Below are 72,089 nucleotides of genomic sequence, written 5' to 3'. Positions count from 1 at the left end.
GAATAGGCCTTAAAGGGTAAGACCACTTTTTTAGAGGTTTGGGTTGTGTAATTACCTTGCCATTGATGTAACTCCAAATGTGGACAAGAAATTAAACAAAATTGCTCCAGTGATTAGAAATTGATCATTCAAAATATGCTCCTCATTGACTTACATTGTATGCTGAAACAGCTCTCAAAGACACTCTTTTAGTATGTAAACAAACACAAAGTTGATTCAGACAATATAGAGCATCACCAAAACTCATGTGGTTTTATTTTTTCATAACAATGTTAACTTCCTGTAGATTTTACTATTTGAAGATCTGGATCCGGATCCAGTCCGGGTTTTCTTCCTAATAATAATGGTAATATCACATGAGTTTTGGTGATGCTCTATATTGTCTGAATCAACTTTGTTTGTGTTTGTTTACATACTAAAAGAGCGACTTTGAGAGCTGTTTCAGCGTACAATGTAAGTCAATGAGGAGCATATTTTGAATTATCAATTTCTAATCACTGGAGCAATTTTGTTTAATTTCTTGTCCACATTTGGATCATGGCAAGGTAATTACACAACCCAAACCTCTATAAAAAAAAGTGGTCTTACCCTTTAACAGGGGTCGCCTCATTATGTCCAGAGTCAAAGAACATTTATCAGCTTCAATTGTACAGTGGTCCAGTTTCGGCTTGTTTATAATCACTTTTCAAATTTCACTCGTTTATGTATGAGTTCAACCAACTTTAAATCAACTGAGTGTGTGTTTCCACAGTGGCATGATGACTGTTGCACGGTATATTAGTGGAAATGTAAGGCGTGATTGAAACTGGGAGTTCAGTTAAGTTACTACTAAACTTCCCTGTATTAACAAGGCCACAGCTTTCCATCTGTCCATCGACGGCCATGTGTCCTGTTGAAAGTGGCCAACATCACAGAGATGCTCACATACTTAGCCCTTCACTAAGTCCCTCCCCAACCCATCCTTGTCCAATAGGCACGTTAGCAGCGAAGAAAGCTTGACCTGCATAGCAGCCGTTGCTAAACTATTTGGATTGGCATTGGACGATCGCTTTTTGGGGTGGGATTTAGTGAAGGGTTAATTATCGCTATGATTATTGTTATCATGGACGGCCGTTAACCACTTCAAACATGAGGTTCCTATTTTGCGAAACATGAAAAAATATGTCTAGAAACTGTTAAAAATAGCACTTAATAAGGAGTAAACATTTTGGATGTGTTTTTGTACTCTGTACAGTAACTGTAGTTACCTGACTTAGTTGTGTGCCCACATGCAACCTCCCAAGCCCCCCTGAGGTTTCTAATGAGTCGGGCCTGCGATGTTTTTATGGCGGTGTGGTATTTTACAGCTCCACAGCCAAGCTTTATAGCATGTAGTGCGTACTGATAAAGCAATGCCTTGCTAATTCTGCCTCAAACTGCAGGAATGCAGCGGTGTGCAGAGGGCTGTTAAACCTGCTTCTTTTAGTACAGAACAGGACCAGTGCAGCCAGCCGGGCCCCGGAGGATGCATTCCTACCGGACGAGGTAATATGGGGGGGGGGGGGGGGAAGAGGAGACAGTGACTGACCATTGTGTTTTCTGTACCTAGTAGACCTACTGCACATTATAAACACTATCTGTGTACCTAGTAGACCTCTGACATAGACCTACTGCTGCAGTGTTGATTTTGTCGACTAAAACTAAGACGAAAAATACTACCCTTTTTTCACTGACGAAAACTAAATGAAAACTAAGCTACCATGACTAAAACTGTATGACTAAATATACTGTCGATTTTGTCAACAAATTAAAAACTAGACTAAAATCTTAGGAAGGGACTACTGGAGAAAAGATCCATGCAGTATAAGTCATTTAACACTTGGTTGCATGCTGAAAATAGCAGATATACAAGCTCACAACATGTCGTGCTGCGACGCGGTGTGAGCTTGTAGATCGGCTATTTTCAGCAAGTGTAAAATCAGCCATTGCGACGGCATCAAGGCCCACCAAAATACATTTGAGTCGACTAAATCGACTGTAGATTTAGTCGACTAAAACCAGAGTTAACACTAAAACATTCCAGGTGACTAAAATGCGACTAAAACTAAATGAAAAAGTTTCAAGAGACTAGGACTAAAACTAGAAATTGGCTGCCAAAAACAACACTGGCACACATAAACACTATGTGCACCGAGTGGACATCTGACATACTGCACATATAAACAGAGCTATACCTTTTAAACACTTTTAAACATCGGAGGCCGTTTTGTATACTATTTAAATAGTTTGGGGGGGAAATGCTGCTGATTTTTCCCAAAAGATTGCTGCTATTTGTTTCACAATGCGGCCCAATGCCCTTTCCAACTGTACATACTTTCCCCATGTTTTTTTCTTAAATTGTTTTTATTATGTTTTGACTTTGGCAATGTATGTTTTCTCATGCCAATAAAGCTCCTCTGACAGTTGATTGGCCAGCTGATGGGATAAAGTAGACCTTTTAAGCATTTACCATTATTTATAAGAGTGTGCACCCTAGCTGTGCTCAAGCAATATCACAGAGAGAGAAAGGTTTCTATATACTGTAGTGTCTGGAAAAGCAAAGACACGTCGGAGCTCTCCACGACAGACGACCCCTCTCTGGCCTGCGCTTCAAGGGGCGCCAACGGACTGATATGATCGAATAACTTGATTTGTGATGTAACAGGTCGTATTTGCTTTCATCTATATAATTTGCTGTTCATATTCATATCCCATGGACCCATTCATTTTGGGATATGTATCCCAGGCAATCATTAAAAGATTTCCATTTCTTGAGGTCCCATTGAGTTATGTTTACAGCCCGTTTATTGGACTTTACATAGCCCTGAACGATAACGACGCATCACAGTGTTCTGGTCACATTTCTCAAGGTGATTTGTAGACTCTCGAGCCGTTCTGCTCAAGGGGGATGTGCCATCGCTCGCGTTATGGCTTTGTTTATGAGTCCCTATTCTGGGCATGGTACTGTATAATGGGCGGAGAGATTTTGGTGTAAGAGTATATAGATCTATAGGGTTTAAAGTGATTACATTTCGGAATCGTTTCCAGACAGTTTTAAGCCACTACATTGAATTTAGATGTCACGTGTCAGTATGTGTACAGTAGATCTCTGATCCTCTGGAGCTATGTGAGACTTATATGGGCCTTTTGAATTTGACAACTTTGGAACAGAGCATGCAGTTCTTCAGCTCAGAGGGAGAATTAGGGGGCCACGGAGCTCTTGTGCTTATTGACTCTCAACTCAACTGGAAAATTAAATCTCAAATAGTAATGGATCCAACTCATACGCCGAGTTCTTTTTGCTTCAGACTTGTCAAAATAATCCCTGAGGCCAAAAATGCTCTGTTGGAGGAGAGGAGAGGAGAGGAGAGGAGAGGAGAGGAGAGGAGAGGAGAGGAGAGGAGAGGAGAGGAGAGGAGAGGAGAGGAGAGGAGAGGAGAGGAGAGGAGAGGAGAGGAGAGGAGAGGAGACAGCTTGACAGAGGAGACAGAGGTTGAGTTAGAATCCTAAAGATAATCTTTATTGTTTGAGGGTCAAGATGATGTTGAGTGGAGGAGACAGACCGGCCGAGTCCATATTGGCTTGAAGATAATGTTTAGTAGTATAGTAGTATTATATCCATGCCTGAAGAAGGCCGAAAGGTTGCTATGACTCTTATCTAAAATAAACCTCTTGAACCAGCAAGTGGTGGTGTGCAGGTCTCTCCTCCTTCTCCACATGTTTGCTGCTCTGCCAGGACCTACAGTATAGCCTACGCACCTGCTGTAAAATTAAACTGGGTGTGCGGAAGTCATCTCTCTATAAAGTATTATTCAAAATCTTCCAAACATTTTGGAGATTTTTCAAACAAGTGGTTTGTGTGGTTCAAACAAATGTAGACCCCCTGGAACCCCTCCAAGGACCCCTGTGGGTCCTTTAATAGCAACGTTGCACTTCAGTGTCAAATACGGAAGTGGAAGTAATCAATCCATGGGGCCCTCTGGCAAGTTTGTTTGTTATGAAGATGCATTGCAGTTTAATGACCTAAATGACGTAAAAAATATTTTTCAGAGATGACAACCAGGCAAGAACACATGGCACGGGGTTAAAGATGAATACTGGATAGGTTGTCAGCTTGTACCCAGAAGTGTTTATGTGTTTATATGTCTCAATATCAGCTTTGGCCCCCTGACTAGTTAACATGTATATCCATTCCATACTGTCATCGTGTCCAGGGCAGAGGTGACTGTGAAAATGGAAGAAGGGTGATCCATCTATGCTTTGGTTTGATAAGTGATAATATTTTAATACAAACACTATTATGAGACGTTCTGGTGGCGGAGCAGTCGAATTAGAATGTTTGTTCTAAATTTGAGGTGGTACCAGATCATGGTTGTTCCCTCTAGTGTTGTGGGTGTCAGTCACTTTGGAGAAGTATGAGAGTATTGAGGGCAAGATTGGAAAATGCAAGATGTCATTTATTATGTATATATAAATTATATAGCACCTTTTATCCAAAACGTGAATGTGAATTGCGTTCACCCATTCACATAGAGATGGTGAAGGACAACATGCCTGCAGCCCAGTGTTGTTGTTGGCAGCAAATTTAGTCGTAGTCTCTTGAATAGTCACATTTCTGTCACCTGGAATGTTTTAGTGTTAGTCTAGTTTTATTCGACTAAATGTCATAAGATTTTAATTAGTCGACTAAATCTACAGTTGATTTAGTCCTTGATGCCGTCGTAATGACTGATATTACACTTGCTGAAAATAGCAGATCTACAAGCTCCACAACGCATCGCGTTGTGAGATTGTAGAGATTGTAGAGATTGTAGAGATTGTGAGATTGTAGCAACCAATTGTAAAATGACTTATACTGGATCTCTTGTCCACTAGTCCCTTCGTAACATTTTAGTCTAGTTTTTAATATATATTTAGTCTTAGTTTTAGTCATCATAGCTTAGTTTTCATTCAGTTTCCGTTTAGTTTTCGTCTGTGAAAAAAGGTAGTCGACGAACATTCTTCGTCTTAGTTTTAGTCGACGAAATCAACAGTGCTTCTGTTTCCAAAGCGGCCAGTGTCCCTGAGCCACTGCCGGCCCGCATGTACATACATGTGCACATACTGTATACGACGCGCGCACACGTGTGTGGGGGCGGGTGGGGGTCGGGTCACGGCTTATTCATCTTGTGTGCATTGTACATTGTAACAGGTTGTCACACTCTGTTCAGGAGTATAATTTGTTTTACTCAAGCCAGGTGTTACAGCTAAATTAAATCTGCGTCATCGACCCTACACTCTACTCTGTTTTGCAGAGAGACAATTACAATTTAGACATTTAGCAGACACCCTTAATTCAGAGCGACGTACAATAAGCAAGAACAAGTTGTTCTTGCTTATTGTACGTCGCTCTGAATTAAGGGTTTTGTTGTTGTTCTGAACAACACAAGGTAATGCATCAAATGCATAGAAATAGTCACCAAGGATCATAAGGTAAATTAAGAACCAAACATCCGTCTAACACTAACAGTATCTGTACAATGAAACTATTTGCACTATAGGATTCTATGTCTACATAATTATGCTATCTAAATTACATATTTTAACTTTTTTTTGCATACAGTATATGCCTGCACATGGCACATATAGAGCACCAATACATTATCACAACGAGAAGATAATTATCCTTGCCAAGTTTCTGTAGAATAGGCAGTAGTAGGACATAGTATTAAACTTTTGAATAGCAAAAAGCATTTGAATAGCCGCATATTTGCAGGTTATATCAATTATCTGTATTGTTGAAAAACAACCAGTGCGCAAAAGGATTGGATAGGACTTGGAGGTCTACCCAATTATACAATAGCTCACAGCTGGTTGGTCCGACTGTCATTACAACGACAACCTACCTCAAAGGCTCAAACCCTAACCTAACAAAACCGCAAGCACGGGAGCAGCGCAATATTCGACCGCATGTCAGACTGTTGTTTCAGCATGTCGGACCTTTGGTGTTTGTGTGTCGAAAAAACACTCCTTGGGCTGTAAAAATGGCATAGCCGTCATCACAAATGTGATGAGGTATAAATTTGGACACAAGTTGCTATGGCCGAATTTAGCCCAAGGAGTGTTTTTTGTGCAAAACGAATGCTCGGCAATGGATTCAGAATCCTGAAAAATGCCTAGTTTGACACGCCACATGCTATACTTAAAGCATAATGACATTTTGAAAATGTTGCCGTATATAGGTTGTTTTAACTTAACTTGCATGGTCACATATACTGTATATAACTGCTGATAGCTGCCATTAAGATACTGAATTGGAAGATGCATCATACCAAAATATGAACTAGAGACATTTTATGGTCACCTTACGTGGTACCAATTTGTAATAAAAATATAAAATAAAAAGTCAGTGCTTGCTATGGCAAGTGGACACAGAATGTTCATCATGTATAGATCTGTCCAAACTGGCACCACAATATGGAGACCTACTGTATGACAAGCAGTGTTGTTTGTGGCAGCACATTTTTATTGTAATTTTAGTCATAGTCTCTTGAATAGTTTTCATTTAGTTTTAGTCACATTTTAGTCACCTGGAATGTTTTAGTTTAGTCTAGTTTTAGTCGACTAAATGTCATAAGATTTTAGTCTACTCTATCTACAATTGATTTAGTCGACTAAAATGTATTTTGGAGGGCCTTGATGCCGTCGTAATGACTGTTTTTACACTTGATGAAAATAGCAGATGTGAACTTGTAGATCTGCTATTTTCAGCGAGTGTAAAATGACTTATACTGGATCTCTTGTCCACTAGTCCCCTTCCTAGCATTTTTGTCTAGTTTTTAGCTGTTGACGAAATTGTCAATAAATTTAGTCTTAGTTGTAGTCATCATAGCTTAGTTTTCATGTAGTTTCCATTTCGTTTTTTTTTTTGTCAGTGAAAAAAAGGTAGTCGACGAACATTTTTCTCGTCTTAGTTTTAGTCGACAAAAACAACACTGATGACAAGCTGATCACAAGCCTGTTCATAGGAGTCATGGAATAGTTTTCATTCCCCACCACAAGGTGGCGCCCACACTGAGCCTGTACTGTTCTCTGTAGTGTCGGCTGAAGGAAGGCATATATATCCCATTCTGACCTGAGATCAGATTCATACAAGGTTTCCGCCGGACACACACTGGTCTGATGAACCCATTCTGACCTGAGATCAGATTCTAAAAATGTCAGTCGCTCTTCGATTTTTCAAAAATAGCAGACCTACAAGCTCGTATCGCGCCACTCGGTGGCGCGATATGAGCTTGTAGATCTGCTATTTTTAAATAGCTAAAGCATAACATGATGCCGACACCAAAATGGGTGCCCGGTCAGAATGGGATATATCAGCTATAATGATAAATGATCATCATTATAGCATTACAAAATGGTGCAGAACTTCTAGTTGAACGATAGTCAATAGTGTAATTAAATGTTGTTGTTAGAATGATACTATTACTGGCTGAGGAAATCCTCAACGACACGCACATGCACACGCACACACGCGCACGTGCACACACACGCACACGCACACACTACTAGAAGCGGAGCTATATTCCCACATTCCATTCCAACTGAAAGTTTCGTTCACACTTTATTTTCCTTCGGTGCTCCCTCCGAATTGGGAAAACACAGGGCACATATTTATAGACTTGGTTTATTTTATGGCGCCACAGGCTTTGTTTTTTATCTTCTTTTTTAATCTCCCTTGTATATTGGGAACATTTGTGCAGGCATTTTTGACGTCCATGTCAGACGTCAGAGACCTGCCTTTTCTCTCTCTGGTACTACAGACATGTAGGCCTGTTCTGAAATAGGTTGTTATTTTCAAATAGCTGATGTAGACCAGTGGTTCCCAAAGTGGGGTCCGGGGACCCCCAGGGGTCCTTGAGGGGAGTTCCAGGGGGTCCCCAGCTAAATGATAATTTGGAACAAATGGGTCTGTAACTCTGAGAGTGTACAAATTGGAACCAAATGGACCCGTCAGGGTCCATTTGATTCCATTTGTACACTCTTGAGTGTACAAAATGTACTGCCCATTTTGTACACTCTCAGAGTTAAATTAACATTGATTTTAAAATATAAATTGGGGTCTCGGAGATAGAAATGCCATTAAATGGGAGTCTGTAGCCTGTTGCATATCAAACTTGGAGGTCCAATGGTTGAAAATCACTGCTAGAGCCGTAAAAGTCTTCTCTTATGGGGGTCCCTGGCTAATGAGTGTCATTTTGGGGGTCCTTGACATGAACAAGTTTGGGAACCACTGGTGTAGACAATACAGTAGGTTTAAAGTGCCACATACAGTACAGTGACTTGTTTTGGGCTAGTTTTCACTGACAGAGTCAGGAACCACATGTGCTGTGTTCATGAGCGTTCATGAGCCTGAATATAACTACAGAACATAACGGTCTGACTGAAAATTTAATAAATCCACATCCATACACAAAATGACAATGTGCATGTGGTCTAACGTAGCCTTTATACCTTTTTGTTTTAACCACTTAAGCATGATTTATACTTTGTTCGGTGTCGCGCACAATGAAGAATGAATTCAATTAACAGTAAGCCCTATTTTATACTTGATTGTATGACTCCTGTCTCACGAAACGCTTGTCTTCCCCCCCCCCCCCCCCTTATGTATATTGACAACCCTAAAGCCCACCAGAGCATGGGAGCACCAGGTTGAACACGGTTAAGAAATCCACCTATTTGGGAGGAAAACCGCCATATAGGTCCCATTTAAGGACAAAGTGAAACCATATGGGACGACCCATGGGCAAATAAAGAGTAGCCCTTAATGAGATTTTGAGCAGGCACTAAATGTAATGGCACTCCTTGAACTTTTTACGATGACCTCCACGGGGCGAACATAATGGCCCCAAATGACTTTACAGCCTGGGTCATTTATCAAGGGTCCCGTTTGTGTTCCAGTCATGAGGTCTGTAGAGGGAACATAATGCTATGGATGAAGTCATGCACAAAAAGGGGGGGGGGGGTTATTTGATTCAGCAGATTTAGGAGAACGGAAAATGTTGGGGAAAACGATTTTACCATGCACAGGGTAAATGGACCCGGTGTGTGTAAGTGTAAGCCTGCTTATTGCGTTCTGTCAAATACCAAAGCCTTGTCTTATTCGTGATCACTATATGTTTACAGTCTGCTCTGGTGAGAGAGGCCTTTGAAGGCTTTTGAGATCTACTTGGAGGCATTGTGAATTGTCATTTTTACAGATTGTGTGCAGTAGTGTAAAAAGTACTCAAATGTTTTACTTAAGTAAAAGTATCAATACTGCAATGTATCTGTTAGAAGTAAAAGTACTCACTGCGCAGAATGTCCCATTTGAAGTTTTCAAAGTGTATGCAACATCTTTTGGAAATAGCTGAGCTACAAGCTCACAATGCGTTGATGTCTGAAGTGGTTAATGTATGTTTTGTAATAATAATCAACTAATAAGTAACTAAAGTTTTCAAATAATTATAGTGCAGTAAAAGTACAATATTTTCCTCTGAGATGTAGTGGAGTAGAGATATTGGAAAGTATTGTAAGTATTGAAGTATTAGTAATTGTACTTAAGTACAGTACTTGAGTACATTTATTCAGTTACTTTCCATGGTTCCACCACTGGTCAGCTCAACTGGTCCATGGATTCTGTTTCAGGGTAAAAAGGGGTTGCGCTCACTTCAGTCAAAACAGCACAAACACGCCCCCTACTGACTTGTCATTGAACTATCATCTACTCAGCCAAAATGTTCAGTTTGCTGGCATCACCAGTCGCCACTAATAAAAATCAAAATAGCCTCTGCATTATCTTGAAAATAAATATTGTTTCTGGCGTTTTTCTATAAATTTGCGTTGCAGATGAAAAGGTTTTCATAGATATAGCTTCATAGACTTGTTTGACAGCAGCATCATCAGTGTTTGTATTTTCAGACATTTAACCACTCAATACTTAGTAAACCTGACCTTTCAACCGCAAATGTCCAATGTTCTGTGTGCTGGCATCATCACCACTATCCATAATGATATCAATCAAAAAAGAAAAAAAGCCTCTGCATTCTTTTGTAAGGAAATATTTTATTGGCATTTTTCCCGTGTTCCAGCGCTTGCAGCCATTGTTGGTGGGAATGTAGTCTCCCCTCTTGATCCGTAGACCATGGGGGGGGGGGGTGTGTGTGGTTAGCCCCTTACTAAGACAAGACCTTTTGGCAGCTGCCCTTCTCAGGACCCCGGACGGCGGGATCAGGAGGCCCTGAATATTCATACAGGAAGAAGTGTGAGCATTGAAACATGCTTACATTTCTATTCTACAGTATATGAGCTCATGTGGGGTGGCTAATATGAGCCTTAGGGGCACTTCAGGGCGATCCATTCTGCACGGCCCTCGTTTCCCTGTGGCCTGACGACGCTGAGTCATGGGTCACGTCTGGTGAGAGCCGTCAGCTCTTCAACCAACCGTTTGACGGTGACTGACCCTTAGGTTTGACGGACTGTGCCTGCTGTGGACAGGCTGATAGCTACAGTATAAGAAACCAGTGTTGTTTTTGGCAGCACATTTAGATTTTTTTAGTTTTGGTCGTCGTCTCTTCAATTAGTTTTCATTTAGTTTCAGTCACACTTTAGTCACCTGGAATGTTTTAGTGTTAGTCTAGTTTTAGTACATACTAAAATGTATGTTGGCGGTGCCTTGATGCCGTGCTGTCTTTATATACTTTATAAGGACAGGGGGGGGGGGTTGAAAACCATTTGAGACGGCAACAAGGATTAAGGGCTAATATACAATATAAATGTATTTAATAGTTATACTAGTTTTAAACCCTACTCCTTTAGGGTATTTTTTGTCATTATACATGAAATTATGAAATTAATTTGTCCTCCATCCTATTCCTATAACTATTAGGAGCCGTCGGTGCTATTAATGTGTCTTGCTCAAGGACACTTCGACACCACAGACTGGGTGGGCCCGAGGTGGTGGGGGAGGTGGGGTGAACCGGGGACCTTCTGATTCCCAGGAGGCCTCTCTCTTTACCCATTTGGCTATGGCCGCCCGGATATACTTTATTATACTGTGTTAATCTTTATAGGAAAACTGAACCTTTACATTGAACTCAACCTAACCACTTAAACCCTCTAGACTTAAGCATTATTCATAGTCTGGATTTTCGGTGGTTAGGTGACCACCGAACTACAACGATGTCACGAGCCGCGGTTAAGAGCAAACCACCGCCACCGCTCCAGCCATTCTCTCTGTTTTTACTCACCACCGCTCAACGTAATTTCAGCTCCGGTGGTCACCTCACCACCGAAAATCCAGAGTAAAAGTACAAAAGTATCAGCATCAAAATGTACTTAAAGTACTGAAAGTAAAAGTATTCATATTGCAGAATGTCACATTTCACAAATTCAAAATGTGTAGAAAATCTATTGAAAATAGCCGATCTACAAGCTCACAATGCGTCGTGGCTATTTTCAAATGGCCGAAATGTATAGTGTCGAAGTGGTTAATGTATGTTTTCTTCTTTTTTTTCAATGTTTTGTTTTTGTGGCTTTCGCCTTTATTTTATATTATTTATGGAGGGACAGACAGTAGGCTGACAGGAAATGGGGAGAAAGCTGGGGGGAAGACATGCAGTAAAAGGCCAAGTAAAAGGCCATCTGGATCGGGAGTCGAACCCGCGGCACACTGCCAGACTGTATTACCAGCCAAGGTGCCTGGACCGCTGAGCCAGGGCCCAGGCCTAATTTCTAATCCAAATTAAAATCGCCAAAGTAACTAGTAACTAAAATTTTCAAATAATTGTAGTGAAGTAAAAGTACAAATTTTGGCTCTGAAATAGAGTAGAAGTGAAAGTACTGGAAATTGGAAATACTCAAGTAAAGTACAAATACCTCAAAATTGTACTTAAGTACAGTACTTAAGTAAAAGTACTTAGTTACTTTCCACCACTGGCTTAATGTACCTACAGTAGTGATGGTAAAGGTAAGTCCAGTGTGCTTCAGCACCCAAGAAGGTATAGGCCTCACTCACACCTTCGCAACAGACTGATGTACAGTATGCTTGTTGTATACAAAGGGTGTGATACATCTTGCCCCAATGCATTTCCAATGGTGGTCACATGGTTTGACACAACATAATTTTGTTTTGTATGAGGGGGAGGGGGGCAGTCGAAACAGCCGAAAGCCATACAACAGCTTGTAGTCCAAAATGTTGTAATGTGACTTCCATTGGAAATGCATTGGGGCGGCCATGACACTTACATCTTGCTTACATCTAGCATGCATCAATGTTGTATGCTAGATCAAAAGGTGTGAGTGAGGCCATAGAAGGGCTCGTCAGTGCTCAACAGGGACAACTTGCATCAGAAAATACCTAATACCTGAGCCACTTGAGGAGAGATTACCCAAATAGAACAAACAAATGTCTTCTAAATCATGACAGTTTTCTGAAAAACGCTTGTTTCTATGTCAGTGGTTCTCAAACAGTCATTTCAAGGACCCCCAAAAATATATGTAATTGGCCACCGACCCCCATCTGAAAATATGTTGTTCCAGGGACCCCTCCCAGAAGCAAAGATTTTAGTTAAAAACATTTGCTGTGAAAGAATATATATTCAAAGATTTGCGCCACATTTTCACGAATTTTCTAAAATAGCAGACCTACAAGCTCGTAGCGCGCCATGAGCTTGTAGATCTATCGATTTTTCAACAGCTTAAGTACAACATAATGCTTAAAACACCAAAAGGGGTTCCTGTACTGAATGGGTTAATCATGGTCTCGTCCACAGTAACAGTTTTTGTATTGACTTGCGTTTTCGTTTGAAATGTACCCATACTGTGAAATTTAATAAAATCAATCAATCAATCACACTCTGCACATTCTTTATTGTTTGACGGCGGTGGACTGACGTTTCCAATTCCGACTTCCTCAGAGCTTTCCTTTTCTTTTACTCTGAGGAAGATGAAAGTCGAAACGTCGGTAAATAAAGAATGTGCAGACCAGTCGAGTGCTCCAGTTTATTTTATTTGGGGTAGTCTGGGGTAAACATGCATGTACTACTGTAGCCTATATCCTTTCTGATGAAGTAGTGATGCTTTGTACATTCAATTAGTCACATTGTGTCATACAGAAAAATATATAAATCTGTACTGTTCTCAAGGTGTCGTCGTCCTTGACACAAATCAACAGTCAGCCAAACTCTGTTCAATAAAAGTCAGGATTCATCCGGTCAGTTTGGCTGACTGTTGATTTGTGTCAAGGACGACACCCTAAGAACAGTACAGTGAAAAAGCGATGGTTTCAAGCCAAAACACAACGAAGTTGTGTTTTGGCTTGAAACAAACACACAGTAGCAGCTTCTGTGTGTGTGTGTGTCTGCTCCTGATATAAATTAGTTTACAACCAAGTAGATTTGGTCACGTTGTTCAATCTGTTGTAGACAACACAAATCTCATTTAGACTGCCACTGCATCAGACGCCCGTGTTTAGTGTTTACCACCGAGGTTCTGCACACTAACCCCAGTAATTAAGAAGTGCCCTTACTTAAGAAGCAAGTGGAACCCACTAAACTCTGTTACATATGGACCTGTGGTCTATAGCCAGCTCATGTTAAGAAAGTCCCTGAGTAGTACATCTGTTTGGTTTTGTCTTCCCTTTTTCACCCGAGATACTGTAGAGCCTCTTCCCTTTGACCAAAAATAATAACCAGGCCGAGGAGGAGAGCTTATACAATGTAAATACAACCTCGCAGAACTCACGTTCACACACCGCGTGCAGGCCGATGTCGTGACAGAAAACACATGTGGCCGCGGGAAAACATTACAGGCCTATTTAAAAGAAGTTATACCCTCATGCATTTTAATGTCTCGACTCCAAGCAATCATCATGCACGGGATGCAGCTGAGTATAATCAGTGGAGTGCAAAGTACTCAAGTGCTGTACTTTGAAAGGTACTTTTTACTCCACCAAAATCTACAATTATTTGAAAATCTACAATTATTTGAAAACGTACGTTAGTTAGTTAGTTACTTACTTACTTACTTTGTAAGTTTGGATTATTATTACGAAACATACATTATTTAAACTATGGCTATTTGAAGATGGGCAATCTGCTGTACAAGCAAACAACAAGTTGTGAGCTTGTAGATCTGCTATTTTCAAAATATGTTTCATAGATATGGACCACTGCCACATTGCGGTATTGCTACTTTTACTTAAATGAAAAGTGCTCCTTCACGACCCCGACGGCATGGATATGACTCAGGAAACTGATGCCTGTCATGACATCACTCCCTGGCGCTCGTCCAATGCCAGGCAGAGGGACAGGGGCCAAATTAACACTGGTGGAAGAATTTGTTTTTAACCTAACTAACAAATTATCAATACTACAATGTAGAAATACAAGTTACAAGTAAAAGTCCAGTAATCAAAATGTACTCAAAATGTTGTGAGCTTGTAGATCTGCTATTTTCAAATAGCCAAAGTTTAAATAGTAACTAGTAAGTAAAGTATTTGTAGTGGGGTAAAAAAAAAAGTGTCTCTGAGATAAAAACTGTCTCTGAGATGTAGTGGAGTAGTAGAACACTGGAAATAGTCAAGTAAAGTAAATAAAATAAGTAAAAAATAAATAAAGTACTACAGTACTTACTTACTTGCAGAGAGAGAGAGAGAGAGAGAGAGAGAGACCAATGAGAGTTCTTCATTTATCAATGTCATTCCCTTTTCATTTATTTCCCTAGATGCCATTAAAATGCTTTAGAATCATTGTGGACTAGAGTTTTCAACAGCCTCTTGACTAACAAAATAAATGTTTCTGTTGACACTTCTTAACCCCTTAGTATTTCTATTCGGGGCATGTCATCATAATACAGTAGGTGGACAACATTCTGTGAAACATGCAGATCTACAAGCTCTCAACATGTCACAATGAGACCGACTATTTTTGGAAGAGGGGAATAAAGTAGGGGGCCAAAGGTAAAGCCATATTGGTTGATTGATTGATTGATTGATTGATTAGTGGAATACCTTATTAGACAGAAATGTAAATGGCACATGACACAGTAAGACATTAGGGCTTAAACCACTTAATATACACTAATACTATACTAATAGCCGATCTTTAAGCTCACAACACGTCACAACATGATGCGTTGTGAGCTTGTAGATCGGCTATATACGGCCAAAATCGTCACCCTAGAATAGGGACACTTATAGGGGCTCATGTGGTTAAGTGGTTAACGTGTAAACATGTTGACAAAATGTATGGTTGATCCGTGTTGACCGAGCAGCGATGACACACAGTCAACCCAGGTTAATGTCTGTGCTTTGGTTTCAGCTCACCAACAGTACACAACAACAACATGCCCTGTAAACACTGGACCTTATCCAGACATGGGAATCAAATGGACCCGTAAGGCTCCACTCTAAGTTATATAGGGCAATGGTGGAAAGTAACTAAGTACTTTTACTTAAGTACTGTACTTAAGTACAATTTTGTATTTGTACTTTGGGTATTTTTCCAGTACTTCTACTTCTACTCCACTATATCTCAGAGCCAACATTTTTGCTTTTACTCCACTACAATTATTTGAAAACTTTAGTTACTAGTTACTTTGGAGATTTTAATTTTGATTAGAAAACAAACATTAACCACTTCAGCCCTATACATTTCGGCCATTTGAAAATAGACGATCTACAAGCTCACAATGCGTCGCAACACGATGCATTGTGAGCTTGTAGATCTGCTATTTTCAATAGATTTTGTACACATTTTGAACTTGTGAAATGGGACATTCTGCAACATGAGTACTTTAAGTACATTTTGATGCCGATACTTTTATACTTTTTCTCAAGTACATTTTCAATTCCATACTTGTAACAAAGTAGTTCTAAATTGCAGTATTGGTACTTTTACTTAAGTAAAACAATTGAGTACTTTTTCCACCAATGATATAGGGGTCCTTTCTTTGAATTCCTTGAATAATATGTTCAAGTGCAGCTGCAAATTGTGTGGTGTGGCTCTGAGTATAAAACAGTCATGCAACATCAACCAACATTCAAAATATTGACTGTAAATTTAATCTCATGTGATAAATGACGATCAGAATGACATGACAATGACTGGCATACTTGCCGATAGCATTTTGAGCAGTATCGGCAGATTTTCCGATACTGGTATCGGAAAAACTCTAAATGAACGTCAACATTTAAAAAAATCCTTCTAAATCATGCATGACAGTTTTCTGAAATACCTATGTTTCTATATCAGTGGTGCTCAATATTTCATGTCTAGGACCCCCAGAATCATGTATTTGGCCGCCGACCCCCATCTGAAAATATGTTGTTCCAGAAGCAAAGATTTTAGTTAAAATTAATCGCTGTGAAAGAATATATATTCAAAGATTTGCGCCACATTTTCACGACCCCCATCTGAAAAAAAAGGGACTTTCCCAGGGACTTTCCCAGAACGGAAGATATGTTTAAAATTAATTCCTATAATTATTCAACATTTTTACATACACTTTCAACATTTTTCAAAATAAATGTGTAATGTGGGCCTGGGCCGTGTGGCTGAGCGGTCCAGGCACCTATAGGCCGGCAATCCAGCCTGACTGCGTGCCGCGGGTTCGAGTCCCGAGCCCGCCAGTCTTCGCCGCATGTCTTCCCCCCCCATCTCTCTCCCCCTTCCCTGTCACATTACTGTACCCTATCAAATAAAGGCAAAAAAGCCAGAAAAAGTATAAAAAATAAAATAAAAAAGTCTAATGTGCCGCAAGCTTGTATATCTGCAATTTTTGTTAACCACTTAAAACATAATGTTCTATGAATAGCGTACATTACACAGATGCTTCCTATGGGTTTTAACGGGGGTTAAAGACGAGTGAAGTCAGAGCCTCCAAACATAGCTCTGGCTGTGGCATCCAGCAGCCTGCATTCTCCAGGAGGCCTGCTGGTTATTCTTAGCAGGACATCTTGTTGCCCCCAGGCCGGGCATTCAAGCTCCTTGTGGGTAACTTTAGTAAGACCTATCCCGTCCCGTTTGAACCGGGGGTGGGGGGGGGGGGGACCCGTTAAATGTAGAACGCGGTGACCATAACAGGAGCGGTAGGGTGTCTCTCGGCCAGTGGGAGGAGTGAGGTACTGGCGGTGAGAACTGGGGAACAGTGGGGTCCAAGCCAGTGTTGTTTTTGGCAGCAAATTTAGATTTTAGTTTTAGGCATATAGTCTCTTGAATGGTTTTCATTTAGTTTTTGTCACATTTTAGTCACCTGGAATGTTTTAGTGTTAGTCTAGTTTTAGTCGACTAAATATCATACGATTTTAGTCGACTAAATCTACAGTTGATTTAGTCGAACAAAATGCATTTTGTCGGGCCTTGATGCCGTAGTAATGGCTGATTTTACACTTGCTGAAAATAGCCGATCTACAAGCTCACAACGCGCCGCGCGTTGTGAGCTTGTTGATCGGCTATTTTCAGCATGCAACCAAGAGTAAAATGACTTGTACTGGATCTCTTGTCCACTAGTCCCTTCATAACATTTTAGTCTAGTTTTTATTTGTTGACGAGATCGTCTTATTTACTCTTATTTTTAGTCATCATAGATTCGTTTTCATTTAGTTTCCATTTAATGAAAATGGAAAAAGAAAAAAGGTAGTCGACGAACATTTTTTTGTCTTAGTTTTAGTCGACGAAATCAACACTGCTCCAAGCATTAACCACTTAGGGGTAGGGTTTAAGTGGGCTTACAGTATGTACTTTGTCGACCGCCCTCACCCTTTTTAATGATGTGGCTCTGAAAGAGGATAAGCTGTCTGTCTGTCTGTCTGTCTGGTCCGCTAGACCAAACAACGTCAAATTCCCCAGGCACACTGTCACTGTAGTAATGTTAGTCTTTGACGAAAGTTCAACTTAGAGATGTAACGACCCATCATTCGTCTGCCCCAATCAGATCTACGTTACCTTGTCCGCACCCCTTTATAAACGCTCCGCATTTCCCATCGCTCACCTGTGCTTCCGTTCAGGTAGTCAGGTAACGCGCATCGATCATGTCAGATCCAGACGACAGCACCTCTCACCGCCGCAGCTCCAGGCTGGCTGCCGCCGAGTATGTCCACTGGCCAGACGAACTCATTTACGCCGCGCTCTCCGGCCACGGCATCGTTCCCGAACGGGGCCTAACCCACTCTCAGCTGGTGGATCTCCTTCTCGCCACCATCGAGTCCTCGCAGCCTCAGCACCACGAGTCTCCCAGCCAAGGCAAGAGTAAGGGTAAAAAGAAAAATACAACCCCGCGTTCAGCCGAGCTCGCCCAGGACGAACCTGGCGGCTCCCAGGCCGACGCCGACCCCGTTCAAAATCCGCATTCGCCGTCATCTCACGACTCCACCGCCCTGCTGCTGTCAGCTATGGCCACCCTGGCCAACGCAGTCGGGGCACTCGAATCACGGCTCCCTCAGCAAGCGCCCGTGAACCCTCCTCCAGCGGCCGCCAGCGCCACGCTCTCGTCCTCCTTTCCTCCTCAAAACAACCCGGTGCTTCTCCACCCGCGGTCCGGGTTCACCCTCTCCTCCGCCCAGCCAGTTGCCCCTGCCGGTAATTATTTCATTTCCCCCTTTTCCGCCATCTCCTCTCACCTCAGAGCCCAAATAATCGAAGGGAAGGACGTTAACCTAGCCGCTCTCATCCTCCCCTCTCCCGAATGCGACAGAAAGCTGGTAGGCTCCGACCAGCTCTCTGTCGTGTTCCGCGCCGCTGATCCCCGCATTAACCGTTCCCTCGACTTCTGCGACTTTGTTATAGCCTTCGGCTTGTTTAGGGACACCCTGTGCGATGCCTTCCCAGAGCGTAGATCCGAGCTAGACTCCTACCTCGCTCTCATTAGCGAAATCAAACGTAGATACGGCGGTTCTATGTTTTACGATTATCACAAAGCATTCTCAGCTAAAGCGGCTAACTTCCTCTCTCGCTTCAACTCAACACTCAACTGGGCGTGCCTAGATACAGAGCTGCTTATCCTACACGTAGGCGGCCACAGGGCCCTTACCTGCCATCTGTGCAACCAGGTAGATCACTCCGCCGAATCGTGCCCCAAGTCAGTGTTCCTCGCTCCCTCGGCGAAAAAAGAAAACCGCCCAAAAACTTCGAATCCTTCCGCCTTCGACTCTCAAGATTTCTACCCCCAGGACCGGCCCCCCCCGGGCCAGAGGGACTCCCGCGGAAGAGAGGTGACCTTCTTTAATAACATGGCCATATGTAACAACTTTAATGAAAACGTCTGCACCTTCGGTAAATGTCAATTCTCTCACGTTTGTAGCTACTGCAAAGATCCCCACCCAAAGTCCGTGTGCCCGAGGCGAACCCGCCCTTCGAGGGATGCCAGCAGGGAGGGTCCACCTCACAAAACTACTCGATACTCCAAACCATTCTAAGCAGCCACCCCTCCACCCCCATCCACATTCACGTTTTATCCGCCGCTCTATCATCTCACCCCGACCCAGTTTTCACGGACTATCTCCTCACGGGCCTATCGCAAGGTTTCCGCGTCGGCGTTCTCTCACCCCTAACCCACTCTCATGTGTTTCCTAATCTCCAATCTGCCCTGTCAGAACCAGAAATAGTCGCTTCTCTCCTGGAGAAAGAGGTTCTCAAAGGCTTCATGGTAGGGCCCTACCCCACCCCGCCTTTCAATCCGTTTCGCAGCAATCCCATCGGGATCGCCACGCGAAAATATTCGGGGAAAAAACGTTTAATCATAGACCTGTCAGCCCCCCGCCACGACCTGTGCCCCAGCGTAAACTCCATGATTCCGCTCGAAAACTTTTCTCTGCATTACGCTTCCATTGACGACGCAATAAAACTCATTAAAATAGCAGGCCAAGGCGCGTGGCTGGCAAAAGCAGATATCACAGACGCCTTTAAAGTAATGCCAATCCACCCGTCCCAGTGGTCCCTTTTCGGCGTTAAATGGGAGAACTTGTTCTATTTCGCCACTCGCTTAACGTTCGGCTGTAGAAGCAGCCCCCACATATTTAACCAGCTTTCGGAGGCGCTCTGCTGGGTTCTGCTGAATGTTAACCGTCTACCCTTTGTCCTCCACCTTCTCGACGACTTTCTGTTAATAGATTTTCCCTCCCAGTTCCCCCCCACCAGCCTCCGTTCACTCAAAGAAACGTTTAACGCCCTAGGGGTCCCCCTCTCGTCCGAAAAAACAGTCGGCCCGGCCAAGTCCGTCGAGTTTCTCGGTATCCTCCTAGACTCCGTAGAGATGAAAGCCTCCCTCCCGTTGGAAAAGCTAACTCGCGTCAGAGAATTAATCCAGAGCGCCGCTTCGCCCCGCACCAAGCGCCAGCTGCTTTCACTTCTGGGTCATTTCAATTACGCAATCAAAATAATTCCCCAGGGCCGCTCGTTCATATCCCGGCTGCTGGAGTTGGCCAGCAGCGTCGATTCCCTTAGCGACGTAGTTGTTCTAGATGCAGGCTGTCAGTCCGATCTCTTGTTCTGGTCAAAGTTGTTACAAGATTGGAACGGTATCTCCCTTTTCTATCACGACCCCGTATCTCCGGCCCACGAAATGCACTTATTCACCGACGCGGCGCCTTCTGCAGGTTTTGGGGGGATCTTCAAAGGGGAGTGGTTTTCCGACAGCTGGCCCGTCGAACTAACTCAGCCACCGGTGTCCATAGCCCATTTCGAACTGTACCCCATCGCCGTAGCCTGCAAGCTCTGGGGGTCCCGCTGGGCTCGCAAGCGTATAGTGTTCAACTGCGACAATGAGGCCACAGTCTTCGTCATAAATAAAGGCCGCTCCTCCTCCAATCAGATCATGCCCCTTATGAGATTCATCACCTGGTCCTCTGTCATGTTCAATTTCACGGTCCGCGCAGCTCACGTTCCTGGCCGCCTTAACAATATCGCTGACTGTCTCTCTCGTTTCAAACTCCAGGAGTTCCACCAGCGATGCCCTTCAGCCAAGCCACTCCCCCTGATCTGCCCGGCGCACCGAGAGCTAGTTCTGTCCTGACGCCCCACATCCAACACCTCCGTTCTCTCGCCGACGTCTATATTAGATCCGCCCTCTCTCCCGCCACCGCATCCTGCTACGCCTCGGCCTGGCGCAAGTTCGGTCAGTTCTGTGCCTGTCACTCCACTCCTCTCTTCCCGGTACTAATCTCAACCGTCGCCCCTTTTCTCGTCTTTAATTTCAAATTTAATCATCTCAGCTACGGCTACATGAACAATCTACTGGCAGGGGTCCAGTTCCACGCCCGCCTTCGCGACCCCCTTTTCCCCAGCCTGTTCGCTAACTCACATATCAAACTCCTCCTAAAGGGCTTTCAGCGATCGTCACGCCACGTCCCGGACAAGCGTCTCCCCATCACTCTAAACATTCTCCACTCCCTCGTCTCGGAACTCAGGAAAGGAGTCTTCACTCCTTATCTAGACCGCCTCCTCGAAGCCGCCCTTCTCCTCGCCTTCTACGGATTCCTTAGGGTAGGCGAGTTCACGACCAGGTCCACGGCGTTCGACCCCTCTAGAGACGTCTGCTGCTCCGACCTCCGCTTCACCTCCACCGGCTACAACCTATCTCTGAAACACTCAAAAGCTGACCGCGGCCACAAAGGCTGCCTCGTCTCGGTGGCCAAGGTCTCCGGCAACTTCTGCCCCTTCTCCTCCATGCTGCGCTTCCTCTCCGTTAGAAAACGCTCCTCCGGTCACCTTCCTCTCTTCAGCCTCCCGAACGGTCTCCCTCTCCACCAGCACGCCTTCACCTCCCATCTCCGCTCCCTGCTCCAAAGATGTGGCCTTCCACCCGACCGCTACTCCAGCCACTCCCTGAGAATCGGAGCCGCCACCACCGCCGCTGCCAGCGGCGTCTCCGTGCTGACCCTGCAGGCCCTGGGCCGATGGTCGTCCTCCGCCTTCTCCTCCTACGTGAGACCTTCCTCCGCCTCCGTGCTTGACGCCCAGCAGTCCATGGCATCTTCCAGCGCGGTACCTACATTGACTGGTGGATGTGTCCGGTGGCGGGTACCTCCTCCTCTGCCCTCCTCTAAACATGTTCTCCCTCTCCAGGACGCCCACTCACTTCCTCCAATACGACGGTCGATCCGTCCTCCGGCCACGCGGGCCTCCTCCGCCGGGAGTCTTCCTCCAATACGACGGTCGACCCGTCCTCCGGCCACGCGGGCCTCCTCCGCCGGGAGTCTTCCTCCAATACGACGGTCGACCCGTCCTCCGGCCACGCGGGCCTCCTCCGCCGGGAGTCTTCCTCCAATACGACGGTCGACCCGTCCTCCGGCCACGCGGGCCTCCTCCGCCGGGAGTCACCCTGTCTCGCCTCCGTCGCCAGGTGAACCAAAATTATCGCCACTGCTCCTTCTCGCATCCCTCTGCCGAGAGGTCGTCCACTCCCACGCTACTAACCCCACTCTCTCATTTTCCATCCGCCTCTGCAAGGTCCCATCTCCGCAGGCTCCTCTCTCTCTCTCCTCCAGGCCCCAGGCGGGCCGATGACGCCCTAGTGCAACCCAAGCCGGTAACGACCTCCAGGTATGTTCTTTAAATTCCTTTTGGGGGGCAGGCTCAAGAGCCCCCCTGCCTCCGCCAGGCAGGATTCGAACCGAGGCTCTGGCCCGTCCCCAGGGGGCCCACGCCAAAGCTCCTCCACTGTCTCCTCCTCATACCGTTATCATTCTGTTGTCATTCTGTCATCATACTGCTTGTCACTTCTCTGTCCATTCACTCATCCCAGCTCCATACTGTAATCAATTCATCCGCAATAAATCTCACCTCCAACCTCCGCCCTCCGTCTTAAGTGTAATCTCGTTAAGAGTTGAAATGTTAGTCTTTGACGAAAGTTCAACTTAGAGATGTAACGACCCATCATTCGTCTGCCCCAATCAGATCTACGTTACCTTGTCCGCACCCCTTTATAAACGCTCCGCATTTCCCATCGCTCACCTGTGCTTCCGTTCAGGTACCCGCCACCTCCCCGACGACCGCCCAGCAGCAGGCTCCACCAGGTCGGCCCCAGGGGGGCAGGCTCAAGAGCCCCCCTGCCTCCGCCAGGCAGGATTCGAACCGAGGCTCTGGCCCGTCCCCAGGGGGCCCACGCCAAAGCTCCTCCACTGTCTCCTCCTCATACCGTTATCATTCTGTTGTCATTCTGTCATCATACTGCTTGTCACTTCTCTGTCCATTCACTCATCCCAGCTCCATACTGTAATCAATTCATCCGCAATAAATCTCACCTCCAACCTCCGCCCTCCGTCTTAAGTGTAATCTCGTTAAGAGTTGAAATGTAGAATATGCTTTTTTGAGTGGTGTAGCCCTCCAAGGAACAGCAATTGTGTTTTTAGATATTTCAGTATTTCAAGGTCCGTGATGTCATCGACACTGGGCTCACTTCGTTCCTGGACTACAATTCACATAATGCTTTGGTGCACAGTGCACTGCTCCTCCTTGTGGATCTTATTTATTTAACCTTTATTTAACCAGTAAAAACCACATTGAGACAGACTGAAAGTCTCTTTTACAAGTGGCCAAGAGAAGAGGCAAAATAAGTGACACAGCTCTGCCAGTAACGATAAATACAAGACAAAAAACAGGACAAACATACAATGCTCATAAATACAGTACCCACTACCGAAGACGCTCAAAGGGAGAACAGGGACGTTAACGCAACCAATAAAGACTACTAAATAAAAACTAAGCAACGAAATTTGCTTAGTAAACTAAAAAGCAAGAGAACATAATGTCAAAGCAAATGCAGTTTTTTGGAAGTGTGCCCATGGCAATCCTTTTGAAGCTCACTAGGGGAATCACAGCAGCCAGTTTGAGTCTGGTCTGTACTGTAGGTCATTTCAAGACCAGGGTCCGAAATAAGCAAGGCTTTTTTTTCCCAGCCTCAGATTTTGTTGGGGGCACGACGTAGCACAGCCAAGCATTTGATCTGAGGTTGAGAGAGTTTTGGACAAGTTCAAATTTAGAACAAATGTGAAGTGGGAGTTTACCAAGAATGGCTTTATCAGTGAGAATATACCAATGTAGCAACCTGCGAGACGTTAAGGAGTATACCAACCCACTAGGGCGTGCAGAGTACAGTGATGAGTCCTATAGGGTAGGGGAGGGCTGTCTTACTGAGACAACATGTAGTCCAGGAAGTAAGTGAGCCCAGTGTCCATGACATCATGGAGCCCATGGACACTTTGAAATACTAAAATATCTAAAAACACACATTACCGAAAAAAGAAATAACAAAAATATAAAAAAAAGCATAGAAAAGAGAAAACGCATATAACTGCACGTGAAAACCCCAGGAATGTGTTTCTTGTCTCCCAAACATACCCAAACATAATTAAAATAAGATCTGGTTGCAAAGGAGTGAAGTGGCCCTTTAAAGTCCATAACTTGGCTGGCAACCGGTTATTTTTAATCAGACTCTAAACGTTTGACTCAGCTGCCACATGATGTCATTTCGTAAAGCCATGCATTGGAGGGGCTAACAAAAATCACACTTGTGTGACGTGAGGGGCGCCTTTTTCCCATGATCGTGTAACATTGCTCAATTTGCATGTTCTCAGTTGTGCAGATGTAATTACATTGACCCACGTCAGGTCACACAGATGTCACATGATTTTGCCATTGACTTGTCCTGGACGTTTTACAGAACAAAATTTGTCCTAAAAAGTCCATAGACTTGGTCTAAAAAGGAACTTGCCTAACAGGAGCATTGTATCCAAATCATTTGGCTACATCATTCCGTGGCACACATACAAAGGGGTCAAAGTCAAGAGTTTTTCTTCACAGATATGTTGCACTGAAACAACACTTACTTGTGTAAATGTATCCGAGTAAATTGTAACTCGTTACGTTACAATACCCATAGACTGTACTGTTGTCATTGTTGCATCCATTGCTGATAAACTGTATCCGTATATCTGTTATTCATTCATTGTTCAAATCGTCGGTGGAAACCTCATATGACCAAAACTGTTACTTTTCAGGATTCAAATAAAAAAATAGCAAATGTAGCAGATCTACAAGTTCAAAAAGCGTCGGTCTACAGTGCGTTTTGAGCTTGCAGATCTGCTACTTTTTATACTTTTGTGTGATGCTGTAGTATGATCAAGTATAGGGCATTCATTTTTATGAAAAAAACAAGTCAATATATGGAGATAAGAGGTTTCTGCCCGACAGCAACGGTAATATTGTACACCCGGCCGTACTCATTGTTGCTGCCGATATGTATAGCGATAGATGTATATTATATTCATTCATATTATATCACTTTACATTTTGATAGACTACATCTGTTCACTCATTCAGAGATGGAGTGCAGATGGCCAGCAGCTCAGTATTGACTTGGCTGCAGTCTGAACATTATTTATATGAATATTTTCGGAAATGTCTGTGCCCTGGCACAAAATGTCTTCCGATGGGGATGCAAATACATATTCACAAGCCCTCACAAAAAACACAACCTAACTACCAATATTTACAAGCTACTTTAAAGGCAAACAAGCCCAAAGTTGCACATAGCTACACTGCCAGGGATTATCGTTATTTCCCAGAGGGCTGTACTGCCTTCGATAAAGTCAGCGTATAGGGCCGAAATTTGAAACACATGTCGAATTATATTAAAACTGCATGAATTGCATTGTTTTTAACCCATTCTGAACGGGCACCCATTTTGGTGTCAGCATCATGTTATGCTTTAGCTATTGAAAAATAGCAGATCTACAAGCTCATATCGCGCCACCGAGTGGCGCGATACGAGCTTGTAGGTCTGCTATTTTTTTTTTTATCGAAGAACGACTGACATTTTTTGAATCTGATCTCAGGTCAGAATGGGTTGATCAGACCAGTGTGTGTCCAGTGGAAACCTCGTATGAATCTGATCTCAGGTCAGAATGGGTTAAACAACTGTATGTGTGTCACTCTGATACGTATAGCCTACTTTGAGATGACACAATGAAAATAAGGAAATGGCAATTGAGTTACATCCATTTTCCTCAAAGGATCGGCAGTGCTCCGATCAGGTTTTATTGGGACTGATCGATCACTGGTGATGGTGATTTTCTCACAATCAGCCGATACTGATACCGATCTTGTGCGTAAGAGGATCATTTTAATATTTCCAAAATTATTATATGACAAAACCCACGTCAAAACTGTTCCTGTGTGTGTGTGTGGAGGAAGGGGAGAATATTTAGGCCTGTCACAAAGATGCCAGACAATATATATATTTTATACAGACTTTTATATGGTATAATAGATCAGTTTCTCTAGATTAAAAGATAAATTGCCGATCAAAGATCGAGTCATTCAGAGTGAATATCAGGGGGGGGGGTTGTTAGTTATGTTTTCCTTTGAGGAAAACAATGCGGGCCAGATTGAGATGGTCCAGGGGTCCCCTTGAGTCTGAATCATTAAAATCTCCTAGTTTGACCCCCACATGCTACTTGAAGCAGAATGTTTTAACTTAAAGCAGAATATTATTTATATATTTCTTATATATATTTTTGCCTGCATATAGGTTACTAATGGTACCCCAACTTTCAGCAGCTGTCACAGATTCTCCTGTGACAGCACTGAACTGAATTGAATTTCAATCTTTGTCAGATGTGTTACTAGACATCTTTACAAACACACTGAAATGTATAGTTTTAGAAATTTATTTTGAGATTAATTTTATTATCCCCTGGCTAGTTTATTAGCAGACCCCAATAATAATAATAATAATAATAATAATATAATGATGATGATGATAATGATAATCATCAACAGGTAATAGGCCTATAGATCAGTTGTGATACAGCTCCAATGCAGGAGAAAAATCCTATATTAAAAAGTTATTTGACCAAATATTTTTTATCTTTACAAATGATGTTTGAACAATCAGATGGAATGATTTGTGAACTAAACTGCAGAATAGAAGTGATGCTTAATGCCTCAACCAATGAATAAAACGTATGCGGACACACTCACACACAGAAAACATTATACCAAAAGAAAATCGTATTTAACAAATTTATTTCATTTTGTATACAATCTTACAACTTGGTGGTTGCATTGATGTGTTCCCTGAATGTTTAAAAGATTTTCAAGATGGAAATAAGCATTGAGAGGCAACAGAAACTTACCAATAAACCAATACATACCGTAATTTCTGGACTATAAGCCGCACCTGAATATAAGCCGCACCAGCCAAATTTAGGGAAAATCCCATATACAAGCCGCACCGGACTATAAGCCGCACCGGACTATAAACCGCAGCTACGTTAGCTCAGAGCCTGAGATGGCTCTGCGTTAGCTGTAAAAATCCATAGATTAGCCGCACCGTTGTATAAGCTGCAGGGTTCAAATCATGGGTAAAAAGCTGCGGCTTATAGTCCGGAAATTACGGTACTCTCCTCCTCCCCCTCACACCAGACTATGTGCAACAAAAACATAAACCACCGGCGAAATACAGAGAACCATCTGGGCGGCTCGGGGACATCTTTGCAAACCGATCTGAAAAGCCCTCGCCCTGATGCAGAAGAAAAGCAACAACAGCGAGGTCATACTCATGTGAATTTGCGTATTATAGCTCTATGGGACTTTGAGACCAAATACACATCTGGCGGTAGAACATCTGGGCGGGCATCCAACACAGAAATAAGACGGTGAAGTGAAGTTCATAAATAGACAGCAGGACAAAACAAGAGTGTTGATGCTGTGGCGTTTAACCCTCAAACATCTTCTTCCTGTCGGCCTTCTCCTCAATGTTTGCGCGCCAGTCGCCAGCGGCTTCTGCAGGCTGCAAAGACAAGATGGTGGCATGTTTTTTGGCGTATGAGGAATCGCCACCTTCCTTGTAAAGAAGTAGCTCGCCCCCAAAAATGAATATTACACACCCCATGAAGCCTTGAATTAGTGGAGTTAATTTTTTTTTGATTTTTTGTTGCATTCCTAAGCCATGAATTTGAGGACCGGGTCATCAGTCAATAGGAGCCTCGGAAGGAAAGAGTCTCCTACCTGTCATCAAGTTATTGGCTTTGGAATGCGACAAAAAAAAATCTCCATTAATTCAAGGCTGCATGGGGTGTCTAGTAAATGTCTAGTAAATCCTAAGTTACAGTGTTCAGTAGTGCTCAAACTTTTCGTGCTGCTCCTTTTTAATAGCCAAAGTATAAAATAATGGTTAAAATCCAAAATGACACGGATGCTTTCACGGGTTAACCAATTCAAATGCCATTTTACATTTCCAAACGTATATTGAAAATTGCAATCGATCAGCTATTCTGGCTGGTTGTCATATTATACAACAAAGTGTATAGACGCATTTCCAGACGTCACACTGATAAGAACGTATATGCGTGCGCAGGTCGGGGGCAAAAGAAACCGATCGCTCATTAGATGCAATGTTAAAGGGGTCATAGCATTGACGTGTAAACAAACAAACCCTAACTCATTGTGGAAGAAGATGGTTTAGGGTGGATAGGGTGGATCGGCGAACAGCAGACCTCCAAGCTCACAACGTCCGCATCCGCGATGCGATGTGAGCTGTTGGCGGGGGTGAAGTATATATTTGTCTCACTAAATTGCGTCTCTGCGTCTCACCAGACAACACACACAAGAGGAGGTTGACTGAACTGAAACCAGCGCTCCTGCTAAAACAAAACTTTTGGGGATCTGTTGGGAATTGATCACATGAAACCGGCACCTGCATGCAGGCCCGGCCCTTAGTACAGGCCGACGAAGCGGCCGCTTCGAGCGCCACCTCTTAAAGGGCGCCACTTAAGCCCTCCAAAAATATTTTTTTTCTTTAAGTGGGGGGGATATCGGTCGGGCAACTGGCAACCCACACATTCACATTGGGTGAGGTGACAAATGTTAGACACTAGGGGGGGTAGTCGCCACCGTCTAAAAATTAATCCTCTAGTCTACGTGCTGTGCGTTGCCTAGGAGACAGGCTTAACAGCCGACCCTTCCGGCCCGGGTTGAACCGGAAGGGAAAAAACAAACCAAACAACCAAAAAAATGGATTGGATTTCCCAACTAAACTTAAGGCTCTGCAGACAGTGCATATATATTTACCAGGCATGATTCCAACTCCAAGCATCACTCAACAAAAAATGGTAAGTTAATAAAATGTATTAAATCCTCCACGAGGATAGATGGGTGTAGAACCGTACCAAAACCGCGCCAGATGTCCTAAAATTCGACTTATAAATTGCATGCGAGTGCATGTGCGAGGGGGCGGTGCACTCTACAAATCTCGCTTATAGAGCCACCTAAGGCCCAACCGGCCCTGCCTGCATGTGCAGTCTCAATGTTTGTACAGAAGAAACCCATCTATTACAAAGTGGTTAAAAGATATTTTAATTTTGATGTCCACTTTATTTATGACCACTAGGGGAGGAGGCGCTGCACTGTGTCGAATGTGAAACACGTGTGTCGAATTTCTTTTTATGCCCATAAATGGAGTTCTGGAGTTCTTTGCCAACCATTGGTATGTCAGAACAAGAGATTTCTGTATCTGTCTCTCTGTGTACCTTTATTCCTATATATGGAGTTCTGTGTCAGGCATGCTTGGCCAGACCAGCTCCATATATACGTGTATATATACATGAACGGTTCTCGATTTACGTGGATTACACACAGACAGAGACTTGGTGCATTTATAGATAGATAGATAGATAGATATATAGATAGATAGATATATCTCTTTGCTTGTCTCACCTCCTCTTTCTTCTCCTTGGTGACGGGCTTCAGGCCGGCTCTCAGCTCCATGTTCACCGTGTGCTTGGTGCCCAGCAGCGCAGACAGCATGGCACTGGCGGACATGCGCACCTTCTTCAGGGCGGGCTTCTTGACGCCACCCAGGTCCGTCATTTTGATCTTCAGATCCTCAATCTGTGAGAGAGAGAGAACAATGGACTCTATGCAGACACGCCATTTTGCTAAGAACTTGGGCCCCCTTCCCTACTTCCTTCACAGGTGTTATTGCTGATACTAATGAAGGCTCTGTTCCATTCTGGGTCAAACAGAGTCAGGGTGCTCACTATAGTATGCACTGGCGGAGAGAAATGCATGGCGACACACCAACTGTCACGATTAGGAGATTTTACATGATTTAAGGATTTAGTTTTTATCGTTGAAACTGTAAAAAAAAGAAGGGACTCCCTTCCGCACACTCCTTTATTTAAGGAAACGGCAACATTTCAGCCTATATACGGCCTTCATCAAGCTATCTTAAGATCTTAAAAGATAGCCTGATGAGAAGACCGTATAGGCCAAAATGTTGCTCTTTCCTTAAATACCGTAAACTACTTCACTGCATTTGAAGAAAATGTGCGGGAGCCCCTTCTTTTTTCAGTACGTCGGGCACTTGGCTGTCCTTCTCCTATGCACCTGCCGCCTGTAGGTATGCAAAAGCATTGCATTATTATGAATAGAAATTCCATTTCTGTTTGGCTTTTAGGCTTTGAAGTTGTACAGGACAGATAAGACAATTAACCTAAATACACAAAGACATAACTGACATATTAATACGTTTATACTCCCCCCCCCCCCCCCCTATAAAGCCTATAAAGATCACAACGTGTCACATCGCAACGCATTGTGAGCTTGTAGATCTGGTATTTCCACAATTTTTGAAAATGTTAGAAAATATTATGGATGTTTTGCATCATGGAAACGATGATTATGATGATTATGCAGAATCATTGTGATGATGTAATAATTGTGACAGGCCTACATGCAACCAAGCATAAATCGGGCTCCAAATGCGGTCGAAGCTGGAATAATATTTACCTCTTTGTCGCCCTTTCCCACTTTTGATTCCAGGTCATACCGATCCTCATCAATTTTGTCAAGTTGTGACATAAGCTTTTTGCAGATATCCTGTTGACAGATATTTTACATTATTATTAATTCATTATTATTATTATTTATTTTTATTTTTTTACATAACGTACTGATATGTATATAATATATATACATATATATATTATATAATAATTTTAGCCATGGTTATACCTGCAATGCGGCCGTGTCTCCACTCATAGATACGCTAGGGGCGTTCTCAGCCATGTAGTCTGCTTTGGCCTGCACCAGTTCCTTCGCCTCATCCTCCAGCCATTGAGCAGCGATTTGAAGGATCAAGCTCTGCACGGACACAACACAGATTATTACATACATCTACTGTAAGGCCCACATCTCAGTGGGGGTTATACTTTTACTTGAGTAAAACTACAAAAGTAATGGTATCAAAATGTAATTGATGTACCATAAGTAGAAAGTGCTCATTATGTCCCATTTCTCAAGTTTGTCATGTATAAAAGATCTTTTGAAAATTGCAGATCTACAACGCTCGCCAACCAGTACATCACCATTATTCATCAAAATGAAAAGGATGGGAAATAACATAAAAATTGAGAACAAAACAATTAAAGCAAAAAAAATATTTAAAATCTTTCCCCTTTTATACACTTTCTTAAACTGAAACATTGTTGTACAACTCTTCAACTCCTTGCTTTGAGAATTAATTAACCACCAATACAAATCAACAATTCATATAGATTCACCTTCAAGTGCTTGCTGCGACTCGATGGCATCTTTTTCCTGTCATGAAATAGGATTTATAACAAGAATTAAAACGATAAGGACTATTTGTTAGCGTTTTTGTTAGCTACAGATTCATACTCCTATTTTAAATTGTCAGTAGCACCGAAGAGCCGACTTTAGGACGGTACCCGCCCCCCCCCCCCCCCCGAACCTCAAATGACGTCACATTGTAGGCTCTACAGAGCCGAACCGACTTTTATTCGGCTCTAAAATAGGAGTATGAATCACGCCTTAGTTAGTCATGGGCAGGAAAGGTAATGCACAAGTTCTCAGTCGCCACGACTTCAGTTCAGTCATTTGGCTTCCATAGAAGCCAGTGTGTCTTCTATGGAAGCATGATCAATGTGTCTATAATCCATGTGGTCGAGGTGTCGACCCCCGAGAACAAACTTAAAAAGAGGAATAAAGTGGCTCCATTTATGCAGACCCTCTTTTTCCCTCTTTTTAACTGCGTTTGTCTTCGACATTAAACAAGATTTAAACATGCTGTCGGGCATGCTTTTGTCTTGAGCATGTGCATATACATTACACACCATTGCTTTATTGTACACAAATGAAACATTTCAACTTTCAAGTGTCATGCAATACAAATTACAGCCTATAATGTACAGCAGAGGTAGGCAACTAAGTTTGTCCCCGGGCCAATATCTCTCCATGTGTCATGCCAGCATTTCTCCCTGCACTCTCACTCTCAACATGGAGTATCAGTATATTATAATAAATAATATACCTTCTTTAGACTCACGGGCCGCCTGTTGCCTATCCCTGATAGTACAGCATCTTCACAATGAGCAGTTGAGACGAATAACCGTCTAAGTCCAGTATCCATAATGTATAAATCATGAATTAGGGGTCAGGACACTAGCTAGGCCTTTTCGTTGAGGTGTCAGAATAAAGTTTGGACTGTTATTCGTCTCAACTGCTCATTGTTGAAAATGTTAACGTCGCTGTTTTGTATCATCGCAAACTGATCATACAATTCTTAAAGGACAACTTTAGTTTTTTTCAACCAAGGTTCATGTTTTAGGTTGTTATTAGAGAAACTAAAAGGTGAGTGTTAATGTTCTTTCATTTGCTGCTTTCTTTTGTTTTGGGGATTTTAGCAGTTTCTGACAGGGGGGCGGGGGCATTCGAGCATGGGGCTAAATATGTATTTTTTTACAAAATATTATGGCGATTATTTTTTATTATTATTTACTATAGTCCTAATAAACCCCAAGAAATTACATCTGACCACAAAAGATCACGGGATCTATTGAATGTGACAAACTGACATATTGAGCCTATATACACACAGTATAAGCCTTCCCCCAGTAGGCTACCTTCACATTCAGTAGATCCTGTGATCTGCTGTGGCCAGATGTAATTTCCTGGGGTTTAATAGGACTATAGTAAATAATAAAAAAATAAATCACATAAAATGTTGTAAAAAAAATACATATTTAGCCCCATGCTCGAATGCCCCCGCCCCCCTGTCAAAAAGAGCTAAAATCCCTAAAACGAAAGAAAGCAGCAAATGAAAAAAAATTGAGACTCATCTTTTACTTTCTCTCATAACAACCTAAAACATAAAGCTTGGTTGAAAAAAACTAAAGTTGTCCTTTAAGGTCACTGCACACAGAGCACGTTTTTCGGATTTTCAGTGGCGTTTCTCCATCGGTTTTCTGAAAAACGCGTTCAGTGTGCAACCACCTTTAAGGTCTTTTGTTTTCTTTTTGACATATCAGCAGTCACTCATCAGCAGAGATGGGTGAAAATATTTGATACAAAAATACAAATACTGTGTCAAAAAAGTTATCAAAATACTGGTCTGAGAAATGTATTTGAGATACAAATACGTATTTTGCATTTAAAAACATACATTGCATACACGATGTATGCAATGATTAGAAAATTCATAAATTGATTGCCAAATATTAAATGAATTACTTACTTTTCTCTGAAAGTGCAGATTAAGAATAATACATATTAAACATTACCCACTTTACATTTGAAGCAAATCAAAGTGCTACAGTATAACTGTATCCAGCATACACACATCCACCACCACCATATTAGATTGAAAGAAAAGGTGGCAATATCTTTGAACTGCATACTCTATATGCAGCATATATAGCATATATATAGCATATATAGCATCACAAATAAGTTTACATTAGGCTTGTCATTACCATTTGAGTCAATCAAAAAACTATTTCTGTGAGACTTACTCAGACATCTTGACGGTTTTGTTGGTTCACCACACTGCTTGAAGACACAGAAAAAAAGCACAGGGGAACACTTGTAAACATCTGTAGAACTTGGGTAAGTGATTTATTTTTTTGGTTAAAACAAAACGTTTTGGGTAGCCCTGTCGCCTCAAAGCTAGAAGGTTCCGGGTTCGATTCCCGCCGGAAACACTGTGGGCTTGTTCTGTCCTCCGTGTCATCAGCTCCCTATTTGGGGGTTTCTGTGTGGACTTTGCATGTTCTCCCCTATAGGTAGTAGGAACCCTCACTTCCAATTGCACTTGTTTAATCTGTATCCTGTCTTAGTCCTCTATCCTGATTGGATAAAATTGGTATCCCAACCTGAAAATGCATCTCCTTGTATAATAAAGAGCTGGAGAGGTTGGAGACTCCTGTTACTTAACAAACACTACAAGTACTATCAGAATTTAGAGCTATTTAACACTTATTTTACTCAAGGAAAATCACTTACCCTACCATTTAAGTTTTATTTATATTCCATGGCACTACGGTGTATAAATAAACGAGGCTTTAGACATTGACAGTATGTTGTCAGTTTCTGATAAAAGTCTGGATTTCAAAATTTACTTGAGTACAAGTACAAAAGTATTTGCATCAAAATGTACTTAAAGTACCAAAAGTAAGTATACCCACTATGCAGAATGTCAGATTTCACAAGTTTTCCAATAAACCTTTTTGAAAATAGCTCGCTCTGCGTCGCAATGCGACACACAGTACCTCAAAAATGTACTTAAGTACTTGTACTGTACTTGTTACTTTCCACCACTGACGGTATGTTGCTGGTTTCTGATGATGAGGCTGTTCAGACACATTGAGGCAGATTGATATGGAGGGTGGTTTACTGTAATCTGCCGAGCCTCCAGATTCTTTTGAGATACACGATCTTTCTCACCACAGCTGAAGCTCTGCGATGATGATGATGATTGAACTAAATCTGGACGGACGGTATCAGGTGGTCCCTGACCACAGTGTTTATGAGAAGCTGGGTTTTTTTTTCATGACGCTTGAATATGAATAGGACATCTCCCAATAAACCCAATTAATTAAATGAAGTAAAAAAAAAAATTCAATGCACATACTATTATTTTTTCATATTTTAATGTTTAGACTCATTAGAGGTTCTTGGTTTACATATAAATATATAGAATACTGAGGTGCTGCACTGTCTATGCATTTTGTTACCTCGTGTTGACCTCGCTAACTGTAAATCACTCTGGATTTAGAGCGTGTGCTAAATGCCTGAACATACTATACTTAACAATGTTAATGTTAAGTTAACATTATTAATACCACATGAAGTGCTTATCAAACTTTCTATTGTGGATTATTCGTTTAGATTAATATAGATTTAGATTAGAAGAAGTGTAATTGATACTACAGCGTACATCATAGTTTATTACACCAGGTAAAAATGTGTCACACCAACTAATGTAAAATAGCCCATGTCTTTAGCTACATTAAATTAATTCATTACATCTCCTAACCCTCCACTCCAATAGTCAATCTTACTCCAGATAATTGAAACGTATATGCAGATAACTCATTGACGAGGGATATTTCCAAATGGAATAATAACAACACATCTAGAAAAAATTGTAATTCACAAAACCCACATAAATTACATTAACCAGCTAATGAAAAAGCTTACTGGATAGTGTCAAGAATCCAAAAAATACAACTGAGGACTACTATTACAGTACAAACCATTTCTTTACAAGACCTCCGTTTACCTGGGCTTAAAGGAGTATACATAGTTCACCCAAAAAATGGCACATTTCCTATCAATTACACTTACACACCCCATGAAGCCTTGCATTCAAGGAGACTGTTGTTTTTGTCCCATTCTTAAGCCAATAATTTGATGACCGGCACGGTCTATCCGGTAGGAGACTCAAAGAGTCTAAAACTGAGCAGGAATGCGACGAAAACAAAAAAAATCTCCATGAATTCAAGGCTGTGTAATTGATAGAAAATAAGTCATGTTTTGGGTGAACAACTACTCTCAAGATAACATCTAGATATATATTAACCATCTAATAAAAAAGCTTTACTGGATACTAGCATCAATAATCCAAAGATACAACTGACGACTACAGTACAAATCACTTCTTCACAAGACATCCATTAACCCGGAGAGTGCGGGCTTAAGATAACATCTTTGACAACTTAATTAGCCATTACAAGCCTCAGCTTCCACTTGACATACTCCACTGTCTATCTCTGAATGGGACGCATAAATCTAGGTCTGTCAGGAAAAGGTCAAATGTCACCAAAAAACATCCAAGTGTCAAACTCACTTCCAGGAATAACAATAATATACTGCTTTGCTTGAAGTCTTCCTGCCCTGCTGTCAATCAGTTTCTAAAATGGCATGTTGTGTCAAAATGAGTCTAGTTCTGTGTCACTCACTGCCACATCTTATTCCCCATTGTGAATAAAGATGGCCATTCTCAGAGAGAGAGAGAGATGGAGTAATAAACAAAGCTGGAAAAAAAGAGAGAGGGCGGAAAAAAAACATGTAGATTTCTCACCTATATGAGAAGATGAAGAAGAAGTTAAGACACACTTGATGGAGGGCGAGAGGAGTACTAGTGCCGCAACCACACAGTGAAAAATGAAATGGGGTATATAGGGTGAGTTACGATGCATCAGCAAAATGCCCAGGTCCTGTTTATGGAAGTGGATTCCAAGTCAGACCAATGGCTCTGCGAGCTCCTGAAATACACTCCAGCCCAACCCAGCTCCACTCGGCTCCTTAGCTTTCCTGCAAGATGGCTCCTGATACTGTGTTGCTGTGTATAGTCTCTCACTGTCCCAAATACATTGAAGAAGAAGGAGTGTGTATGAAAGAGGAGATCCAGAGAAGAAATGCTTTTGCTCTTGCTTGTTTTTTTTGTGATCACACACACGCACGCACTCGCGCGCGCGTTCGCGCGCACACACACACACACACACACACACACACACAGAGATCCAGATGACACTTTTTCTTGTCAGTCTGTTGAAATACCAAGATTATTATAACCAACCAATGTCTTATTAATATGTTCAATCTGAATGAGAGGATTCCTTCCTATAAGGGAGCTAATGAGGCAATTAATAGGTCTGTTTTTAGACATATATGCATCACATATAATGCATCACTCATGACAGATTATCTGACGGTGAATGTGTAAAAATAAAATAAAGAACTGTCTAACTCTGTGTGCTTTAGGTTTTTCCGCAATACAATTGAACACCATTGTAACCATACTACGATGTGGAAAAATGATCCATTCATTGTCTTGCATGACATTTGGGAAATGTATGAGGCAATATTGTAATGATCGATTAGGGCTTCAGTACCTTTGGTTAAACACAACACACATTATCCCCCAAAGAGATTCTCACCATGAAGACCATACTGTTAAAATGGTAAATTGTTTGTGAAAGCATTTATATCTTTGCGGACAATTTACAGTAGGAAATGGAGAAATAGCACGAGTGACTCTACTGACCTCTTGAGGATCATAAAAACAATAAACATTTCTGTTTGAACTAAACTCACAAACTCTTTCAGGATATCGGGGAATTCTAAATCATTGTACAGACTATCAGGACAGCGTTCCATAAATTTGAAAGTAAAGTGACGTTTACGATTTTTCATGAATGTACGACAGATCCAACCACAACAAGGACCTGCGTCGACCCCAATGGTTCTGTAGCTTAAGTAGTTCTTTGTGTCTCCCTTGAACTCTATTCTGTCCCATATAGAAAAGCGTCCTGTCATAACATTTTTAGACCAGAACATTTGAAGACCATATTTTGGTCACAAATTCCTCGGCTATAAGCACATCTGGAAATGCAGTCCAGCTTTAGAAGATATACATCCAAAATTGACTCTTAAACTCACTAGAAAACTTGAAAGGGTGGCATAGATAAGCAATATGTATCGTCTATTACCTCAAGCAACCTCATTCTCTCAAACAGCCTTGGTCTTGTAAAATATCTCACCTTCTATTGGTAACAAGTGAAAAGAAAGAAAAGGGGAATGTCTGCACACGTTCCATCAGAACCTGATGAAGCCCTACACGGGCGAAACGTTCACTATTTTATACTGTAAATAAAGATAGGAGAGCAGTTTATCGTGTGTGGATATTCCCTTTTCCTTCACTTGATTAAGTTTGAGTCCAGCGCCGTGTTACTGTGGGGAACTACCTTTTTTTATCACAAGTGAAAAGAAACTCACATTCATCATCATCAGCACCCTTCAACTACGACAGTATCCACTAGATTGTCATACAAAAATAGAAAACAAACTATGTATTAAATTAAAGCATTTATTTATAATGATTGCAAGAAGCCTGTACATTTTCTTTTAACGTTCCGTGTACAGTGCATGACTGTATATAACAAAACAACAACAATTAACAAACCCCCCAACGTCAACATACAACAGCAAAATCAGTCAGTCAGACCTCAGATGCAAACATCTTCTCCTCCCTTGCCACTGTGCCATGGTGTCTTTAGGATGTCTCAAACATCTTCTTCCTGTCAGCCTTATCCTTCAAACATCTTCTTCCTGTCAGCCTTATCCTCAATGTTTTGACGCCAGTCGCCAACTGGTACCTGTTGAGCAGAGAGAAACACACGTGTTACTGACATGGCAACCCGGAGCAGACGTGTTATACACATACCGGAAATGTTTTATTCGTGTAAATAAATTCCTCCCCACACACACACACGTGTCTGTGTGTTGTCACTGGCGTCATATCCTACTGGCTCATCTGCCAGCGAGGAGGAGCCCCGCCCGGGAGGCCTCAGGCAGGTGTGTGTATGTACAGTAATAGTATGTGTCGTGAGTCTCGTGACGAATATCAATCTCCCCACCCGGCTTCCCTCCTCTGAACACACCCGAGTGCTTGGTATAATAAAGGCTCATTCATAGTCTGGATTTTCGGTGGTGAGGTGACCACCGCTCCGGTGGTGAGCTGACCACCGGAGCTGAAATAACGTTGAACGGTGGTGAGTAAAAACAGAGAGAAGGGCTGGCGGTGGTTTGCTCTTCACCGCGGCTCGTGACGTCATGTTGTAGTTCGGTGGTCACATCACCACCGATGTGACCATGAATAACGCTATGAATAACGCTTACGAGAATTCCACAATTCTACAACAACAAAAACTCCAGAATAGCCTATATAACTATATATGGCAGTGAGATATTTCATAGGGCCCTATATGAAAGATAGTTCAAGGATTAGGTTATGTATTTGTTTATGTCAAATTGACACTCACATCGTCCTCTTTCTTCTCCTTCTTGACCGTCTTCAGGTTGGATCTCAGATCCATGGTGACCTTGTGCTTGCCACCGAGCAGAGCCTGGAGCATGGCGTCAGCAGACATGCGTACTTTCTTCAGGGCTGGCTTCTTGACTCCGGCCAACTCAACCACTTTCATTTTCAATTCCTCAATCTGGTAGAGAAAGTAGAGAAAGATTAGTAGAGAAATGTTATTTCTGTGCGATCTATACTTCAGTTGCAGAGCTCTTAAGACATGAATGTAACTGTGAAAGTGTACAAATGGAACCCAATCAATTGGGTTCCATCTGTACACCCCTAAGGGTCCATTTAGTTCCTAACTACTAGTACTAGCTACACTGCGCCATGGCTGTCGACAGCTTGTAGATTTGTTCTTTTGGCCGTGGTCGAAACAGCAGCAAAATGAAGATGGCGTAAGGAGTTATATTAACCGAATTTTCCTAAATGGGCTGTCACGAGTGATCAAAGAATCTGAAAAGAATATGGCAAGATGGCTGAAATTCTCTAGATGATGCTGAGATCAAAATATTAATTTAATTACGACATTTTTATATTTAAATGAGATGACGAAATTAAGTCACCACTCACATCACACATCTCTGCGAATGGTTTCACTATACTGCCACAGATCGACAGGTGTGTGTAGGCTATAAAGGCTTTAGGGAAACGGCTTTGCTTCTATACATTTATTCATGCGATGCAGGAGGCCTTAGGTGGCAATGAGGACACGGCCTCCTATGGCCTTACGTTGCAATGAGGACACGTAGTGGCAGTATGGCTGTGCTGCTCTAACCTAGGTTTTGTATATGTATACAGTATATGATATGTATATGTTGTCACGTTTCCCAAAAAGGGCATAGTGCCTGTGTGCTGCATAGGCAGCACACTGGCTTCTGTGTGCAGACCTACAAACCCGTAGCGCAACACTCGGTGCCGCGCTATGAGCTTGTAGATCTGCTATTTTTCAATAGCTAAAGTATAACATAGTGCTTAAAACACCAAAAGGGGTTCCCACCCAGAATGGGTTAAGATCTATGTGGCTAAATTAACACATTTAGTACCGGGAGTGCCTTCAAAATAAAGGCTATAGAGTGCCAGAGTTGTCTGATCGCTTTTACTTTGAAAGCCATGAAACAGGAAACACTTGCCTAAAAATGTTGACTTTACAAAGGGACCTCACATCCCCGATCATCTTAATATATTGTTTTACGCTCCAAAAAGCGTTCATATTTTGCGGGAGAGACGGACGAGGAGCAGAAATGAAGCACCAGCATATCGATCCATTCATCACCACGGAGAGCGCCCTGGATTAGGAGATACGAGTCATTCTTTCCGCCGCGCTAACATGGGAGTCAATGACAAGCTAATAGTTGCACTGAGCGTTAGCATACGGCAAGCGAAAAGCGAAATGCCCCAAATAAAAAAGGAAAAATTCTGAATATTCTTATCTCGCCCCGCGTCGCTGGGACGTCGCTAGGACGTCCACAGACGTCCTAGGCACGTGCTCACACGTGTTTTGTCTTAATTGTGAACTTGTTCCATGCCAACCTCGAGATATCTTGTGTATAGCTGCTATTTGATCCATCTGTGACAATCACGAGATTTGATTAAAGAGCATTAATCCAGTTAAAAATATATATTTTAATTATTATTTTTTGTACTCATGGATGGTAGAAACAGCCTATACATCTCGATGGTCTGTGCACGCGCCCATGCGTGTTCTTTTCTGCTCAAAATGGGACAAAGTACGATGTTTGGGATCTTATAAAATATTAATCCAAGCGCTAAGAAAATGAATCCACTGTGCGTTGGTACACGGCCTAGAGTGATGCTAGACCAAAGAAGCTCTGAGAAGGAAGTGAAGTGGTCACGTGACTGGGCTACGCCATGACACTTTCATGGACACTTTCATGGGAGCCAAACTACCCGGAAGTCAATGAGAGCTCAGTGACCAGCTCATGAACAAACATTATTTATGAACAATTGAGACCTTTTGTAAAGTAATCACTTCTGGAAAATAACAGAAGACATGTAACACATTATTGTCTGCTGTGTTGTTATTCGATGTGTACACTGTGTAATTTTTATAGAGGTATGGTATCTAAAGAGCACAAAGTACATTTCTGAACGCACCAAGTATCGCGAGACGTCCCACCGTTTCCTGTCTGGCAGCCAAATCTCGCGATACTTCAGAGCCAGAAACGATAACTGCTGCTGTTTAGATCCTCAGATAAAATTATATACTGTGCACTTTGTGCACATCGAAAAGTAAGTGATTTAGAAAACAACCTGTGATATGTCTTATGTTATTTTCCAGAAGTGATTACTTTACAAAAGGTCTCAACTGGTCCAGCCGGCTCCATTCACTGCCATGTATTCATTGCACTTCCGGTGTGAGTTTGGTTCCCATGAAAGTGTCCATGAAAGTGTCATGGCGCAGCCCAGTCACGTGACCACTTCCCTTCCTTCTCAGAGCTTCCTTGGGCTAGACTACAGATATGGAGATTGGAGGATATCACTTCCGGGTCGGGCGGTAGTGGCTCTTCTTCTTTGCCTTTTTGCTCATTTCACTTGGCAGTGGCCTCACGATCCCACCTATGGTGATGGGAAATGTGTCTTAAAGCCTAATATAAATGTATTCCCTTGTCGCTTGTCAAAAAGAACAGATTATTTTTATATCGATGCGTGTGCAATGGAGTGTAAATGAGGCTTCAGGCGGTGTTGTGACTGTGTTTTGTGACAGTGTTGTCAGTGGTTTTCGACTGCTGTACCTCCTTGTCGCCCTTATTCACTTTGGCCTCGATGTCGTATCTCTCCTCATCAGAATGGTCGATGGATGAGAAAAGTTTCTTGCAGAGTTCCTGTCAATTGCAAACAAACGTTAGGAACCAACTGTCACCACCTGTAACCCCTTCTCTGAGTTATACCTTTGAATGTAACATTATATGTTGCTACTATACTGTATATAGCAACATCTTTATTTTTTCTGAAAATGTAGGTCACCATTTAGGCGTTTTTCTTTTTAGAATCTGAGGTCTAAATGGGTTAAGCCCTATATACACAGGGCCTGTTCTATAGGAGTCAGGTGGCCCTATGCAAGATTATTTTATGTGGCACCCCCACGCACTGCCCCGCCGGGAGGGGGCGCCAGACCCCCCTGGACTCCAGAAGAAGAAAAATGTGATGAAAATGCTTCCATCTGGTGCACTTTCAGATAAAAATTAAGAGGCTAGATCTATAAAGCACTACACACATCATATTAGATTATTATCATCTTTACTGTGCCAACAATACAACCAACTAACTGCAATCAACGGCAAACCACTTCACCTGTGGGCAGTGGGCCACATGTGTATTGCATAATGCAATTTGCAACTTGCATTCAACTGCATGTGGCATATTATCAAATTATTCTGTTGTCTTGTGTGAGATCTTAATTTTATTTGAAAATAAAATAACTAGTTTTTGGATAGGGCAGGGGTGGGAAATTTTGATGATGGTGGGCCACTATATTTCACACTCACTCATAGTCAAAAATAGCTGTAGCTAGTTCAAAATGTGACACGTTTTGAGCTCATAGATCTGCTATTTTTGCAATATTTTTTTTTTTACTTTTAACTATTTCTGAATTTCTGAATATTTTTATTTAATTTAAATCACATTTATATGTGTATTATTAACTTAAATGCAAATATATTGGACATAAACAAGACTATACTATAGCCATTAAGCTACTAATATAGACTGAAGTAATTAAAGCGGGTCATGTTTGCAATTGTAACAGCTGAAATCAATACTACTGTATAATATAGTATTGATTTCAGCTGTTACAATTGCAAACTGATATTATCATTATCCCGATATTAACCTGCGGGTTGCATTAAGTGAAGGTGGGGGCCACATGTGGCGTATGGAATACATTAAAAAAAAAATCTCCCTGTGATGTAGCCTCCTTAGTGGTTGTGGCCCTAAGCGACCGCTTATATTGCTTATGCCTAGAACCGGCATAACATGCATACAAGTTTTCTACAAAAACAGTGTCATTTGGAAATATTTTTAACACTGTGGTATATGCAGCTTGTATGTCAGAATGTTCACTTTACTACTCGGAGAGACCGTCTTGTTGGTCAGAATACCTTCCAAGGTCATTTTTTAAAATGGCACCCAAGCGAACAGAATTCTCATAAAGATACTAGGCTGCATTCCATTCCACACATGTCCTCAGTGCTTGTCCCTCTGCGTTGAGACACGCACCCCTGAATGACATTGTTATTTTCTTTTAGAACCGTGTGTCATATTTCGCTACATAAATATGTGAATCTTTCCCTCTTAAAATAATCTAATCTATTTGAGATTTTCCAGTACGTCACGAGGAAAACTCAAGATAATATCTGTTTCCATTAAGACTTGAATTGTGTTTTTTTGGGGGGGCTTTATCTGCCTTTATTGATAGGGAACAGACAGGAGGCACGCCGTCCGGCTGGTTCAGCAGCCTACTGTAGGTGTCCAGACGGTTGAGCTAACCGTCCGGGCCTGGAATTGTGGTTTAACCACTTGAACCACAGCATCTCTATTCCGGGGGGGAACATTCGCCAAAAAAGCCGATCTACAAAGCCCACAGATTAAAATAATGCACCAAGAATTCAGTGTAACTCATGGAGGTTAAACTGAAGTGATATGGATAAATTCCAAATATTATCAAAGTATTCTGCGGCACCCCTGGACTTGTGTCACACCACCTTTTTAATTTTAAAGGGGTCGCGTAAATATCCACCTTTTTTTTCTCAAGCTTGTCGCTCTGGTATTTTCACCAGTTTGGGGCAAACGTCTGAGTTCTCTTTTACGGGTTTTGAGCTAAAACATCTGGGAACCACTGGTTTACGCAATGCATTGTGTGTAAGTGCGTCTACGGTTGTTATCTTACCATGAGTGCCGCCTGGTCAAGACTCATGTCTGGGGCAGGGCACATCTCATTCATGTAGTTCCCCCTCGCCTCTTCGGTTTCCTTCTTCTCGTTTGCTAACCAATCTGCTGCGATGACGAGCATCAAACTCTGGATGGGAAAGATTTACATAGGATGTAATTTAGACAGATGCCAGGTTTGTTACCTGGCAACCTATAGTTTGTATCAGTCGCCACGTTAGCGACTTATAGGCTATTTAGGCTACAATATGAAAAACCATGCATGATAAACAATGTAGGTTACACACGTTGGAATTAAACATGGAACCTGCAGCATTAGGTGAGTAATTCATTGTGTTGGACGTTTGTGGTTGTGCTAAGGATAAACGGACACCTGCTGCTAGTGGGATCCTCCTGCTGCTTAACGACTACAAATACACTGTGCAGCTTTGCATCTTAGTATCTTTTGCATCTTCCAGTGTGAAAGCAGCATAACGTTGTGGCAGGATACGTACAGGTGCTCCTTTGAGTAATAATACTGTGCCCCCCTGTTTATATGAGACAATGACAGTGCTGATATAATGAAGTGACATTATTCCGGGAGAGTGGCTTACTGGTGACCCTAGATTACTGCCTGATGTATTATCTCGTGTTTAGCTTGTTTACTGTAAATCGCTCTGGATTAAGAGTGTCTGCTAATGCCTAAAATTATGAAAGTGATAAAAGTGTTAAGTTTACAGCTATCGGCCCAGGCCGTAGCGTAACGGTCTGGGCACCGGACTGGTAATCCAGTCGCAGTGTGCCGCGGGTTCGACTCCCGGACCCGACACGGCCTTTACTGCATGTCATCCCCCCATCTCTCTCCCGTTTCCTGTCACCCCTGTCTGTCCCTTCAAAAATCAATAAAAGGCGTAAGCCGCAAAAAAATATCTTAAAAAAAAAAAAAAGTTTACAGCCATCAGATTCTTCTTTAAAACATTGAGGCACATTGTAATATCACTTCGATGCATATCCTCTATCATAGTAGTAAAATGGTGACCATGTGGCCAGTGGTGTAAAGTAAAAGTACATTTACTGAAATATTGTACTTTAGTACAATTTTGAGTTTTTTTCTTCTTTACTTTACTGGAGTATTTCAAAATTTTGTTGTACTTTTACTTCTACTACATCTCAGCAGCAAATATTATACTTTTACTCCACTATATTAATTGAAAACTTTGGTTACTAGTTACTTTGTATATTTTGATTATTATTACAAAACATACTCTAACCACTTCAGCCCCTATATTTCTAAAGATTTGTATACATTTGTTTACATTTGAAAACGTGTGAAATGGGAGTACTTTCTACTTTGTACTTTAAGTACATTTTGATACCAATACTTTTGTGCTTTTACTCAAGTAAATTGTTAATTCCGTGCTTTTTACTTGTAACATGGAATGTGAGTACTTCTTCCACACTGTACCACAGCATTGGTTCTCAATATTGTTTAGTCGTAGTCTTTTGAATAAAATTCCATTTAGTTTTAGTCATATTTTAGTCATCTGAAATGTTTTATTTTAGTCTAGTTTTAGTTGACTAAATACCATAAGATTTTAGTCTACAGTTGATGACGACTAAAATGTATTTTGGACGGCTGTGATGGCGTTGAAATGAATGTTTTAGCTGTGTGCCGAACATAGCAGATCTACAAGCTCACAACGTGTCGGCTGTGACACGTTGTGAGCTTGTAGATCAGCTATTTTCGGAGTGACACCTGCACACAACCGCAAACTTGTCTTTTTGTTCTACTGGATCTCTTCTCCACTAGTCCTTCCCTAACATTCTAGTCTCATTTTTATTTTTGACGAAATTGTCAGTATATTTAGTCTTATCATAGCTTCATTTTTGTCAGTGAAAAAAGGGAGTCGATATTTCGTCATAGTTTTAGTTGACAAACTCAACACTGGTTCTCAAACTTTATCATATCAAGGACCCCATTGTTGTAGCCTGGTGAAACCACTCCCCCTGCTGGACAACATTTGCATTCTACCAGCAGAGATTATGTACTCCGGTCCAATTCTGGCCGGAACGATATGAGGCCGCTAGAGGCGGGATCATAGAGTATATATATCTATAGAGAAGACACCCGAGTTCTCCTCCCATCCACTTGCATTGAGTTGCTCAAAAGCGCATGAGGCGGATTCACTCCTCCTTCCGGGTAGGAACAGAGTGCATTCTGGGACGGATTGCAATGGTGAGTGGCCCCAAACACATGAACGCGCTGCCGTTGAACGCGCACGAGCGTCGTCCGTCGTGAACGTGTACAATGATAGTCAACGGACAGCGCATTCATGTGTTTGGGGCCAGGCTGCAATACCTTCATTCGGCCACTATGTCCATTTCGCCTCAAGATTTCCTCTGGGTGCCTTCTCTATAAATATATTATACTCTAAGGGCGGGATCAACACGAGACTTGTGACATATTGAAGCGCTGCCACAGCGCAAATGTAAACACAACCTAACAAGACTACAACTCGAAATGATTATGGAGATCTCAAATGTTTGTCCCGCTGCTTCCGGGTTCATCGTTTCTGCTTGAGAGATCCCAGATGCAGACAGGAGGAGGGAACTGGTGAACTCAATACTTCCGCAATCTGACGGAGTCAGGTTACCATTGTTGGCCACAGAACCGAAAGACTCCCAACTTCTCCCGAAAATGTAATGCAATTTTCTTTCAAAGTTATTCCTATAACCTTCTCTAAACTTTTCCTGTATAGGTTTCTATATTGGAGAATTGATACTTTTACTTAAGTAAAAATAATTGAGTATTTTTTCCACCACTGCCAAATTAATAAAGATGAAAAATGGTCCCATCTCTTTTGGGATGTAAAACCATGGATTTACACCTAGTGTGGAGGCTTACCTTCAGATGGCCCCTTCGGCTAGATGTCATCTTTTTATGCCTGTAACAGAAACGTTCAACACAATCAGTACAACCAATATATAATTGATACTCAAACTCCAACATCTTGAAAACGGACGATTTTCAAGATTTTTTGCAGGATTTGAGAACTATAGTTTAAAATGTAATGCATTGTAATGCATTCATTCATGCATTCATGAATGTCTGATACACCCATAGGCGAAAAGGAGCTGGAAGAAGTATACATTCTTATAAATACATGGCCCCTATTCACTTAAAAAAAAAAGTATACTTGATGATGATTTGCGCATACAACCAAGATGCAACTCTAAACAAAACAAATCAAACAAACAAAACAAAACGAGCAACAAATGAATGAACAATGAAAGCCGCAAAGGAAATGTTAACTCCAAAGTCAAATCCTATGCTATTTGTCATCTTCATATTGTGTAATTATTATTATTTTTATAATATTTTTTTAATTGATCATTATTTGTACAACCCTTCAAGTTGTCGTTGAGAGCATTCCACATTTTCTTTAATTGATCATTATTCCGTGGCTTACTGAAGGACACATCTGCCTTTGAGTGGTCCGTGCAAACCGATGTTTAAAATCTACTATCCCCACTTTCTAAACTAGGTTCAAATAACTTTTGTAAATTAACTCCCAGAATGAAGTTGCTAATATTGCCCTGGAGAGGGAAGCTTGGAGCTCTCTGGTTGCCCCGCTACCCGACTACGGATAAGCGGTTGAAGATGGATGGATGGATGTTTTTAAAGAGATATGTACTGTAGCTCTACTTAACTACAGCATCATCACCACTTGGTAGCTAAACAGACAGAATGCCGGGTAATCTATATTCAGGTAGAGTATTTTAAATTATTTTAAGTTTATTTCATGGAAAAAAGCCATTTGTGTTGAATGTGGGCCAAGTCATAAATTACATTGTGAAGCAATTGAAAGACTGTTCTCACTTGTTCTCACTTGATGGCAGGCAGGCAGACAGGCAGGCAGACGGACAGACAGACAGACAGATATAAACAGATATATACAGATATAGACAGATATAGACAGATGTAGACAGATATAGACAAATGTACATTATAGTTTGTTTTCTGGAAACAGTTGAGAAAATGTAGCAAATTACGTTCATTACAAATTGTGTCATTGACAGGATAGAAATGGAAAGCCAATGCATCAAAGAATGCACATTGCACTTGTCTTTTCATACGTTATGTGGATATAAAGCAAATAAAAGACAGGCGTTATCAAGTACTGTATCATTAATGTTGTCATTTTATCAACTAGCCCTTGGCTTTTTGTAAAGGTTCAGCTATTTGAGTATCCCTGCACATTACAGGTCTGACTGGATTAACACCAGGGAACTGAGGGAAAGTCAGTCAGTCAGTTACAGTACAAATTACTCCTAAATCAGTAGTTCTCACACTTTCAAGATATTTCGAAAAAGTAAAGAAAAAAATAGTAGATGGCTCGATCCTGGCTCGTGGCAATCTGCAATATGTCATTAAATCAAGAAAGGAATACTTACTCAGTCATTTTGGCTGTTGTTTTGTTGGTTCACACCCTGTTTAAAGAAGATAACTTATGTCAGTAAAGCTTATATCTTACAACATGCAGTGGCCAAAAGTACAGTGACACTTGTTCCACACAAGAAGAACACGACACTGCTGCTCCTGTCTTAATATTGATCAATCACGGACCCATGAAACATGATCTATCTTACAATCGTTAAAAACCTGTTGCCAGCGATTCAAAATCCAGCTAATTTGGGATGGCAGGGTCAAATACTCGCCCTTTCACTTAGAAGCAGTTGCCCCACTGCGCACAGTGCCCATTTGGTATTTGGACTTCCCAGACTGCAGTTCAGTGCGTCTCCAAAGCAAATGCCAATGTAGGAACAAAATATGTGGAGCGGAGCACGCGGAGAGAGGACCTTTAACACCAAATTCGACTTGAGCATAACACACTTTTACTCACGTACACACCAGCCAATTCCAGGAACTATACTGGCCATGCATCAAAATAGCCGTAAATATGCATGCCAAGACAATGACACGACCGGGGCCATATCAAGGCAATGGGGCCATAGCACGTTTAAAAGATGTTTTTTGGTGGTAAAAGTTGTAATCACACATATTTAATCCCCGTCTCATTTTAAGCCAACAATAAAACAATGGATTTATGAATGAAAATAATTCAAATCTAAATAATGTCTAGGCTGAAAACAAGCCTAGACAACTGAGCACGAAACTGTAGCTATCTGAACATTTATTATATTTGTGATTCTCAAGCAAGAAACAATAATATGGATTAATTAAATAAGAAATTATAGTTTGGCTTTTCAAACTGAATGACCATTTAGCTGTTACTGTACGGCCATGCTCAAAGAACAATCACACAAATCAATCATATCATCCAACATCTCAGAAATGACAACTCGATCCCAATTCCTATCACGCATACACAAAGGTCACATGTCACCTCAGCATTGCATCGCAATATTAAAACACAAAAACCCCACAACATGCTCTATTGAAATTAAAATTCAACCGGTTATCATTTTATCTGCTAATTTTCAATAACAATGGAAGCTGTGCTCTAGTGTTAACACTAGCATGTCTGAAGTAAAATCAGACACAAGTAGCATGTGCTTAAATTTCAGATGTCAAAAAATGTCTGAGATGATGGAATGGTGATGGATGATGATGGTCATGAAAGGGGGAACCTTCTGAAAGCTTCATGGGCCAAAGATAATCAACTTCAAAATCTAAAATAAAAACTGTCAAAATGACCTCTCAGACATGCTAGTGTTAATAAGCACAGGTAGAGGGGCAGAGAAAAGGAGAGACTCACCTACTGTAACGTGAAGAGGACAGAAGGACAAGACCTGTTGGAAGAAGGACAGACACTGGCAAGTGACAAACAGAAAAGATTAAACAGGGTATATAGGGTGTTAAGTGCTGGCTCAGCAGAAACCCTAAGCCCTCTTTATGGAAGTTGAGACAGTTCAGACCAATAGGCCAACGGGGGCCCAAAATACCACCATACCTCTCCAACTCACCTCGTAAATTTTCACAGAGGAAGTTGTCTCCAGGGAGGACCGATCGGGTTCCCTCCTCCACATACGAGTTATGTTGGAATACAGTAAAACACGTCTTACACAATTGGTGTGGTTGGAGGAGGGGTTTGGGGGGTGTGACGATATGCAAAACATGCTGATTTAAATATTACGTTTAAACAATGGCTGGATGAAACCTCAACATTTTGAGCTGATATTTACACATGTTTTATGTCTAATGAAAACATTGTGAAAAGTTATATTATGCATAATACTAGAAATTCTGTCAAAATTCTGCAAGTTTAACACAATTACTTTTCAATCTCATAAACTACACAGTGAAAGATGGTTAAAATAACAAACCACTCACCTCTTGTACGGCTTGATGACTTACTTTTGTCATTACTACTACATTTAAAAAAAAAGGCTAGACAAGAAAATGGAACTTGCATAACCTACAGATTAATTTGGCAATTATATTGAATGTAGTGGGAAAATAATCACGTTGTACAAAAAAGAGCTGAGTTGACTGCAAGGTTGTTTGCTGACATCTTGTGGTTTAGCATCATAATAGTATTCGGCATATCTTTATGGTTGAACATTGTCAGGGGGGAAAATCATAATAATTAATAATAATAAAAAAATGTAAAACATTTCAAAATGTAAAAAGAAAATTACGAAAATACCAGCTGTAGCCTACAAGCATCACTGACCTGTTGTGAGCTGTAGATCGACAACAATGTGGAGAAAAAAAGACTATAAATGAACGATTGAGAGGGCTTACTAGCCCTAACAGTATTTTATAATGACCATTTGAGAAAGACTGAAGGGTTACAGTGTGGATTTATTTCAAAAAAATAGTTTAATTGTACAACACGTTATTTCCAGTTTTGCGAAGAAAAAATAAATAAATGCAACTGTATTGTTGCCCCCAAAAACAAAACAGTTAGCCCCCGAGAAGAATCACGTCAAAGTCTTTATTCTTTAGTCTCAAACATCTTCTTCCTGTCAGCTTTGTCTTCAACGTTCTTACGCCAGTCGCCAGCATCTGCAACCTGCGTGACACAAACATATTTATTTTTTGTATCAGGAATCTTCACTTTTTCTGCTCGTCTCCCCGAGCAGAAAAATATGGACAAAGCGTTCCCCGGGTCTAACATGGACGTAAAATGAAGCCTGTTATTCCTGCACTGTAAGTCGCCATCTTTCTAGATCCGTTTTGGCCCAGCTGGCCATTGGCTGGCTCCGTTTTGGCCCAGCTGGCCATTGGCTGGCCCAGACAACGAGGCGGGACTTCCCCCCTTCTTCTCCGTTGGTTTTTATTTTGACTCGAGTGGGAGGGGAATCCCGATCATAGACTGTAACGGTAGCCACGCCCCTCAGAACATACGCGACTTTATGGTAATTTTTTTAATTAATGGGACCATAATGTTCCAAAAAGAATATTATGACATTAGAAATGAGACTTTAAACTATTGACTGGAAGCAGAAAGTATTCATGACCATGTTTATTAAGGTAATACAGTCTAGGTGAATTTGGGCCCAAATACATGGGCTATGGGTTTTTCTGGGTCCAATGACAGCGCCACAACAGGCCATTATATGAACTACGATTTCCTTAGTGGCTTCACAAAATATCTGTCTGACTGCCCCCCTGATACCGCCCTATGCTTACTTATTTACCTGCATGGGGCGATTATTCTTCCTATGACTATCTCAGAGTTCCCCCCCCAGATTTGGCACAAACATGGATGTGAATTCATTCTATTATAACAATTTACAATTTACAATTTAGGCATTTAGCATGCCATTTAGCATGCCACCAACATGTGGAATGGCCTACCAACAGCCAAAAACAAAGTACTTCCTTCAAAACGGTTAAAAGAGCACCTTACAAACTGCAATTTACAACTGTCTGAAAGTCTTCTAGCTTGCTAAAGAAATTGTTATAAAAAAAAATTGCTCCTATAGTACAAGCTAGGTGGGCTATTTTGACAATGTTTGCTTCTTTCATACTTAACATTTGTAACTTCAGAAATGTGCAGATACCCTATACTAGTAAAGTGTATACACTTACACTTATACTGTATGTTGGTTTGTTTACTGTTGAGTGAAATCATCCGGCGAGACTCCCCCAAAATAATTTGGGAATGTCACTCACCTCCTCTTTCTTCTCCTTCTTGACCGCCTTCAGGTTGGACCTCATGTCCATGGTGACCTTGTGCTTGCCACCGAGCAGAGCCTGGAGCATGGCTTCAGCGGACAAACGCACTTTCTTCAGGGCTGGCTTCTTCACTCCGCCCAGCTCGATCACTTTAAGCTTCATGTCTGAAATCTGTGAACAGGCAGATGATTAAAAGACTGACCGACACGCTGCGCTGCGTGACAGGTCAGAGGTGGCCGTCTGTCTCCATGTTCCACAGATATCTCCTTCCTATAGCCAGTGTGAGCTTGTAGATCTGCTATTTTCAGCATGCAACTAATTGTAAAATGACTTATACTGGATCTCTTGTCCACTTCCTAACATTTTAGTCTAGTTTTAAATTTGTTGACGAAATTGTCAATATATTTAGTCTTAATTTTTGTCATAGTTTTCATTTAGTTTCCATTTAGTTTTCGTCAGTGGAAAAAGGTAGTCGACGAACATTTTTCGTCAGTGTTTTAGTCGATGAAATCAACACTGTTCGTAGCGAGCCAGGTCAGTGTTATTTTCATCAACTAAAATTATGACGGAAATGTTCGTCGACTACCTTTTCTTTTCTCTGATTTAAAAACTAAGCTATGATGACTAAAACTATGACGAAATGTATTGACAATTTCACAACACGTCGCACCCACTTATGGGGGTAATAACGATGCAACTATTTTTAACACAGACTATTCATCATACAATGCATGGATACATTCTTGCTGTCTGCTTCAAGGTTTCAAGGTTCAAGGTTTACTTTATTGCATCTCAGACATTTGTCTTCTATATTTATAAGAGTAATGAAACATGATGACACATATCAGACACACTGAGCAGTTACTGAACACTTGTGTCACTGGTCACTATAAAGGTCTTTTGGTGTTTGGTGTTCATAGTTCATAGCTATTGAAAAATAGCAGATGCCGCGCTACGAGCTTGTAGATCTAGATTTTTTTTTAATAGTGAAAATGTGGCACAAATATATCGAATATTTATTCTTTCAGAGCGAACATTTTTAACTCAAATCTTTGCATCTGGGGGGGGGGGGGGGGGGGGGAAACACATTGCGATTGGTATAGGTTAAGAATAGATTTGATTCTCTCTGCCTTGATAGGGAAAGAAAGGGGGTTCTATAGGGCATATCAGCGACGGCCATTTTGTGGTGCCACAGATGGGAAAACCCATTAATTTGTCCCATGGAGTTTTCCCGAAAATATTTATAAAAATCATTTGAAAAGATGTTGAGGTTAAATGTGAACACTTGGGGGCGGCAATTGCCATCCTCTGAGGCCCTGCATGACGGCCCTAGATACAACCAGTGGTGGAAGAAGTACACAAATTGTAGTACTTCAGCACAGTACTTGAGTGAATGTACTTAGTTACTGATACAGAATGTACCTGTACCTCTTTATTATAATAATAATAATAATAATAATAATAATAATAATAATACTGTACCTCTTTATCTGTCTTTTGCACTTTAACCTCGTTGTCATACCTTTCTTCATCAATCCTGTCGATATTCTGCAGCATCTTCTTGCAGATTTCCTATTAGGTATACACAGTATATCATTATAAAACAACCAAACAAGTTATATGAACTAAACAATTTGCGTGCGTCCGTCCGTCCGTCCGTGCGTGCGTCCGTGCATCCGTGCGTGCGTATGTGCGTGCGAGAGTGTGTGCGTGCAGGGTTTTTTTGGTTGTGTGACACATGGTAATAAACATTTCTGAGTGTTGTAATGCCTTATGAGTGCATTATAATGCATTATCAATGCGATTATAAGTCATTATAGACCTCGACCGTTAAGTAAAGTGTCACCAGATGCATTTTGTTTCATGTCAAAATGTGTGCTGCAGCTGCTGTCACTGTGAAAAGGGTCCAATTGGGCCAAAGTTGTGTATACTGGTGTGGCGTCTTACAATGATGGACGCCTGGTCTCCGCTGAAATCTACGGCGGGGCAGTTCTCTTCCATGTGGGAGACCTTGGCCGCCACGGCTTCTGTGGCTTCCTGCTCCAGCCAGGTCGCTGCGATCTGAAGCATTATGCTCTGCATGGGGGGAGAAACCCAGGGGGTCATCAATGTGTCCGTAGTAGTACACAGACAGACATGTGTTTGTGGCAAAACTTTGTGACATTAGAATGATCATCAGGTCAGACCCAGTCTCCAGGCTCTCCTCAGAATATGTGTGACGCCGATTTACTATGACACTATGCAGTGGTGGAAAGTAACTAAGTATTTTTACTTAAGTACAATTTTGAGGTATTTGTACTTTACTTTACTATTTCCAGTACTTTTACTTCTACTCCACTACATCTCGGAGCCAACATTTTTACTTTCATTCCACTACAATTATTTGAAAACTTTAGTTACTAGTTAGTAGTTACTTTGGCGATTTTAATTTTGATTAGAAAACATACATTAACCATAGATCTACATTCTTGTAGATTGGCTATTTTCAATAGATTTTGTACACATTTTGAACTTGTGAAATGGGACATTCTGCAATATGAGTACTTTTACTTTTAGTACTTTAAGTACATTTTGATGCCGATACTTTTGTACTTTTACTCAAGTACATTTTCAATTCAGTACTTTTACTTGTAACGAAGTACTTCTAAATTGCAGTATTGGTACTTTTATTTAAGTAAAACAATTGAGTACTTTTTCCACCACTGACACTATGTATGGAGTACTTAGGCCCGACTCACACCTTTCGATCTAGCATACAACATTGATGCATGCTAGATCATGACCCCTTTTCCACCGGTTGGTTCCCAATGGGAACCGGTTCAGTTATTTTTGGTTCTTAGTCCAGAGCTCCAAAATTGGAACGTTCATGAATTGAGTGGGCAAAACCATGCCTATATTAGATTGTTATCACCATGAAACCTCCCTACTTGATTACTTACACGAAGACAATGATTTATTTTATTACAACATTTATTTTTTAATATGCAAATTAGGCATATAGGAAAATATGCAAAAAAAAAAAAAAAGAAATTTGGAAAAAGCCAACGTGTACAAATGGTCTGTTCCATTTGTATGTCAAAGAGAAGAGACCTGGAAGCAGGAAGAGTTATTTCCCAAATTGCTTATGTGTATATAGACCAGTGTTGTTTTTGGCAGCAAATTTTGATTTTAGTTTTAGTCATAGTCTCTTGAATAGTTTTCATTTAGTTTTAGTCACATTTTAGTCTGTTTTAGTGTCAATATTTTGGCAATATCATCCGTCGACTAAAATGTATTTTGGTGGGCCATGATGCCGTCGTAATGACTCTTTTTACATTTGCTGAAAATAGCCGCTCTACAAGCTCACAACGCATCGCACTGCAACGCGTTGTGAGCTTGTAGATCTGCTATTTTCAGCATGCAGTGTAAGTGTAAGTGTAAAATGACTTATACTGGATCTCTTCACTAGTGCCTTCCTAACATTTTAGTCTAGTTTTTATTTGTCGACGAAATTGTCAATATTTATATTTTTAGTCATCATAGCTTAGTTTTTATTTAGTTGTTGTTAGTAGTCTGTCTTACCTTCAGATGGTGCTTGCGGCTGGACGTCATTTTCTTATTCCTGTAGTGAAAGATACACATCAGTATTGACATGATGTTGCCAAGGACGTGAGACGCTTTTAAAATGAACGCGTCGCAATTATTTCATAATCGCCTAATGACAATTATTTTAGATGAACACAATATTTTTCTCGCATATTCATAATCGCCATCGTTTCACTGTTGAAAGATTTTCATATGTCAAACAACTTCGAAATAGACTGCATCACGGTGTGACACGTTTTGAACTTAGATCGGTTGATTCCACTATTGATAAAATGATTAGATTATGTACGTTATTTGTCATACAGTATATCTTCCCTGTGCACCGTTCGTTTACGAGGCCTAAAAGCGAAACATAAATGTAATCTTGATTCATAGTGTTCACAATGTTCAACGACAGAAATGCAATTAAATGGTTAATCACACTTTTTTGTGTGACAATTAAATAGTAAAAATATCATTCGGTAATCGTGACAGCCCTAATCACTTTAAAATAAGTGCCTGAGCATAGAGTACTGTAGCCTTTTTTTTGTAGCCTAGAAAGTTTAGTTATTATAATTTTACAATCATTTACAAAGTAAAATGCTAAAGGTTTATAACCAGTGTACATTATACTTACTCAGACATGGTGGCTGTTTATTTGCTTCAGACTCTGGACGAGGAACAAAATGTAAGACCCTAGAAAAGGAAAAGAAACAGATTGATTGAAATATTTATTAACAGTTTGCCGAATTACAGTACATTTCAAGCACAACTCAATGCAAAGACTGTGTGTGAGTGGACGACCCAATAAAGCATTACACTTGTTTACAAGAGGGTCCACCTTGTTCAATTAATCAGATTTGCACTGAACTCTATAGAATGAACATTACCTAGCATGTCGTTCTCTTAATTGACTACCGCACTTTAATGAACAATGAGTTTACATATCGTCTATGTCGGGTGGAAACCTCATACGTTCAAAAACTGTTAACTTTTCAGCATTCAAATTCAAAAATAGCAAAAACAGCAGATGTACAAGCTCACAACACGTTGCTTCGCACTGCGTTTCGAGCTTGTGCATCTGCTACTTTTGATGCTTTTGTGTGAAGCAGTAGTGGGATGAAGTAGGGCATTAATTCATGAAAAAAAGAAAGAAATATATGGTGATAAGAGTTTGATGCCCAACAGCATATCTTTGCTGTCTCGTTAGTTCATTAGTGCTTGAACCCAACTGCCTTCTGAAATGTAACGTGACCCATGACAGCAGTGTTGTTAACAACATGCATGACCGTGGGGTCATGCATTAGTCGCCTAATTCTGGGTCAGGGTCACATTTTTGTCAAAGGTCACAATGGACATGCATGCAGAATCCTTTACTATTGGCAACAACATGTTATAGTATCCACAGGTTGGCTGTTGCTCCTAGTATAAATGATTTCTTGTATAATATTGTATGTCTTTATATGTCTTCTTGATGTAAAGCCCTCATCGCTTTTAGCAATCCTTTTAGGCAATCAAACATCAAAATCATACCCAGTGTACTCTTTGCATCTATTGTTAATAAAGTATTCAAATCAATCAATCAATCAATCAATCCAGACACACTGTTGGCTCACACAACTTTCGAAATGTTCCAACTAAAAACAGAAAATGTGAAGAAAATAAAGCAGACCACACCGGCCTATCATTTACGTGTTGCTTTGCAGAAACAAAAGGAAATTCTATAAACAATATTTTGAAGATGTTTTAAAATGTATGAGAGATGATGGCTTCCGTTCAGATCTTTCTGGAAGCATAGTTACAGTCAGTTACTCTGTGTAGCTTTAAGACTTGAGAGACTCCATCATGACTGACCAGTATAGTATTACACAATGCCACATGTTGGCTGTTCACGTGACTGACAAGTGGCAGAACCGCACATTTCCAAAAGTATCTGGACCAAAATAACAGTTCATACAACGTAGAAGTTTAGAAGTTGTCTGTAATCTTTTTACAGCAGCTGACATGATGCTGTGAACAGCAGCATCATTCTGTGATGAGAGCGATGAACTATCTGTTGCTGTTCTTTCCTCTGAACTGGTTCCTCTGAAGTGGTTGTCCGTTCAAAGATTGTTGGACAACCACTTCAGTGGCTCTATCCATCCATGTATGATAACAGCATCCTAAGGTTAGCAAGGAATATCGCCTCTAATACTAGCCATGTTTTGTATGGAGAGTATAAGTTGCTGCCTTCAGGAAGGAGATATGGTGTTCCAGCATACAATAAGGTCAGACTGAAGAGGTCTTTTGTCCATCAGTCCACTTTGAAGCTTAATCAGGATTTTGGCTAGGACTAGACTGAGCTGTGGACATTGCTCTTTTCCCTTATGTTTCTATGTATGTAATTGTATTTTCTTTTGTGTCCTGTATTATGTCAAATGTGTGTATGTGTGTGTTGCATACAAGGCCGCTGGTTCGCAAGACAAGTACAAGTACAAGACAAGTACTACTATATCATATCATTTCAATCCATACAAGTTCATTTTTTTCAGCCAGGGTAAACTCATCAAATACTGCATCCCACTTCTTTTGAAAAATAGCTCTTAATTTATGAATAATTGTGATTGTCATCAATTTAGTTACAATAAGTACAGAACATAAGAAAGGAGAAGAGATGCTCACCTACAGACGTGGTGGGCAGGAGAGAACTTGGTGCAGGACTGGCTGGAGAAACTGACTAGCCACAGACCACCACCAGTGACATGTGTGTGTCCTGTATATAGCCTATGGTGTTTCCTTTGGTTTGGTGGCTCCTCTTTATGGTGTTAAAGGGATGTTCAGTCCAATGGGCTGGTCAGCTCCTGAAATACCTCCATCCTTCTGGCCAGTTGACCTTCTGGCCAGTTGACCTTCTGGCTCCTAGCTTTGACCTGAGCCTTAGTAGGATCTTTAGTAGGTCTTGTTTCAGTGTTCAGGAACTGACATACTGTACAGTATGTGCCTTGTACACAAAACAAGGGAAATGAAGCAATGGTCACAATCTAATAAAAAAGACACACACACACACACACACACACACACACACACACACACACACACACACACACACACACACACACACACACACACACACACACATACACGTACACATATATTAAATAAAATAACAACAGAAAAAGTAATATCCATTCGTTCGTGAATATATGAACTACAAAAATGTAGTAAGAGGCAATGAACAACAAACAATTGTGATAAAGTTGTATAAAATATATGAAGATAATAAGTGTAGCTTCACAGCACGCTGTGTTAAAACCAAGACCTGGTGTGGTCTTCAGATCCAGAATAAAATGGAAAAAAACACATTATTTTAAACCATAATGTACATAATGCCACGAAATATTTAACATTATTCAAAATGCGCCAGACCCACAGGAACGCACCCAGGGTGCCGGCCCAGTTCCGGTGATCCGCCCCACGCCCGGAACAGTAGAGAAATGACAGGGTTACCATGTGGGGGTCCCCGGAACACCCAGACGCCCAGGGGGCCGGGCCGGTTCCGGTGTGCCGCCTCGCGTCCGAAACGGTTGAGAAATGACAGAGTTACCGTGTGGGGTTCCCTCTAATGTACCCTCTATACTGTACTGTACAGTACTGTTACTTACTGTACTGTACTGGCACATCCGAAATCATCATATACAGTTAAAATGTGCGTGTGTATTTGTGTGTGTTGTTAGGTTGCGAACAAATGGTGAAAAACAACCATGCTGTTTTCGTGCTCGGACCCAGCCACCCACCCAGCCACACACATAGCTCCGTGATGTAAAAATCGAAAGAAGTAAGGGCTTTATTGCTCACCTTCTGCATGACCTGTCCTACACAGTGTCCTTCATGAATCATTGTTCTCTTGGGGCACGGTGGCCCCTGGCACAGTCGGTAGTGCTGTCGCTGTGGGCGCTGGGTGGCGTGTTCCCTCCTCCACGTCATCAGTGCCCATACCCGAGGTAGGGCTGGCGAAAGGGCCTTTCTGTGTAGAGTTTGCATGTTCTCCCCGTCACCCGTGTCCCCTATAGGGTATAGGTACCCTCACAAAAAACATGCAGTAATCCTGGTCTCTAAACTACCTCCCCCCATGGCCAGCCGGGGCGCCTGATGGAGGGGAAAGGAACTGGTCGGAATAACGTGTTCCTTCCACGCGCTATGTCCGGCCGGGGGAAACACTCTCCTGTCAGGTGAAAAGAAGTAGCTTGGACTCCTCATGCATAGAAGGAAGCATGAGGTCCATCCAGGTTGGCAGAGGAAGTGTAGCGCCCAGGATTACATTAGATAATTGGCACTGGGTGAAAAAAAAGGGTTGCAAAATCGTGGGATAAAAATTATACAAAAATTGAATCATTGTTCTCTGAAGTCTCTTTGAAGTATCCTACTTTGATTGGAAAAGGAGACTGAAAGGAGACAGTGTGCAAGGCCAAGAAGAGCTCTATTGCCACCTAGTGGTTCATGTCCTGCATGTCTCTATTCTATTTGCAGTGGTCTCTGTTAAAGAGGAATTCTTAAAGACATTAGTGTGGCTTCCTATTTACTTTTGATGCACCCCAACTATTGTATAATCTCATTTTGATTATTACTTGGACTGAATCTCATGCCCCCCAAAACACGCTCATCCCGGGTCAAATCCTGCAACCTCGTAACGGTCGCCACCAGGTATTCCTAAACTTAACCTCCCTAAAACTATGCCTAAACCTAACCTTATTCCTAAAATCAACCTCAGTAAAACTATGCCTAAAATCAACCTCAGTAAAACTATGCCTCAACCTAACCTTATTCCTAAACTTAACCTCAGTAAAACTCTGCCTAAACCTAACCTTATTCCTAAACTTAACCTCAGTAAAACTATGCCTAAACCTAACCTTATTCCTAAACTTAACCTCAGTAAAACTATGCCTAAACATAACCTTATTCCTAAATGTAATACCCTAAACTTATTCCTAACCTTAACCTCAGTGAAACTAATAGAACATGGCTGGCAGAACGGTCCACGAAAACATGGGGCAATTGTGTTTGGGGGCGAGCGGTTCCGGTTAAATAGGCCTACTTGCACTATTCCTGACATGTCGTTGAATACATTATCATCATATCATCCCTCATTTACACAAAATAATGTTGTCTCATCACATATGATGTCTCATCATTCACTGGCAACGCACAGGATTATAGCTGATAAGTGCCCAATACAACCTAACCTAGTGTGAGATACACATATGGAAAAACAAATTAACGGTTCCTATCGTCTGAAATAGAGGAGGTTTAATTCAGATAGTTGTCAAGCCCCCCCCCCCCCCCCCCCCCCTGTGGCATCAGCAAAGTAATCAACCAAATCTCTTTGGAGGAATTGTTCATATTCACGGGCGCTGACTTGTCTTGCATAAATTAATCTTATTATTCTGTGGGTTCTGTGTGTGTTGCAGCTGTGGTGTCATAACTCAACATAATATGTACAAAGTCATGCACTGTACCCACCAGTGAGCGAAAGACAAAATATCTGAGAACAAAGTGTATGAAATCATAACGCATTTATTATAAAAATTACCAGAAAACACACTGGATAAATATAGTGGATGATGGCTACATGCACTACATGGCTGTGAGGTCACATCCGCCACAGACTAACGTTACACTACAATACAGTACAGTGTAATACTTGCTGACGCAGAGTTACAGCTTTAGGGTCATTTAGAAGAGACTCCAAGCTGATTCCAGTCTTGTCTGGCTCACAGATCAATGCATCCTCTTTAGGAATCAAACATCTTCTTCCTGTCCGCTTTGTCATCAACGTTCTTACGCCAGTCACCAGCATCAGCCTGCATGACAAAAAACATTATGTCAGGTATCAGGTATCTTCACTTTTTCTGCTCATCTCCCTCATAGGGAGATGAGTGACTATACACTCGTAGGAAGAATTAGCATCACAAATGACAGAATCCTGATTTTACAATAAATGGAGGGTCCCAGAGATATTAATGCCATTAAAAGGGGGTCCCTAGCCTAATGCAGGTCAAACTGGGGGTCCTTGAAAATAAACGGGTTGAGAATCTCAGCTAGATAAATATCTTCTCTTATGTGGGTCCCTAGCATATCTTTTCAAATGGGGGGGGGGGGGGGTAATTAGTGTCAATTTGGGGGTCCTTGGCGGCATGAAAAAGTTTGGGAACCACTGGCTTATTCTTCCTATGACTGGAAGAATACACTCTGAGATTTGTAGGCCCAGATTTGAGTTTATTCTAATATTATGGCACCAAAATGTGGAATGCCCTACCAACAGCTGTCAAAAAGACAGTCCCTATACCCTCCTTCAAAACAGCCATAAAAGAGCACCTGTCTGCAATTTGCAACTGGACCTCGAAGACCTCCCCCCACTGATTCTCTGTAAATATACTTTTATTGCTCCTAGTATTAATGAGCTCTTGTATAATTGCCTTTATACTACTGAAGACCTCAGGGATTTTTTGTGTTATCCTTTTAGTGTAATCTTTTACCTCTTTTACCTTTTACCAGCATTTAAAATGGCACAGATGCTTTCCCGGTTTTGCAGATATCAGTTTGATGCAAGCTTTCATCAAAGCTTGCATTGAACGGATGGTCTGTGCAGTGTCTCTGAAGTGCGCGGCTGCCGTTTGGGGCTTTAAAACAAGTTCCGTTAGTTTTAAATATCTTACGCTCTCTTCTTTCTTCTCCTTCTTGACCGTCTTCAGGCCGGCCCTCAGGTCCATGTTCACCGAGTGCTTGGTGCCCAGCAGCGCAGACAGCATGGCACTGGCGGACATGCGCACCTTCTTCAGGGCGGGCTTCTTGACGCCACCCAGGTCCACCATTTTGATCTTCAGTTCTTCAATCTAAGGAGGGGGATCACACAAGGATCAAGTCATGTGAGCGTCTTTAACAAAAAAAGAAAATCTCCCCCGGTCCATAGGGACCTTTGGTCTAGTGGTTAAGATGTTGGACTTTCACGCGGGACAAATAGGACTCAAGACAAGTGGTTCACAATGATATGGACCACTTGGTTGGGGGTGTCCTAAATAGCCTGCACTGGGGCCTGCCACAACTAGCCTGAATCATGTTACACGACATGTACAAAATAATTAGACAGCCACCACTATCCATTGCTTCCATTTTTCATTTGGGGACGATACTTTTATCCCACCTGAACTAAACGACACACTTTCAATGTACGGTGCAAACGGAAATGAACATAATTATGGAGCAAAAACCTCTTTCTGTAAACCTGTGAGGTCATAACAAAGTTTATTCTGATTATAGTGGCTTAAATGTTATACATATCCCCGTTAATGTACAGCTTATAAATTGTGTTCCACACAGGAACGAAGGCACTCTACCTCTTTGTTGCCCTTAACCACTTTGGCCTCCGTGTCGTACCTGTCCTCATCAGCCTGGTCAATCGCCGACATAAGCTTTTTACAGATTTCCTGTCAACGCATTCGCACACACACACACACACACACACACACACACACACACACACACACACACACACACACACACACACACACACACATTGCATAATCAGTCAAAATACAAATAGTAAAAACTACACAGGTTAGTGATACAGTGTGTGTGTGTGTGTGTGTGTGTGTGTGTGTGTGTGTGTGTGTGTGTGTGTGTGTGTGTGTGTGTGTGTGTGTGTGTGTGTGTGTGTGTGTGTGTGTGTGTGTGTGTGTGTGTGTGTGTGTGTGTGTGTGTGTGTGTGTGTGTGTGTGTGTGTGTGTGTGTGTGTGTGTACGCGCAAAAAGCATGTGTCATAAGAGTGACATGGAGGTTACAATCAGTGCCGCCTGGTCTCCGGAGGTGTTGCAGGTGCCACAGGTCTCTGCCAGGTGCGCCGCCTTGGCATCAATGATCTCCTGTGCCTCGGTCTCCAACCACTGCGCAGCAATGGCCAGCATCAGAGTCTGGACAGAGAGACGAGACAGACAGTGTTATTTATTTATTTTTACCACAAAATTTGATGTGGTTTATTAGTTGTATAGTCTTTTGAATAATACGATTTCATTTAGTTTTTAGTCATATTATTTTAGTCATCTGGAATGTTTTACTTTTCCAGTACTCCTAGTAAATATGCGTTTTTAGTCTACTAAATAAATCTACAGTTGATTTTCAACAAAGAAAAGGAAAAGAAAAAATTGTAATGCCTGATTTTACACTTGGTTGCATGCTGAAAATAGCCGGACATAAAATGACTTACTTATTAAAATGGTCCCTCCTTAACATTTTAGTGGTTTAGTCGTTTTTATAAAATTTTCGGCAGTGAAAAATGTTAGTCGACGAACATTTTTCCTCCGTTTTAGTCGACGAAAGTAACACTGAATGGTCAGACGGTAACAGTGGTATAGGGACCAATAAGACTCATATATTATACAAATTTGTTTAGTTTTTCACAAAAAGAATCACAATTTGAGACTCTCAAATGGACATCATGGAATTGAAATTGTGTAATTTGAAGCTCACAACTTGAGTGCCTTGTGTTAGAAACACAGCACTCTGCTGCCCTCTGCTGGCCCATACACTTAAACAATAACACTGTACTGCTGGCAGTGTCTGAACCACTGATCCCTGGTCAGTTTTAACAGCTGTTTCAATACACTCTCTCGAAAACAGGGGAGTCTCTAATCGATTACTACTAATGAAGTGGTTCAACAGGGAGTCTCTAATCGACTAGGCTACTACCAGAGCCATCTAATAGAAGAGTTACGATATAGAGGGGGCAGAAACCGAGCACTCGAGCGCTGTTCACGCAACCTGAACTGAGACAAGCTGGAGTTGGAAATAGGCCTACATTGTTTTCAACGAGGGCGGCGCAAATAAGAGCTATTTTAAGCATGTGTGCAACAAGTCTCTTTAATGTTTATGTTGTACTATTACTACAAAACAATCTAAAATAAAGGGATTCAAGATCATTTAAGCTGGGCTGTTGCCTGAGTCCAATGCATTTCTGCCTACTTCCGGTCCAGGACTTGTCCCAGTTGGTCGTCCCCATTCTCAATAGAAGTCTATTGGGGCCATTGGACTGGCCCCATGAAGTGAACGCAGTTTGCGTAACTCTGTCTATATCTAAGGTTCTGGCTACTACTAATGAAGTGGTTCCCAAAATATTTAATTTCAAGGAAGGACCTCCCTGTTCGGTATAATAGGCCACGGACCCTCATAATTCAGAGAGTTACTCCTAACTCTCAACCATTTTAGCTGGGTACCTGATAGGTATTTCGGGACTCATTTGTAGATCTGTTTTGTGAATGAATTTACATTTGCCCTGTCACCCTGTTTTCATCTCACTTCATGCCCTGTGTCCCACTGATGTTCATATCATGGACGTCTCTGAGTCTGCACTGATGTTCATATCATGGCTGTATCTGCCCCGTGAGATATCTCCTGTATCCAACATTAAGTGACGTCTTGCATTATCTGCCCCTCTGTGAACAAACATGTTTTTTGGCCTTGTTGTTTGACACGTTGGTCTGTGTATTGATTACAATATGGTATATTAACCGTGTCCATTTTGGACATGGGAAGAGATCCTTTTGAATGCTGTCCGGACCTACCGAAGTCCCGACGATTTATTAGTTATCTAAGTAATTTACAACTTTGTATGCCGACATGGTCTCAGTGTATCCACTTCGTTTCTAAATGTGGCTTTACGGTGCTGCCTCTGACATTATGGTGTTGGGGTTATTTATATAAAAAATACATAACAGTACCCCTGGCCCGTCGAGCCACTCAAAGGACCCCTGTGAGAACCCAGACCCCACTTTGAGAAACCACTGTTCTGATGTACAGTAATCTAATTATAGTTTGTCAGTATTTTTGTTTGACACGTGTTGCATATATGTCAGCGCTTCTCAACCTTTTCAGGCAGTGACCCCCCCTGGGTCACAGTATGAGAACCACTGGCATATATGATGATGATTTTGTTTTTGTAGCAGGACCATATGTGGCCAAATTTGACTGAGGGACGGCCATTGGATCTCTTTGAATTTTCGTTTTTTCATGTCATATGAAAGCAGGGAATCATAGCTTCAAAGTTCAAATTGACATATTGGAGATGTGGCTTATAGAGTAATGTCTGGCCGAAAACAGCGAGTTGAGAAAACAGGCTTGAAAGGTTCACTTCTGGACTCTATAACATTACACCTAGCTACATGTTTAAGCATTTATTTCATATTGACCACTTGGTTGGGGGTGTCCTAAATAGCCTGCACTGGGGCCTGCCACAACTAGCCTGAATTATGTTACACCACTTGTACAAAATAAATCAATTTGTTTATCAAATATCAGAGCTGTATCAGCTCTGATATTTATTTCAGACAGGCTCTAGTATGTGAAGAGTCTGCCTGTGCTATTAACTCATTTTGGATAAAATATAAATAAATGTAGATTTTCTCCTCTGGTGAAAAGCTGGAGGTTGCACGACGGCAGGCTCTCAGTCAAATCTGGTCACATATTTCGAGATAATTAATATAAGCTTCTGAAAACAGCAGCCACATCCCAAACAATCTATTATTCTAACTAATGTATAATTCATTCCATTTTGACAGGTGTTGCTCAACAAACATGTATTTTGATATCATTTCTGTTGAGTGAATCAGTTGAAAACACACTATTTTGTTGAGCAATATTTTGTCAAAGGGCCCTGCTAATAAAATAGAGTTAGCAAGCTCATCACTGCTGGACAGTTTGTTTTCCATATAACGATGGAAAGCAATATTGTACTTTAATTGTACTACAAAATATCAGCATTAGGTGCATTCAAATGGTAGGTTCCAGAAGGAAAATACATTTTGTATTATCTGCAGTGGTGGAAAGTACTTGCATTGGGTTACTAAGGGTTATTTTACAAAATAAAAAAAATATATATATTTTATTATTTTATTGTATTATTTTATTATATTTGAAATTGAAATGTCCCTTAAGTAAAAGTATCAATACTGCAATGTTGAACTGCTCTGTTACAAGTAAAAGTACAACAGTATTGGTATCAAAATGTACCAAAAGTAGAAACTGCTCATTATGCAAATGTGTAACATGTATATCGTAATAATCTTCTGAAAATACAGTTCACAATGTGTCACATCACTACACATCGTGAGCTTGTAGATCTGCTATTTTCAATGGGTGGTTAATGTTTTGTAATATTAATCGAAATCTACAAAGTAACTACTAACTAAGTTAATCATTGTAGTGGAATTAGTAAAAAGTAGGCTATAATATTTGCCTGTAGTGGGGTATAAGTACAGAACATTGGAAAAGTAACCTACCGCAAAATTGTACCTGTACTTTTACACCACTGTATGAGCTGCTAGCTCTCCAACAAAATAATCTAAAACAATGTTCTTTGTTCAGCCACCAGGAGTCGCCAGGAACACTCTCATGGCAATGGTTGATACTAATAATATTAGTATCAACCATATTATATTACCACTGCACTGCATGGGGGCAATATGCAGTGCAGGCCAGTGTTGTTTTTGGCAGCAAATTTAGATTTTAGTATTAGTAATAGTCTCTTGAGAAGTTGAAATGAGCCTAAACCGGCCTCAAACATGCCACGTGATTTTCATTGCCATGCAACCTTATAATCACATGATGCCAAAAATGATGGAGGTATGCCCTTTTTTGCTTTTACTTTGTACTACTATTTATTGGTTTATTTTTCTTTGTTTATTTATTTATACAACATTGCGACGCATTGTGAGCACGTAGATAAGGTATATTACCAAAAGATTTGGTAATAATACTTTTTATATTTCTAAGCATTTCTTTCACCCAAAATAATAATGGACACCAGGGTTGAGGCCTTTTCAGGCGGGGAGCGACTCGTCTGCTCATGGAGGGGCGCGGGGCGTGTAGCCTATATAGACCATAGATATTAAAACATTGATGCCTCATTGGCCGCTGCAGTTCATTGGAGCGACCTATCTGCAACGGGAGGAGGAAGTCAAGCGGAATCGTGAAGGCACACGCCCATTGGCCTACAGACACTGAATCGTGAAGGCACACGCCCATTGGCCTACAGACACTGCCGGCCTTCCTCCGAGTGCGATACAAGAGAATGACATCTTGGCACGTGCGACAGTAACCTTTATGTTTTGTAGAAGAGGCAAACTTGTTCATGCCGTTTATTTTACATGTGTACAGTCAGTGTGAACTTGAAACATTATTGTAGCCTTCTGAAAAAAGGTCTCTTTTCCCTTGATCTTTATCCTTTTTAGTATAATAGTATTAGTTTACTATAATGAATACACGATAATCAACACTAACACTTTAGACTTTAATTTAGAACACACCCAAATCAAATCATACAAATACGTTTTCAGTCAATCATTCAATCAAAGCAAACGGCATAAACAATATTAGTTTGCCTCTTCTACAAAAACAAAAGTGACTGTTGCGCGTGCCAAGCTGTCATTCTCTTGTACTTGTATACTACTTGTACTACAGTCTTGTACTACTGTATTAATTCCCACCACGGAGAAACCACGCGTCTCGGAGGACAGTCGGTAGGCCAATCAGAGGCCTACCATAGACCATGATTGTCTATTGTCTATGCTCGGACGTAGAATAGATATACGCATCGCCATTGCCCTCCGTTGCCTCCATGTTGCCTTCCGTTGAGATACAGACGGCCCAGAGCCGGAAGAGGCGTCTACGTTTATATGTCTATGGCGTAGACTGGCAAGCTTTCCTTCTAACCCATTGAGATGCATGTTAAATAACGTGATATGGCTCCATATAAATAATCGATAATTTCAGCAGCAGAGCTTCAAAATGTCTTCTAAATCTAGTCAAATAGGCCTGCAGTAGGCTGTGCACTGCATGGACATAATGTGGCTGGCATTATTTCAATAGACTAGAAATACGAGGACATGTTAGAGGGAGAAACAGTATCCAACTCAATAACGCACACTACGGTGATTGGAATTATTGCCATCACCTCAGTCAGCTAAGTCGTGTAACTTTTCCAACGTTAAGCTGTGTACGTGTTCAACAACACAGCCATGCAAAATAACATTGACAGCTATGAGGTGACGAAAGTTAGCCATCCTCAGCAACGGTCGCTAAACTATTTGGATTGGCATTGGACAATCGCTTTTAATTCCCACAGTCCCTCAAGTGACTGGATAAGGATTAGTGTCATACCTTCAGATGACCCTTGCGGCTCGACGTCATCTTTTTCCCTCTAATGAGAGAGAAATGATACACAGCGTTGTTATCATCATGCTGACCGAGTATGTGGATATTAGACATACAGTACATCTTATTACCCCATTAAGACCTGAGGCCAATTCTACAAATGACTTCTAAATGAGTAGTTCTCAAACTTTTATGTTAAAATTTCACGACTTTTCACGATGTTTCAAAAATAAATAGCAGATGTACAAGCTTGCAGCATGACACAAACTGACGTGCTGTGAGCTTATACCTTGTAGATCTGCTATTTTCGAGAACCACTGTTCTTTGTTTTTCTCAAATCTAAAATGACACGGATGCTTTCCCGGTTTCAATGGGTTTTAATATAGTCATAAGCAAGAAACAAAGTTTTACTTACTCAGACATGGTGGCTGTTTTTGTGCTTCACAACCTGTTCAGACAAAAAAACAGAGAAAGGAAAGATGTGGAGGTGAATATGAGGACACACCTGTTCATTAACTTGGACACCAGAACTGACCATGGAACGTTCCAGGGACACATGATCCATTTGATCGTTGATTGAGTTTCAAACGCACTGTGAGTACCTCAGTTAATTTTAGACGGCCAGATTAAATGTCCATACTGGTCTCTTTGATAAGTGTTTTTTCAGATGCTCTAAGACCCCATACATCAACACCCAAGATGGAATTTAGCTCCTGAAAGGAATGCACTGAGTCTTAACACGCGGCAGAAGATTGTTGAAATGGTGCGCAAAATATACAGTTACGACATCGTCCCACTCAATCAAGTCACATTTACACATTTGTGCCTTATGTACTCAACACAATGAAATATCATAAAGAGATCTTTATTTTTAAATTTTTATGCCTTATCATAATGTCCAAAGCAACTGGAAGAAACAAACGAGGGAACAGGAACTACCCTCATTGAGCACAGATGCAAATTCATGTCTAAAATAATCTAATTCTACTCAATACAAATTATTTTTACACTGACAGGAACTAAATAGGGTGAATCTTCACATAATTGACTTCAATTAATTAACAAAATCCATTCTGTAATACCAAAAAACAAACTCAACAACACAAATGCATTGTGCTATTAAGTTAACAAATGCCCTTGGCAGAACTGCCAACTCCACTCTACTCTAGATTCTTTCAGCCGACTTGCAAAGAGTCACATTTCTGCCACGAGTTTGAACACTTTTTTTTTTCAACTTAAATTTTATTCATTTTTCATGAACAGAAATAGACAAGGACATACAAAAAGCAAAAAGACAAACAATTGAACATTACAGTATGTGTTGCCAACTCAGAAAATAGTGAGTTTGAACACTTTAATACATATATACTATCCCAGGCTTCCCCAAAAGACCAGCAGTCTCCATGGTCAAGATTATAGCCTCGATAACAACTAACACATCATCACAGTTCCACTAGCTTCATGCACAAACCAAGTGTGTAGACAGAGGAGTAAACAGAATTATAATATATCTCACCTATGACAAGAAAGATGAGGAGGGAATAGGAGCAAGGTGTCTATGTGGAGAAGGGAACAAACTGGGTGCGGTGAAAAGACACTAGACTGGGTATATATGGGGGTTGAAATTTGGACCAGGGCCTGTTTATGGAAATGAAGGCGTTCTGAGCCAATAGGCCGGCAAGCTCCTGAAATATCACCATTGCCTGCCAACTCTCACTGTAAATCAGCAGTCTTCGAGGAGGAGCCTGATCACCGTCATCTTTTTATGACTCAGGCCGGTGCCACTTGTACAGTATGCTGAAAAGGGGGAGGCGAATTATCATGATTCTCCCACAGATCAAATGCACAATATTGAAATTATGACCGATATCCAATCTCAGATTATTTTCTGGGTCTTATCGGCCGATACCGACATTATTATTATTATTTATATTGAATTATTTGCTTACTTTTTATTATTATTATTTGAAAAAAAAAAGTTTTCCTGGTGAACCATGAAAGTAGATGATAAGCCCCCCTCCCCACTAACAGCTGATGCTCTTACAGAGGCAGACTGGCTGCTCTGCTAGTACAAAGCCTGACAGGATTCTTTTGAAATCGGTATAAGCACCGCCCGTAAGTAAATACATTCAGATAACTGTGACCCACCATCAACATTACAATACACCATCTTTGTTAATTACCTAAGAACATAGCAGAAGGTCCTGCATCGTTTAAGATAGCCTTGGTCTTGCACTGAACTTTGCACTATTGCTATCTATCTATCTATCTATCTATCTATCTATCTATCTATCTATCTATCTATCTATCTATCTATCTATCTATCTATCTATCTATCTATCTATCTATCTATCTATCTATCTATCTATCTATCTATCTATATATATATATATATATATATATATATATTACTTTACTTTCTCACCAGCACCGTTCGGCTTCAAGATGGAACAGTCATGAAATGCACAACAAATCTGCCAAGGCAACACCTATTTCTGGAGGTCTCACACAAGTTTTACACAGCAGGCTGAATACTCTGGTAATGGAACTGGGAGGAAAGAAATAACTTCACGCACGTTGTATGTCACTAACTGTACTCGATCGGCATGGCTGCTGCTGAGTCATTGCAGCTGACATTGCTCACTTTAAGTGAACTTTAAGTGAACTCTACGCGTATAACTTCTTGGATATGTGGCATGCATACTAAACAAAATATCTACTATACGTATCATGCAAGCAAAAATGATTAAACTACATAAATAAACAAACGTCTCTGAATACCTGCATCTCAGTCTGTGTCAGATACACAAGATAAAATCCAATCTACAGTTAAAACTGTACCGATTGGGCCTGGTCCAGGCACCTTGGCTGGTAATCCAGTCTGGCAGTGTGCCGCGGCTTCGACTCCCGATCCCGACGGCCTTTACTGCATGTCTCCCCCCCCCCCCCATCTCTCTCCCCATTTCCTGTCAGCCTACTGTCTGTCCCTCCATAAAAAAAAAAGAAAAACAAAAAGGTGAAAGCCAGAAAAAAAAAACATAAAAAAAACTGTACCGATTGTTCCAGCCACTGTAGAAGGCTCAATTAACAAGCATGCCTTCCCCACTAGTGTTCT

General features: G+C 41.3%; 4 protein-coding genes across 9 annotated transcripts; all 4 read right to left on the bottom strand.

Annotated features, from left to right (window-relative positions):
* Positions 1-27,042: 27,042 nt before the first annotated feature.
* LOC310857883 (troponin I, fast skeletal muscle-like) lies at positions 27,043-36,506 on the bottom strand. Of its 2 annotated transcripts, none has more exons than XM_083763850.1 (7): positions 36,418-36,506; positions 33,848-33,881; positions 31,598-31,634; positions 31,050-31,178; positions 30,825-30,914; positions 29,751-29,924; positions 27,043-27,825 (listed from the first exon to the last, which is right to left on the bottom strand). In XM_083763850.1, exons 2-7 carry the CDS (start codon positions 33,853-33,855, stop codon positions 27,751-27,753), a joined length of 513 nt encoding a protein of 170 aa, XP_083619976.1. In that variant the 5' UTR covers positions 33,856-33,881; positions 36,418-36,506; the 3' UTR covers positions 27,043-27,750. The 2 variants fall into 2 exon arrangements, with proteins under 2 accessions (XP_083619976.1, XP_083619977.1); XM_083763851.1 differs by having other exon boundaries at positions 33,848-33,884; positions 36,418-36,500.
* A 1,646-nt stretch (positions 36,507-38,152) lies between these two features.
* On the bottom strand, positions 38,153-49,807 carry LOC310857881 (troponin I, fast skeletal muscle-like). Of its 2 annotated transcripts, XM_083763845.1 has the most exons (6): positions 48,541-49,807; positions 46,991-47,030; positions 44,108-44,236; positions 41,955-42,044; positions 39,161-39,337; positions 38,217-38,494 (listed from the first exon to the last, which is right to left on the bottom strand). In XM_083763845.1, exons 1-6 carry the CDS (start codon positions 48,546-48,548, stop codon positions 38,426-38,428), a joined length of 513 nt encoding a protein of 170 aa, XP_083619971.1. In that variant the 5' UTR covers positions 48,549-49,807; the 3' UTR covers positions 38,217-38,425. The 2 variants fall into 2 exon arrangements, with proteins under 2 accessions (XP_083619970.1, XP_083619971.1); XM_083763844.1 differs by lacking the exon at positions 48,541-49,807 and having other exon boundaries at positions 38,153-38,494; positions 46,991-48,517.
* Positions 49,808-50,741: 934 nt separating this feature from the next.
* LOC310857882 (troponin I, fast skeletal muscle-like) lies at positions 50,742-61,098 on the bottom strand. Of its 4 annotated transcripts, none has more exons than XM_083763849.1 (7): positions 58,464-61,098; positions 56,436-56,494; positions 55,796-55,835; positions 54,182-54,310; positions 53,717-53,806; positions 52,232-52,405; positions 50,742-51,125 (listed from the first exon to the last, which is right to left on the bottom strand). In XM_083763849.1, exons 2-7 carry the CDS (start codon positions 56,441-56,443, stop codon positions 51,048-51,050), a joined length of 519 nt encoding a protein of 172 aa, XP_083619975.1. In that variant the 5' UTR covers positions 56,444-56,494; positions 58,464-61,098; the 3' UTR covers positions 50,742-51,047. The 4 variants fall into 4 exon arrangements, with proteins under 4 accessions (XP_083619975.1, XP_083619972.1, XP_083619973.1 ...); XM_083763846.1 differs by having other exon boundaries at positions 50,787-51,125; positions 58,460-61,098; XM_083763847.1 differs by having other exon boundaries at positions 50,792-51,125; positions 56,436-58,818; positions 58,889-61,098.
* A 234-nt stretch (positions 61,099-61,332) lies between these two features.
* Positions 61,333-70,581, bottom strand: LOC310857340 (troponin I, fast skeletal muscle-like). Its single transcript, XM_083762968.1, has 7 exons — positions 70,491-70,581; positions 69,390-69,422; positions 68,981-69,020; positions 63,613-63,741; positions 63,169-63,258; positions 62,491-62,667; positions 61,333-61,635 (listed from the first exon to the last, which is right to left on the bottom strand). Exons 2-7 carry the CDS (start codon positions 69,395-69,397, stop codon positions 61,567-61,569), a joined length of 513 nt encoding a protein of 170 aa, XP_083619094.1. The 5' UTR covers positions 69,398-69,422; positions 70,491-70,581; the 3' UTR covers positions 61,333-61,566.
* Positions 70,582-72,089: the final 1,508 nt, after the last annotated feature.

Source organism: Protomyctophum parallelum, assembly GCF_964188405.1.
Source record: "Protomyctophum parallelum genome assembly, chromosome: 4".
Classification (NCBI taxonomy): Eukaryota; Metazoa; Chordata; class Actinopteri; order Myctophiformes; family Myctophidae; genus Protomyctophum; species Protomyctophum parallelum.
The sequence above is the reverse complement of the archived record's forward strand: the minus strand, read 5'-3'. Positions and strand labels throughout refer to the sequence as shown.

Bases quoted from the DNA above. Each gene is read 5' to 3' on its own strand.
- LOC310857883 (XM_083763850.1), bottom strand. The intron at 30,915-31,049 runs GTATAACCATGG...ATCTGTCAACAG, and splicing joins GAGACACGGCCGCATTGCAG to GATATCTGCAAAAAGCTTAT. The intron at 29,925-30,824 runs GTAAATATTATT...TCTCTCTCACAG, and splicing joins TGGGAAAGGGCGACAAAGAG to ATTGAGGATCTGAAGATCAA.
- LOC310857881 (XM_083763844.1), bottom strand. From the start codon at position 47,095: ATGTTGGAGTTTGAGTATCAATTATATATTGGTTGTACTGATTGTGTT. The intron at 39,338-41,954 runs GTACAGCAGTCG...TTTCTCTACCAG, and splicing joins TGAATAAGGGCGACAAGGAG to ATTGAGGAATTGAAAATGAA. The intron at 38,495-39,160 runs GTGAGTGTCAAT...TCTGCTCAACAG, and splicing joins AGGAGAAGAAAGAGGACGAT to GTACCAGTTGGCGACTGGCG.
- LOC310857882 (XM_083763849.1), bottom strand. The intron at 53,807-54,181 runs GTAAGACGCCAC...TATACCTAATAG, and splicing joins GAGACCAGGCGTCCATCATT to GAAATCTGCAAGAAGATGCT. The intron at 52,406-53,716 runs GTACAGTATTAT...GCCTGTTCACAG, and splicing joins TGCAAAAGACAGATAAAGAG to ATTTCAGACATGAAGCTTAA.
- LOC310857340 (XM_083762968.1), bottom strand. The intron at 63,742-68,980 runs GTATGACACTAA...CTCTCTGTCCAG, and splicing joins GCCGCAAGGGTCATCTGAAG to ACTCTGATGCTGGCCATTGC. The intron at 61,636-62,490 runs GTAAGATATTTA...TTTGTCATGCAG, and splicing joins AGGAGAAGAAAGAAGAGAGC to GCTGATGCTGGTGACTGGCG.